Source organism: Semicossyphus pulcher, unplaced genomic scaffold (genome assembly GCF_022749685.1).
Source record: "Semicossyphus pulcher isolate SPU_LCO1_2020_fin unplaced genomic scaffold, fSemPul1.0.p SCAF_4, whole genome shotgun sequence".
NCBI lineage: Eukaryota > Metazoa > Chordata > Actinopteri > Labriformes > Labridae > Semicossyphus > Semicossyphus pulcher.
The window spans coordinates 10,894,531-10,966,619 of record NW_027211715.1 but is presented as its reverse complement, the minus strand read 5'-3'; the positions used below and the strand labels follow the sequence as shown (position 1 = coordinate 10,966,619).

The window sequence follows — 72,089 nt, the reverse complement described above, 5'->3', positions numbered from 1 at the left end:
AACCTATGAAACAAGGTTTAAGGTCGAGATGAAAATCACTGAAATCTCGAAAATAGTGAGTTTTTAATAGACACAAAAGAAAGATGAGTCCCTCTCCTCTCCATATTTCACCGTGGAAGAAAAGTAAATTTTGCCAGGATGGACCATGGTCAGATGATGGTGCCAGCTAGAAAAAGTCAAAACAGAAGATATCGCATCAAAGCTGCAATGGCAATATTTTTAATTCTGTGTTGTAATGTCATGCAAAACCAGTAAGCTGCAGTTTCTGTGCAATAACCAGCAGCAAAGATTGTAGTTTGGTAACCCTTTTGTGTTCCTCCCCCTCCAGAACAACACCATCTCAGCAGTGGAGCCTGGCTCCTTTCAGAACCAGGCTCAGTTGTTGGAGCTGGCTCTGAACGGGAACCGGATCCACCTGGTGACCGCTGACATGTTTCAGGGACTTGAACATCTTCGCATTCTTTACCTAGCGGGAAATGACATCACACGCCTGCTAGACTACACCTTCCGTGGCTTACAGGTAAGGCATGTTAGAATATGAACACATGTATATGATGCCCATTACATTTTGAATTTTCAGATTTTACCCATAAACTCACTTCAAAGTTATGCAAGATGCATTTCCTCCCTGTCTCTACAGCGTCTGCAGGAGCTCCATTTGCAGCACAATAGTATAGAGATGTTGGCAGACCAGGCTATGGTTGGTTTGACCTCTCTTGCTTTGCTGGACCTGAGCAGGAATAATCTTCACACTATTGGCCCAGCAACCCTGCGACCTCTGGTCAGCCTGCAGGTGCTACGCATAACAGGTGAGTCCGTATTACTGACTTTTCAGTCTTTAAAGGCATTGTAGACATTATCCTATGGAAAACTTACAGACAATGAGGGTGATGTTTGTTATTTAACTTGTCTGTGCCCCGGACCCCGGCCGGCATATTCAACTCATTTCCTTCCACTGTGCCCTTGAACACGCAGAAAAAAATGCAGATACATGTCGAATCACTGATGTTAAAGTCACTGAAGCAATCCCACTGCCCAAAAGAAACGAAAATGAAAAGAGGCATGCTGAGTACATTTACGCACGAGGCACGGCATTAATGATTTAAGTCTCCAGATGGACAGGATCTTATGTTTATTAAAGTTCTGTGTGCTGACCATCAAAGAAAGGTAGGCTATAAATGTTTATTTACTTATGTTGCTGCTGGATCATATGGCTGTATTGTCTCCTGCGTGCGTAATTGGCGCTGGACAGTGTTTTAATATCTGTAGGCACAATTGTCAATGCCAGACGGTAGTTATGTTTGAGTATGGTGATAAATTTGACTCCTAGTTGCGTGTGTGTGTGAGTCTCGGTTTCTGCTGTATTATAGAGAGCATGCGTCTGAATGAGCGCACAGTATGGAGAGCTTTTTGTCAATCTCGGTAGTTTTTGTCCACGTCTCTCTGTTCCTTCACAGCAGATCGGTAACAAACTTAAAGCAGCACCCGTTTCACCGCCACATCATTTCAAAACCAACACGCCTAATGCCGCTAACGGCAGTGCAAGATCACTTGCTATTTCCACAACGTGGGTGCTGGGCGTGAAAATGCTGACTGCGCCAGGTGGAAGATAGCAATGACACTTGCGCTGTGCGCCTTGGCGCTTTGCGCCGGATGGATGATAGGGCCCTTTATGTCCAAAAGAAGCACAATTGTTTTAAGGGTTTAAGCATTGTGTTTGTGAGAGCCAGGCAGAGACTTCTTGACTGAACGCTGCTATCTATTTTTTAAATTGATTTTATTGAAAATTTTATGTCATATTCTTCTGTTGTTTTCCATTATGTAGTAATTATGCTTATCTCTATCTTTCTATGCTTTCCTTTAATACAGTCAGTGCAGTTTTTTTTTTCTTGAGGCCAGAAGAAAATCATTCGTAGCCATCCATTCAAATACATCAACAGTATTTTCCATACATGACACATACAGTATTGTGCAAAAGTTTAAGGCAGGTATGAAACACAGTTCGCCCAAGGACTGGAGAGCAGTACAATAACGAGTGTCTGCAGGCAACAGTAAAGCATGGTGAAGGTTCCCTGCAAGTTTGGGGCTGCATTTCTGCAAATGGAGTTGGAGATTTGGTCAGGAGTAATGGTGTTCTCAATGCTGAGAAATATAGGCAGATATTATCCATAATGCAATACCATCAGGGAGGTGTATGATTGGCCCCAAATTTATTCTGCAGCAGGACAACGACCCCAAACATACAGCCAATGTCATTAAGAACTATCTTCAGTGTAAAGAAGAACCAGAAGTCCTGGAAGTGATGGTATGGTCCCCACAGAGACCTGATCTCAACATCATCAAGTCTGTCTGGGATTACATGAAGAGACAGAAGGATTTGAGGAAGCCTATATCCACAGAAGATCTGTGGTTAGTTCTCCAAGATGTTTTGGAACAACCTACCAGCCGAGTTGCTTGCAGCTGCTGTTTTGAAGGCAAAGGGTGGTCACACCAAATATTGATTTGATTTAGATTTCTCTTCTGTTCATTCACTGCATTTTGTTAATTGATGAAAATAAACTATTAACACTTCCATTTTTGAAAGCATTCTGAGTTTACAGCATTTTTTCACACCTGCCTAAAACTTATGCACAGTACTGTATATTTCTTATTTTCTCATCACAAAACATCCCCTCAGTACACTGATATGTCTTCCTCCTACCACCATGGATCAAATGTTTTATAATATCTAACCTCCTGTCCTCTGCTCTAGACAACCCGTGGCGCTGTGACTGTGCTCTCCACTGGTTGCGAAGCTGGATTGATGAGGAGGGCCAGAGGCTTCTCAGCTCAGCAGAACGTCGGCTAGTCTGCACCGAGCCACCGCGTCTCTCCCACCTCAGCCTGGTGGAGGTCCCCCTGAACAGCCTGGTTTGTATCCCCCCACTAGTGCAGCTGGAGCCCAGGAGACTAGCGGTCCGGCTGGGAGAGAGCCTCAGAGTGTCCTGCCATGCCTCCGGTTACCCTCGGCCACAGGTAGGAATATTAGCATGTTGTCACTCTGAAGATTATCCAACCATTGTTTTTCAGAATGTGATGGGTGTGAAAAAAAATCTGATGTCGGTAAAAGAGAAAAAAGGTAATTCTGAGTTTACTGTCAGCAGAAAAAATTGCAATGAGCAACTAAATCTCCCAATGTTTTTCAGTTTGGTCTGTTAATTTTGTGACTTTGACAGCCAAATTATAGTTGAATTTAGCGTAATAGGATAAATTTAGATATCTACATATTAAATAAAAAACAAATATCCAAACAATTGATGCCTTTTGTTGCACTATTTTTTTGCATCAATTTTTGGGATTAATCTTATTTTCATTTTAAATGCTGCTACCTGGTTATATTGACAGTAAATTTTATTTTTACACTGATGACAATCAGGTTTTGAATCAAGTCCAAACCTTTCTCTGATCTCTGATCATCAGATCAGATCATCAGCGAAAATATTGGTTATTTCTTTATCCTCAATTTTGGTGCCTGTGATAGGGTCAGATTTTCTGCGAAAAAAACAAATCCATTTACGGGACTCCAGAAGGGGCTTTGTTTGCTCTGACGGCAAAGTTTCACAGTGAGAAGTTAGTTAGTAAGCAGCAGGAGGAGGCTATTTTCTTTGAAGAACTTCATTTTTACGTTATATTTTGTAGTCATGGCTGATACTGATCAGGGTTAGCTAAAAGAAAACGAAAGGAAAGCTAATAGGGAGAGTGATAGAGCACGGGCGAAAACACGGGTCAACCTCGGTCAGATGGAGAGAATTCAGGGAGTTGAAAGGATTCAAAACCGATCCTGAATTGGCCCTCTTCCTACTAGACAGGTATGTAATCCATTATGTCTATTTTACATTGCAATATGTTTTTTTATTTCACTGTAAAACATTGTTGGTAGCTAAAACGTAACTAAAGTTAGCTAGCTTTACCTAACTTTATTAGCGGCATTTATCAGGCATAGAAAACACAGACAAGCTTTCTGTGTTAGTACGCACGACGAGCCACACACTCCGGGCATTCCGATGTAGTTTGTATAAAACTTGAGTCTTTATTACTGAAAAGAAAACCGAGGTTACGTTCGCTCTGCTAGGTTAGTCTGCAGTTGGTAGGTAATGCGTAACTGCTACAGTTAGTGTACTGTGTTTTTTTTTTTATCTAGCAAGAATCCCATAATTTTACCTCAAACAGAAAAGGGGTCGGGGGTTATTATTTAAAGAAATTATTATGGACTCAAATGTCCTATTTTTTGCTGCATCAAAGAAATTATTGTTGTCTACCTGTTATCTTTACAGGAGTTATCCAGTATACTGTAGTATTTTGTATTCTCTCAGGATCTTCTTGTATAATGCTGTACACGTTGTCATACTGTTTTTCAGCGACACAAAAGGACCTGTGGCGTCAACACCCAGCAAGCATGCTGCCTCTGTTGGGCCTATTATGTTATCCAACACTGGAACAGACTCCTACCAGGAAAGGTATATTATTTTTCAGAAAGGAAATTGAAATGTACAACTTTCCATGATCATTCTCGTTCATGTTATTATGTTTCAATCAGGGCTGTTAAAGTTAAGGCGTTAACGCACATTCCCTTTAATGCCACTAATTATTTCAACGCTCGATCAACGCATGCACGTTCTATTATTATGACCCTCCGCCCGCCCCGTAGTTGCAGAAATCACGAATCGATGCAGCCGCAATGTTGTGAATAGCGTGCAGGAACAAACCTCTGTGAGCAGAAATTGATCTTTTAAATGACAAGTTCAGCCTCAAAACTCTGCTAGATGGTTCTCTGGACAAGACTAAGGTTATTTGTATTTACTGTCGATGTGATTTGAGTTACCACCGGCAGTGTTTCCGCTACAGACATTTTGCCGCGGCGCCTGCTTCAAGATATCTGTTCAATTAAACGACTACGCTCCAAATGAACGGTCGTCCGCCCGCTCTCCTTGTTGAGGAAGAGCACTTAAACAGTGACAGGAGTCTCAGGACATCAGGACGCTCTCTGTCCGCACACAATCATGCAGTTCTGTAACGCAATATAAACATTCCTACTGTTTATCTCCGTATGTCCCTATTGTAAATGCATTGATTGTCGCTGTTTATAAAGCTTATAAAAGGTGCAAATGTCATTCGGCAACGATCTATCGTTTTGATCGCTACGTCATTAATAACGTCCCTCGTGCACACGCGGCTCACGTACTGTGAGAACTGAATTGCGATAGAAAATATTTAACTTTTGTGACTTAATTAAACAGACTGCTGATGAAGACAGTCAACAAAGCAGACAGAGAGACGGACAGAAAGAGGGGGCGGGGCCAGAAGCTATGCAGAGAGCAGAGGTGCAGGTGTGTTGGTAGGACTGAAGCAACGCAAAGTGACTAGAGTAAAGTAGTTTGTGAATTAAAACGTGAATTAAGTTGAAGAATAGAGTATAATTAAACTGTGGAAGTAAGAAATAAGCATCTAGAAAGAGGGTAATCCAGACTGAGTAAGTCTACACGTGATGTGCTTCTCACAGAAATCACTGATATAGGCGATGATTGCCATATTATGCTTTCAACATATTTTTTGAGCGTGCAGTACCTTTGAGGTTATTCTGTAGAATATTCTGGACAGTATTTGTCATTGTTTGTAATGTTACAGTAATAATAAACATACATTTGCTTAAAGAAAGCACAATTGTCCATTCCCATGTTGATAAGAGTATTAAAAACGTTAAAAAATATCTCTCTAAGGTACATTTACAACAGGTAAAAAGTGTGCGATTAATTTGCGATGAATTGCGAGTTAACTATGGACAACCATACAATTAATCGTGATTGAATAATACAATCGATTGACAGCCCTAGTTGCAATATTGGATTTATTATAGCAGTTAGCAATCACTCTCCCATAGTCCTCCACATGGTCTTTGACATGTTCTTACTAGTAATTGTGCATGAGAGTGTGCTTGACAGCCCCGCCACCTCAATATCTCACACACATAAACCTTTTATACACATGAAGAAAAATTATTGGTTAACTATCTTGACTTTTTTTTTCTTTCATGGAATAACTTATTGTATTACCTCTTTTGGTTGTAAGGATTTGATTTACATTTGTCGCCCCAATAGGAATATAGATTTTGCTCTTGAGGATGTCCAGAAGCTTGATGATGACTCCAAGGTCTACAAGAAAGGTAGTGATATACATTGTGTTGGCTCGTGTGCTCTAATTTTATTGTTCAACCTCTTTCTGTGACAGCGATTAGATTATGATTTTAACATGATGTCCATAAGCATACATGAGGATTCACAGGACTTTGATGAGGATCAGGCCAACAATCTGATAAATAGCACGTAAACCCTGCTGAAACTAATATTTTTTCCTGTCTTATCAGCATTGTCATACCTTATTTTTCATTATTTGTTTCATCCTGTTTTTTTACATGTGATATGACTGAGAATAGAACGCTTCAACTCTGCAGTTGATAGGTGCAAGAACAGGAACAAGAGATACTCCAATAAGACAACCAAAACATGGAGCGTCTACACAGTGAAGCCACCAAAAGATTATAGCAACATCCCTCAACTGTAGAGAGTTATCCATGGAAGACGGTTAAGGTCTTGGAAGGGACTTCCAAGAACAAGAATGATGAGGCTAGATGACCTGAGGAGACTTGGACTGTGATATCACCACCACCAACAGCAGAGATAGTACAAGCACACATGCAATGAGGAGAGGTCTGTACACACAAACACACATGCATATTTATTCAATATCATTTACTTACTCAATTCACGACAACTAAGATAAAGCTATATATTTCATAACTGAGTGTTTTTATTATCATAGACTGAATACACCTATTCTAAACTATGATTTTAAGGTCAACAAAGACACATTTGGTCATCTCAACATCTTTGTCTTTGCTAAGCTAACCAAAGACAATATCTTGTCTTTCTCTCTTACAGAACTTGCCGTTTTGACACTTTAGACAATGTATGATGTCTCTGATGTGAAGAATTGTAAATATTTATCTTCACTTTGCTCAAAATAAAAATAATAAATATGCATAAAACAATTTGCCTTTTCAATTAAACAAATGTAAGCTATTTGACTTTGTTAAGGTGCAATTATCAGCAAGTACTAATAAATGGAGAAATAAAAAGACAGAATTTGAATAAGCCCACCAGCATGAACCATAGACTGTATAAATAATGGACGTAGTCTCAGTGATGTCACCCATTGGTTTCTGAAGTGTTTTGAAGCCCGAATTGCAACGGCGCTGGCGGTTGCCATATTGGAAATGCCAGAGCCGGCTAATCCAGAGGCAGGCAAAGAGGCGGTGCGCTACAGAGAATGACAAAGGTGGCATGAGGACGGAGCTTCGTCAGCTGCGTGTAAAAAGGGCTTGTGTTGACGTCTAGCAGACAGCCAGCAGGATCCACCTGTCAATCAACCCCTATGATTTAAGGCTTAAATATAATTAAAACAGGTGTGTCCCTGATTCTCCATACAGTACAGCTGGGGATCACCACTCTATTGCCTTCACCTAAGCAAGAGATTTGCCAACTAATTCTGTCGTGCCTTTTTTTATCTGTCAAGAAGAACGTCTTCCACGATTGATTAACTTGCTGGACACTCAACCCTCGTGTTCCGTCTCTCCCATACCTGGTGCAGTGTCTCCAACATGCTCATCAGAAACACACACACATGTCTGTTCCTCCTGTAAATGCACTGATTGAGGTGTGACGTTATCTGTTAAATTCCGACCCTATTATTGGACCTTGATCGTTTCAACACACAACATCTTTAATGACGCGCCTCCTCATGATGAATATAAACGAACAGATGGATGGGCGTGAGAAACAGAAAGAGCTGCTGTGTGCAGTTACAGCAGGTGAAGGTGTGTGGGGAGACATAACCGAAGAGAAGCAAGGTGAGCAGATTAAAGCAGCATATGCTGGAAAAGAAGGAAGCACAGTTATAATGGAATTACGATATAACTTTCTTTAAATAGGATAATGTGTTTGCTGCAATACCCCCCGGCTCCCCCTTGTGAATGTTCCTGAGTATTTCCTGCTACGTTCATCGGCTGACCCCGATCACTATACTAGAATCAGGAATACCCTGGGGAAATTCTTAACCTGACCTTCTCCAGGACCCGACCTTTCTGGTCAGAGGTTAATGATGATTATTTGTCCTGAAAATATAAATCAGTCAGTCATTAATTAGAAATTGTCTTGCATGAACACAAAAATTAATTTTCTTATATTCAGGAATAGAAGAAGAAAGTTAATAACCTTCATTTCAGATGTTCGTGCCCCCTAGAGTTGGTTAATTCTTTCACGGTCTTCCAGGCTGTTGTCACTTTTCCTCACTCTGCCTTAGCCCCTTCCTCTACTGCCTAGACCTCACCACCACTCTCCCTCTACAGTGGGCAGAGGATGGATGGGGAGAGGCCCAGGTTCAGAAGAACTGGAACTGGAGTGAGTTGTTCCCTCTGTTTCAATGCTGAGGTCATGTATGGAGATGGTCTGTGAAATTATACAGATAATTGTTAGCTAATTGAGTTTGTAAGGTTGAATTGATTAAATGAAGAAATAAAGAGCCTATGGGTGTAAGTTTGCAGTTGAATACGTAATGCAAATGGCTCTATACATGGAGAAGGTCCATGGAGGTATAGGTCACTGGTTCACAGAATGGCTATTACAGTATAATAAACATTGGTGTAATAAATATTCACGCTGACCGTTGAAATAGCTATACACATATATACAAACATATTATACTAGACAATAAAGATATAATACTATGAATATATTGCTATTAAGATAAGGTCTATTGCCGCCATTATTTCCGTATTACTATAGTATAATATTGCCACAGTGATAATATGGTATGAGCCACACGCTTCCTGTCTAAGCATTGGTTGAGACAGAAAAACACTCTGCAACAGGACTTTGCTAAGTAAAAGAGCAAAATGGCTATGTTTATGCAGGAGTGTGACTAAGCTTCACTGCTCTTTGATGACGAAAGAGTTAAACCGTGAGCATATTTACATTATTCTGACTTTTCTTTTTCTGTTTATTGATTTTGAAAAATGGTATAGAAATACATCAAAACAACAAACACCTCTCTTTTTGACATAGTGAATCTAATTTTCTCTAGATGTAACACATTTCCCAATTTCTTTAGCCACATATCAAATGTTGGGGTCTTCTCAGATTTCCAGAATTGCAGCAGCAGAGAGATGGCCTGAGCTACATACCTATCTGAGGGGCAGGGGGAAACTCCTTATTAAAGGCCTTGGAAAAAAAATCAAATAGATGACTCCAAAAAGTTTGCAGCTTTGACATTGTAAGAACAGGTGAGATAGAGTTCCTTGATTGTTTGAACATTTCACACAGAGGGCTAAAGTATCTCTGAAAATCTTTTGTAATCAAGTGGGAGAGAAGTGCAATCTATGCACAACTTTGAACTGTATCAAAGCATGCCTAGCATGTATTGAACTGCTGTGAATATTTTTAATACAGTTTTTCCACACTTTGTCTGTAATATCCGTACCCAATTCTTTCTGCCATCCTTCTCTAAATGAATTTGATGATGGACTATTTAAATTTTGTAGAATGTTGTAGAAACGAGACACAGCACCTTTAGTATATGGTTTGATAGTCAAGAGACTATCTAAAGCATGATGAGGTTTCTGCTCGTATAGTGAGACATGTGATTCGGACATTTTTTAGGACACCAGCTCACACCTTATGACACCGGCGCTGTGATGGTAACATTAAACTGGTACACCTTGTCAACTTATGTAGCCAACAGTAGGATACTAAATCAAAGTTTACAAAGTTGATGTCATGTTAGTTAATATTTTTACGTAGTCACAAAAAAATACATTACCTCATCGCTCTGCATTCTGCAAAAAGTAGAGTTTTAGAAATAAAAGTAGTATTAAAAAGATGTGCCTATGGAAAGGCTACAAGCTGCACCCAGTTAGTGATGCGTTTTCCATCACCCAGCAGTGGTTGGTCTACGGAGCTAAATGGCTGCTTTTCCAGTCTCTGCATTGCGAGTAAACAGTAATCTACTATAGCTGAACAAACAAAGAAAAGGTTGATGACTACAGATACAACTTCAATTAAAGCCACAAGCGGCGATGAACGGGCCCTCGAACCTCTGTGCACGTTGGGTATGGTTGCGGCTGCGGGGTGTGCTGCAGCCACGGGGTGAGCTGTGGCTGAAACTGGTGAAACTTTCATCGTATGTGAAATTTGAAGCTGATTGAACATTGTATATGAGAGATACTACTGGGTCTTACCAGCAGGAGGCGCTATGAGTATGAGAGAAAATTAATATTTTGATCTGTTCTGGCCAGGACTGGCACCATACATTTGAAATTTGGAGGAGATTCGACAATGTATATGAGACCTACTACTGCCTCTTTCCACTAGGTTGTGCTATGACTATGAGTGATATTTATATGCAGATCTGTTCAGGGCAGCACCATCATCTAACCTGTCAAATCTGGAGCAGATTGAACAATGTATATGAGAGTGGATACAGGCTTTCACCAGTGGGTGGCACTATTGCTAAGGCAAAGACATTTGTATGTAGATGTGTTCAGGGCAGGACTCTTACTAAGCACATGAAATATGATGCAGATATGATGAAGTACAGCCGAGTTATAACAGCATAAATGTTATGGCTGTGTGAGTAACAATAGCCATAGATTTTAGAATCTAGACTAGGCTTTTCTTGGTCTATGGCGCAGTTGCTTTCTGCGTCCTCAAGATGGCAAAGCGCCACCCATTTTGCCTGAACACACCTTATTTTAAGATCAACACTCCCATAGGCGCAAACATGGGTGCAAGATCACAACTGCGTCATGTGGAAAATAGCAATGACACTTGCGTTGCGCACTGTGGCATTTTGCGGCAGGTATGCGATAAGGCCCATCATCCCTCACATCCCTTTACTGGTAATACAGCCTAGCCTAAGCAGAGGTTTTTAAAGAAATCAGTGGTGATCGGGCCTTTCTAAATTTAGAAATTTAGTTGGTTTCTTTCATCTTTCAGACATCATTTTATGCTCCCGTTTCTTTCCATACCGTGATCATTTTTATCTTTTGCGAAAACAACTTCTTATCCTTATCTCAGGATAAAAATCATCACCTTACAGAACTTCAGCGGCTCGGTAGGCATCTCTTCATGTCATCAAGAACAAATCTGCCTGACTGAGGTGTGCCTGTAGAGCTTAAGCTATGTCATATGAAATTGTTCATGTTTTCAAGGCTGAAATTTTAATGCTTGAGTTCACAAATATTCAGTGTGGTTGGCTTCATTTTCTTCTTATGGCCAAAGACCAGTGATATACACTATATATAACAGGAACCGTTACCATGTTACAAAATTGCCCCGTACAAGTTTTTCTCCACAGGGACACAACCGCACCACTGAGCATCTTACGATTTATTCAAACAGTGAAATGGTCAAAGTATGATATAAACAGGGCGCAACTTGGATGCTCTAATTAAGTGCTAAAATCATGGGTGTTTTTTTTTCAAATTTAGAAAAACCTTGCTAAATTAAAACAAATATAAGATGAACTTTTGGTAAATAGTGGGCACAACAAACATATCTCTCTCTTTAAACAATTTCACACACGGGTCTTCTCATGTGAGACAATTAAATCTGTGTTTCAGGATTACAATCCCAAATTGTTTGTATTGGTAAAAGGTTGCATACGTTGTAGCATGGTCAGTAGGCCAAGACTTTACTGACATCTAGTGAAACACAGTAAAAACTATGTATATGAAAAAAAGAGAGGGAAAAAGATTTTTTGTTTTTATCTTTGATGAATAATGAGAGCCCAATAGATATCTGGGTGCAGGATTTGATAGGATCCTGAATACTGAAAATGAAAGGACTTGGGTTGGTAGCATCCCAACTTTTGATTGATCATTATTGACTTCCAATGAAAATATGTTTCACACATTAAACACATAAAATAACAAGGTGTTCATGTGAAAAACTATTTTTTTAACACTGAAAAAGGACTGTCAATTTCGCATGCACATCAATATGCATTTCTGATGCATAGTACTCTCTCTCTATATATATATGGGTTCAGTTCTTAGTGATGATCTGATTTTAATTTCAGTGAGCCTTAAGCTTTGAAAACGACATTAACTTGCCAAGACATTAGCTGTTGCTATTGTTGTTGCCTACTTTATAAAACCTAAACTAAAGTGAGGGCTTAATGGACAGATAGTTCACCAACATCAGAAAAAGAAAGTTGTGCGTTCTGATGTTCCGCACGCAAGTATAGGCTAGTCGTCAGTGGAAATCACTTTCAGAATGTTGCGGTTTTTGGGAAAAGGCGCACATTGGTCCGACTTTCCACGACTCCACCAAACCCGACTGGACATGTCAAACTCGAATAACTCCATCTGACAAACACAAACAAGTACAGACTGTCGGCACACACTGACCCAACAGTTGTTGTTGGTTGGAGTTGATCAGCATTTGTCTAGGCAGTGTGCAGCTACCTTTACATGAATCTGATTTTGTTATTTTTAATGTCATAATTTAAAGATCACTGATCACAAAACACCGAATTTGTCTGCAGGTGACCTGGAGGAAGGCGTCTCAGGGCAAAGTGGTGCTTTCTCCCAGAGGCCTGGTTCAGGAGCTGGGTCCTGGAGGAGCTGGAGGGAGCAGAGCAGAGGAGCCCTCAGAGGAAGGCAGAGTCAGTCTTCAGAAGACTGAAGGCGAGCGCTTTGATCCTGACACAGGCAGTGGAATGCTGTTTCTCAGTAATGTGACTGTGGCTCATGCAGGTTTCTATGAATGTGAAGCCTGGAATGCAGGGGGCGTGGCCAGGGTGACCTTTCAGCTTGCCATCAACTCATCCACTTCCTCCTCCTACTCCATCTGGGCCTCGTGGTCTCAGGTATCCTCGGCATACTCCCCTGCCTGGCCCCGGTTAAGGAGCCATGGTGCTCCTATGGGCTCAGATGTGAGCCGGGAGCCACTGTACGCTCTGGGCAGCATGGCCTTCAGCGCACTGGGAGCTGCTACTCAGACTGCCATTGCTGTGGGCATCTCTCTGCTGGCCCTGACCGCTCTGCTGCTGGTTGCCATGATCTACAGCCGACATCACCAACGAGAGAAGGAAGCTGATGGAGCTGAGAAGGTTTGTGTATGTTTATTTTTTTAACAATAAATACCCATTTTATAGCAAATAAATTAATGTTTACAATTAATGACAGATGACAACAGATACAAAATGTGTATTGAAAAGCAAAGCAAGCAACAAGGGAGAAAGAAAAGTAAATACAATAAAATCCTCAACAGATTCCCCAAATCTACTTCCTGCCACCAGTGGGGGTAGAAAGTAGCTCAGGAGAGATGCTGGGAAAATAGTATGTGTTTAAGGCATAAGTTGCAGTTACAAAATAAAATTTAAAAAATGAATTAGTTAATACAATAACTATAACTAAAATTCTATTTACAATTAAAGGTGCTATATGTAACTTTCAGAAAATCCTCATTCCTAGTGACACGGTTGGTCATTTAGGGAACTGCAGTTAACCTTCTTGTACGCATGAACGAGCATCCAGGGTTTTTGCCAAAGTCACACAAACCTGAGCCTGCTCAATCTCAGAACACACCGGCTCTGTTTACATTTTTTACTGACGAGCTGTGTTCATTGTCCGGTATCATGTTGACCAGCATCATGTTGTCCAGAATCAATACTGTTTGTCATAATACCTCAGTTAATATCATGTAAGGTGGTGAAGTTCAAGTCAAGCTAGACTGACAACACTCGGATATTATTTTGGTTTTCGTAACATTAAGCGACCATGCTAAGGTTAGCCAACTAGCTCTAACATAATTACACTGCATGAATCTGGCATTGTGCTTAGTAAAACCAAACGGCAAATTACTGAATTTCCAGCTCATTGTCAGCCCCGGGAGTCTGCGTGAGTTAGCTGATGTTCAATTAATGAAATCAATCAAATTTTATTTGTATAGCGCCACATCATAACCAGAGTTATCTCGAGTCACTTTACAAAAAGAGCAGGGGTCCGTTTCAGAAAGGAGTTTCAACAAACCCTCAGTCTAACCCCGGACTGTGGTTTGACTTAATCTGAGTTAAAATTCGCTGGATTTTTGGTTTCAGGACAGCTGGTCAGAGTTAGTTCAATCAACTCTGAGTAGGTTCAGCCGGAGTTAAAAAGCCAGCATTAATGGAGCCCCGATACCACGATTCACCATGGCAACGGTACACAAAAAGAGGTCCTCCTACGTCACACCAGTGGAGCTCGAAATCCTCATGCGGACGTTCAGCGAATACGAGCATGTTTTTAGAAAAATAAAGTAACACGGCTGCAGCTGCAAAAGACAGAGAAGCGGCGTGGGAAGAAACTGCTGCTCGAGTAAATTCGCATGTTTGAACTGGTCTATTTAATCATGGCCGGAAGCTAAAATTTATCTTAATTTAGGAGCAATCCAGCGGGAGAAAAACGTACATGGAAGCAGTTAAAAATAAAATACCAGAACATCATTCAAAGGTAAGGCTCAGGAAAAATGGGCTCATGGCTGAACCTCACTTCAATCATATTTTAAATATTAAACTAATGAAATATCATTCAGTGGCTGTTTTAATGTGCATTAGCTTTATCCCTAACATGGTGCTGACTTCACATACATTATAATTCATGTTGATTAAAATGAATTGTGTTAGTTTAAAAAAAAAAAGTCCAATAACTTAAGGCGTCTTATTTGAGAGCTCTCGGCAGTGGTAGTGGAAAATCTAAAAATGATGACTTTGACACAGATTTGTCTTTTGATTTTTTTATCATAATTATAAAAGACTTTTGCAAAGGGGTCAGAGCACCACAGAGACGCAACGTTTCTTCTTTTAATTCGGTAACTGCTCAAACACACGCGTGAGACGGGCTGAATGAATAAGGAAGTCGAATGAGGGTTTCATATTCTAGAGGGAGAAAACCTGCTCCCGACCAGGTTAGGTTCACAGACACAGTTACTATGGTAACCAACTCAGAGTTAAAGTTACCTTCCCTTTCTGAAACGGCAAACCCGAGGTTTCCCTCATTTCAGGGTTAACAAACCCGGGGTTTTCACTAATCCCGCTTCCTGAAACGGACCCCTGGTCTAGACCGACAATTTGTTATGTTATTTAAAGAGAGGCCCAACATGAATCACCATGAGTAGCACAAGCAATATTTGCCACATTGGCAAGGAAAAACTTCCTGTTGTGATGTTAGACGGTGTTTTGCTACGTTGCCTAACTGGCAAATCATCTGCTAATGACAAGCTAATGGTGGCTTGTTGCCAGCTTTCAGCTGGTTGGCTAACATTAGCCTAGGCAGGCAATGCACTGATATTGGCTAATAGAAAACAATCGGTAGTTTGAAGCTAGATAACTGACATACACACTCAGATTATATTTTGGTGGTCATAACGTTGCTAGCTAAGCGAGCGTGCTATGGTTAGCCAACTAGCTCTAACATAAATAGACTGCAGTTACCACCCGTCCCTTAATATACTGAATTATCCCGTATTTGACAATTAAATGGTGTGTCCCGTTTTGAATCAATACAGGACGTGGTTTGTCCTGTATTTCTGAGTTGTTATGAACGCAGCATCATCCCACCCGCATTCTGTGGAAAATGTGCGCTGGGGATAGGGAAAGATCGTCAGGGTCAGAGCCAATCAGAGAGAGGAAGGCGGGTCGCTCAGCAGAGAGCCAGTGGGAAACAATTTTGTGCCCGCTAAACCTATGCAAATGACATAAAGACTCTGCCTCATACTCCAATGCACCCCAAAGTGCGCCGCAGAGCAAACAGCGTCTGTGTGCTACGGAGCCATTTGCATGTATTTCAATGAGTCATGTTATGGAAACATTCGGGGCAAATTTGTCCCTTTTTCTATGCCTCGTGGCAAAAAGCACCTAGTTCACAAACGCCAGCACGAATACCAGGTGGTGGGAGCTGCAGTGCAGTATTATAAGGGCTGTCAGGCTCAGAGTTTCCAGTGATCATGATGAAAACTCAACCTTTTTTTTGTGTGACCCAAAAATGTATTTGTATGTTAAAACAATCTGTTAATAATATTTTGTCATTATTATTATAACTGGGAGACCAATCAGTCCATGGCTGTGCGAGGCTCAACCTCCGTACACGGACACACTTTGTCCACATGTCCGGAGCCGTTACGCAGGAAGGGGATTATTATATGGATGTACTATACACGCTGCTGCACGCTCGTTTTAAAAACATACAGCTGCGTTACAGAGAGTAATACTAGTAAACACCTGTCGAGTCTGGACTTTACAGTAAGCTGTTCAAAGATCTGCCACCTCCGCTCCCGTCTCCTCATCAATCTGTGCATGATGCAGTTGAGGTCCGTCAGCGTGCGCGCAGCTGAGGGCGCAGCACCGCACAGCAGAGAGTGGAGTGAATTACCCTGTTCTGCGCAATGCACGCTGGGTGTTGTAGGAATGTAGAATGGGTGAAACCACAAGCTGTTTGTACAACTTTCTCCTCAACTAAGGCCAATTTAAAATATTATTGCTTCTATTGATTGCAGAGCCCACCAGCTTTGACTGACAGTGGCTTTTTCCAGGGGTGAATTTGTCCTTTAAGGTTGAGGTTTACGTAAGCATTTTTGTAATACATGAATCAAAATATAGTGCCCATGTGAGGAAAAGAAACAACTATGATATGTTATTATGATTAACCACTCTGGAAAATTGTATCCTTAAGTACTAATGGATTAACAGTAGGCTATATTAAAACTGAATGAATAAATAAATAGATTCACTTACCAATAATGAAAACTGTGTTTGTAGATATTCCTGTGTGGTTTCACTGTTTGGGTGGCCTGACTTTAAACAATGAAATATTTGAGCCAAAACCCGTGTTCACACGACATATATATATATACAATGATTCAATTTCATTACAATTTCTTATCCTACTCCTCCCTAACTGTTCAGCTTATTTCTAATGTCCATTGGTAATAAAGCACATCAAACTTTAAGTATGAATCTTAATACTTTCTTGAAACCATGCAGGTTTTAAGTTATGATTTACCACCACTGGCGCATCACCGGCCCTGTGGTGGTCGCGGCCCCAAGGAACAGGACCCCACTGTGATAGGTGTCCTTTATTTTTCTGCATGGAAGTTGGCAACCCTATGCATGATTCCGGCATTGTGCTTCGTAACCAAACGGCAAATTACGCCGGCGAACCGACAAATCATCACAAGCATTAGCTAACATTAGCCAGGCAGGGCAGGGCGGCTGGAGAGAGCTGGGATGAAGCACTTGTGCTCTCTCTCTCTCTGAGAGAATGCTGCACGCGGGTTTTGTTTCTATGACAAAAATAAGTTGTGGGTCTGTTTTGATCCCCAAAAGTAATCAAAGGTCTCCATGATTCACATGCCCTGCCGATGTTGACTCTCGTCCCCCCCGACGTCAGTCACATTCAAACAAACGACAGCACCCACAACAAATACAATACTATGGTGTCTGCCGATTCAGGACCGCAATTCTGGGACTGCATTTCTAGGACACTTGCGTTTTTGCAACAGTGCCACCTATTGGATGACTGTAAAAAGCAACTTATGCCATTTTCCACCCAAATACCACTTTTTTGTCGAACAACTTATAGTTTTAAAGGTTTATTACACCCAAATACTAATTCTAACAACAGTTTAAAGGTTTATTTCACCCAAATACTAATTCTTAAAAGGTTTAAAGGTTTATTACACCCAAATACAACAGTTTAACGGTTTATTACACCCAAATACTAATTCTAAAAATAGTTTAAAGGTTTATTACACCCAAATATATATTTTTTGTATAAATGTAAACATAACATTCACAGATTATTTATTGAAATATATATCATCTTTATGAAAGTACAAAAACAGAACAAACAATGAAAACCATTTTTCTGAACAGAAAATCAAACGGCATAAAATACACACTGAGCATGACAGCTGGTCACTGAAGACATCAGGCGTTCTTCTCTGTCACCCCAACAAACAGGCAGAGAGACAAAGATGCAGAGACTGAAAGGAAGGAACAGAAAGAACATGTTATTGATGTCTGACTTTTACAGAACTATTAATATTCAAAGTTCAAATTGTGAAGTAGGTAACAGCACTACCTTTTTCTTTCCTTAATTCAATCAATCAATCAAATTTTATTTGTATAGCGCCAAATCATAACCAGGGTTATCTCGAGACACTTTACAGAAAGAGCAGGTCTAGACCGACTCTTTGTTAAGTTATTTAAAGAAAGGCCCAACATGAATCCACCATGAGTAGCACTTAGCAATTCGGCACATTGGCAAGGAAAAACGTCCTTTTAACAGGCAGAAACCTCGAGCAGAACCAGACTCATGTTAAACAGCCATCTGCCTCGACTGGATGGGCCGAAAATGGGATAGAAGGAGATGCAGGATAGAGACAGGCAAAGAGAGCAACAACAACATATGTTCTTGTTACCACAACAACATATGTCCTTGTTACATGAACAACAACAGACACATACTTATGGTTACAATGCCAATAATAGTGGTAGACTAGGGTGAAGATTGGCTAAATAAATAAATAAATAAATAAATTAGCGAGAGAAGCAGAGTAATGATAAAGGCTGAGGTAATCGTAATTGTAACAGTTGAAGTCAACAGGTCTACTATTAGCATTAGCAGCAACAATAATGATACTATGGGGAAGGCTGATGTTAGTAGTTGTTGCAGTCGAGCAGGTCCACAGCAGCAGGTGGTCTGCAGCAACGATCTCCAGGAACCTTCAAGACAAGGGAGCACAAGAACTCCCGGGAAGATATGTGGTTAGTAATGTTAATGGGACCAGAAGATACAGAGTTAATGAGCTGCATTAATATGACAGAGAGAGAGAGATAGTCAGAGAGAGAGGAAGAGAGAGAGAGAGAGAGTCAGAGAGTCAGAGAGAGGGAGAGAGAGAGAAGCTTGGTGTGTCAGATCCCCCCGGCAGTCTAAACCTATAGCAGCATAACTATGGGCTAGTCCAAGCCTGAGCCAGCCCTAACTATAAGCTTTATCAAAGCGGAAAGTTTTAAGTTTACTCTTAAAAGAAGAGAGGGTGTCTGCCTTGACTGGTAGATTGTTCCAGAGGAGGGGGGCCTGGTAATTGAAGGCTCTACCTCCAACACTACTCTTAGAGACTTTAGGTACCACAAGCAGGCCTGCATCCTGGGAGCGCAATGTTCTAGAGGGGTAATATGGCACTATGAGCTCTTTAAGATATGATGGTGCCTGACCATTGAGAGCTTTGTAAGTAAGAAGAAGGATTTTAAATTCTATTCTAGATTTTACAGGAAGCCAGTGCAGAGAGGCTAATACAGGAGAGATGTGATCTCTCTTCCTAGTTCTTGTCAGCACACGTGCTGCAGCATTTTGTACCAGCTGCAGAGTTTTTAGTGACTTATTATGGCAGCCTGATAGTAACGAGTTACAATAATCCAACCTGGAAGTAACGAATGCATGGACTAGTTTTTCTGCATCGTTTTGAGACAAGATGTGTCTGATTTTTGCTATGTTGCGAAGATGAAAGAAGGCTGTCCTTGATATTTGTTTTATGTGGGAGATGAAGGACATATCCTGATCAAATAGAACTCCCAGATTCCTAACAGTAGTGCTGGATGCCAGGCTGATGCCATCTAGGGCAGCTATATCATTAGAGAAAGAGTCTCTAAGGTGTTTTGGGCCGTTAAGGCTGTTTAATTGCCTACAAAATTCCTCTTTCAGCCACACACGGTATTTGATTTCCTCATTCATTCAGTCAGCAGGCAAGTTTTGGCGTAGCATAGTTCTGCCGTCTGTTATTCAAAAAAATCATTAAAAAAAATCAGTCAGTAGGCCTATATTTGAAGTCCATTTTATTGCTGTCTCTTTATAGTTGTGGTGCACGCGTGTAAATCTAGGTGAAACTACTCCGAGTTGATCAAACTAACTCAAATCAGCTGTTCTGGAACCGAAAACTCAGAGTTTCCTATCTCAGAGTAGATCAACTCAGAGTTCAGGGTTAGAATCACAGTTTGTTGAACCTGCTTTGTGAAACGGACCCCAAAACTTACTGTTCTCTCAGCGTTCTCTCACCGGGTGCAGCGTTTTTTCTCTCACAGCACAAGTGCTTCATCCCAGCTCCCTCCAGCCTCCCTGCCCCATCTGACCATAGACTGTATAAAAAATTATCTATATATACAGTTATTGCGTCTGACTAATATTTGCTAATGCCTGTGATGATTTGTTGGTTCGCCGGCGTAATTTGTCGTTTGGTACGAAGCACAATGCCAGAGTCATGCAGTGTATTTATGTTAGAGCTAGTTGGCTAACCTTAGCATGCTCGCTAACATTAAGACTACCAAAATACTGTCTGAGTGTGTATGTCAGTTATCTAGCTTGACACATAACTTCGCCAGCCAACATGACAAACAGTGTTGGTTTTGTAAATTATGTAGCAGAACAAAGCAAATGTGTATAACTACCGATTGTTTTCTATTAGCCAATATCATTGCATTACCTGCCTAGGCTAAGGTTAGCCAGCCAGCTGTAAGCTGCTGGCAACAAGCTACTGTTAGCTTGTATGCTATCGCAGACGAACCCATGCAGTCTAGTTATGTTAGAGCTAGTTAGCTAACCTTAACATGGTCGCTAACGTAATGACAACCAAAATAATATCTGTGTGTATGTCAGTATTGTCAGTCTAGCTTGACATATAACTTCGCCACCTACGACATTATGACAAACAGTGTTTATTTGGACAACATGATACAGATGTACTACAGGGGTCTGTTTCAGAAATCGGGTTTAGTGAAAACCCCGAGTTCGTTAACCCTGAAATGAGGGAAACCTCAGGTTTGCCGTTTCAGAAAGAGAGGTAACTTTAACTCTGAGTTGGTTACTATGGTAACTGAGTCTGTGAACCTAACCTGGTCGCAAGCAGGTTTTCTTCAGGAAACTCAGAGTCTCCTCCCTCTAGAATATAAAACCCTCATTGGACTTCCTTATTCATTCAGCCCGTCTCACGCGTGTGTTTGAGCGGTTACCGAATTAAAAGAAGAAACGTTGCGTCTCTGTGGTGCTCTGAACCCTTTGCAAAAGTCTTTTCTAATTATGATAAAAAAAATCTGAACGTCCGCATGAGGATTTCGAGCTCCACTGGTGTGACGTAGGAGGACCTCTTTTTGGTGTACCGTTGCCATGGTGAGTCGTGGTATCGGGGCTCCATTAATGCTGGCTTTTTACAGTCAGCGTGCACGCACTTAACTCTGGCTGAACCTACTCAGAGTTGATTGAACTAAATCTGATCAGCTGTTCTGGAACCGAAAACTCAGAGTTTCCTATCTAGTAGATCAACTTAGAGTTCAGGGTTAGACTCAGAGTTTGTTGAACCTGCTTTGTGAAACGGACCCCAGGTGTCAATTGAACACGGCTTGTCAGTGAAAAGTAAACAGAGCCGATGAGTTCCGAGACTGAGCATGTGTGTCTTCAGCAAAAACCCCGGATGGAAGAAACACAGAGAGGACACAAAAGCATTGTGATCTGCAGTCAGTCAGGTTTCATTATAGCTCCTTTTCCCGCTTTTAAGTAAGGTGGCTGACAAGGGCAATCACACTGCAAAAATGGTTTAATTTAGTGGAAACAGTCTGCAAATTCAGGAACGATACAAATTCAAAACCACATGCAAAAGTCCAAAACACGTGCAACGACAGAAATGTGTTGCAAAAGAAACCGAAACAAGTGCATTAACATCAAGCACGCTGCAAATACAGAAACAATGCAAAGTCAAAAACAAACAAACAAATCCTGAAAACACATACAAAAGAAAAACGCTGCAAATCCAGTCAACACAATGGAAGTGCTCCAGGCCTGTAGGGAGCGCTTCTAATGGAAACCATTTGCAGCTTGATTGCCCTTGTTGGCCACCGTAAATAAGGCTTCTGTGGACATTTATTAGATTGCATTTGAAAACATCAAATCAAAGACAATAATTATTGCAATTCGGCTCACAAATTATGTAAGGGGTCAAAAGAAATATCTTTTTTTGCTGTCAAATTTCAGACGTCTGACTGGGGTAAGACGAGAACTTCAGTTTCAGTGTGATTTAACTGCAGCAAAGTAACCATAAGTATGTGTCTGTTGTTGTTCATGTAACAAGGACATATGTTGTTGTTGTAACAAGAATATATGTTGTTGTTGCTCTCTTTGCCTGTCTCTATCCTGCATCTCCTTCTATCCCATTTTCGGCCCATCCAGTCGAGGCAGATGGCTGTTCAACATGAGTCTGGTTCTGCTCGAGGTTTCTGTCTGTTAAAAAGAAGGTTTTCCTTGCCAATGTGCCGAATATTGCTAAGTGCTACTCATGGTGATTCATGTTGGGCCTCTCTTTAAATAACATAACAAAGAGTTGGTCTAGACCTGCTCTTTTTGTAAAGTGTCTCGAGATAACTCTGGTTATGATTTGGCGCTATACAAATAAAATTTGATTTGATTTGATTTGATTTAAAGTATGAGGCATCCAGGTGCTGAGACATTTTAGCCAAATTTGAAAGTTTGCATGGACTCACAAATATTAACATATAAATGCTGAACTGACGCACAATATTCTCTATAAAGAGAATGAAAAGAGAATATTGGACATTCTCATGATGACTTTTGTTTCATTGTATTTATCTCGATCTCACACAAAAATGTACATGATGAAATACATAGACATACAGCTGAAACAAGGACAAAATCACGAAAAAAAGACAAAAGTAGAGGCAAAACATGTTTTACAATTTTTTTTTTTACAAATTAAAGTATTACCCACAAAACTCTTTATTGAATAGCACCACCTTGTCTGGCATGATTTTTCCAACATTATGACACTGCCATGTGTGCAATTCCGTACAGTTGTAAAATCTTAAATTTTCAATTGTATTGTATATTACTCAACTCTGTAAGTGATGAAGGTGGCTTTTAAACTGCAGGAGGAGAGCATCCTGTACGTGAATGACTACTCCGATGGGCCCACTACCTTTGCCCAGCTGGAGGAGTATCGTGATGAGCGCGGTCATGAGATGTACGTTCTCAACCGGGCCAAGCCTGTGCTGTCTCCTGCTCCAACCACAGCCGTCTCCACCACTACCCTGGGATGCACAGCTCCATCTGACACCTCCAGCCACACCCTCTCCTCAGGGGCAGGCCAGACCATGAGTCCAACTTTGGCCCCCAACAAACAGCAGCAGCAGGAGGGGGACATACGGACCATGAGGAGGATGGCGGGGGAGGGAGGGGAGGCGGAACCTGTGATTACTTCAGAAGCTGAAGGGATGTTTCTTAATCACACAGGCCTGTTCATGGACTCTCAGATTGCTTATGAAATCCACTGCTGAAGGGGGGAGAGAATTAATCAACTGCAGCACAGAGGGATTGTGTTTGTGAGAAAGTAGTTTACAGCAAAGCCTGTCACATCTTATCTGAAACTTGTCAAGGTGCCACTGCTGGAATCTACCAGTAACTGACATAAATACTTATTCCTGTGGAAAGATTTACTTTGTGTAAGACTTAACCATTTGTATTGAAGGTTTGAATACCTGACCAGAACAAACATTCGGGGTTATTAAATAGATAGTACTGGTACTTTTTAATGATATGCTGTGGCCTTAAGACCAAAATGTCAGTGGTGAGTAGGCTGGTGGACAGATTGGCTTTCAAATGCCACACACTCAAAGACAATTTTAGCTGGACACTGAGCTGAAGCCAAATGAACTTCCCTGTACATGGACATCTGGATTGGCAATTACCAGAACTCATTTCATACCAAAATCCATCAACCTCTGTTCCTGTACAAGAGTTAGCATCTATCCTCCCAAGAAGTCAGACAAAGCTTGTTGGCCAAGTGTAATAAAGGAGAAACAATTTTGAAATTTCCAGATCATAGGCATGAAAGAAACTTGTGTTTTAGAACTTAATTATTGATTTTTTTCCTGCTAAATTCTAATTGACGTCCTGTCCAGTTCCAAAAGATCACAGCAACATTTTCTGTCTCTCTTTGTAAACGCTTGCATCACTGAGACTGACATCAGTAATTGTGTATTACTGGTACCATGAAGCTGGTTTTCCAGCAGGGAGATTAGGTTGTTGCAGTGGCATAAAGTAATATTCAGCGAAACAAACATATATTTGAAGCACACAACTACAATTGAATAAGAATATATAGAACAACATTTACATTAAATTTTAAAAGTGAGGTCCATATCAAATGTTGACATTACTATATTGGCCTTGTTTATATTGTCAGCAACATGATCTGTATCCTAGTATTGTAATACAAACAATGAGAATGAGAAATTTATATCAAAACAGATGGTTTCTGGGAAAAAGGCAAAGAGACACTTTGCTAAGACAGGCTTGAAGGGAAGAAAAAAAGTGAAAGAGGTCCATTGACTCAAATGTTCCACTTACTGTGATGTAATGTGGATGCATTTTCTAAAAAGCCAATAGCAGGTATATGTTTTATTCAAACTCACAATCACATCATAAATTCTAAAAAGATTTAGTTTTGATCTGATTCTATGGACATTTATTTTCTCAGTATTTCAATGAACATGATAGATCAAGAAGACTGATTATACCAGGGATATATACATATATATACATACTTCATACTATATGCAAAACTGCTCATAGTTCATAGTTTCTTCTTATGTAAATTACATTTCTCCTTATTAAAATATTGGATCAAAAAATAAAATCGTTGTCCAGCTCATTGTCTTCATAACAAAGAAGAGTTTCTTTCCTTCCTATATACCCCGTCCTCCTCCTTTTATAATGGTCAGTTAACAATAGGATGAAAAAATTAATTGACGGCAAATACATTCTTCTTCTATTCAACTTCCATTTAAATCTCAAGAAAAGTGAAAATCCAGTCTAAATTCATCAATGAATTTTACTCAGCATATCTGCTGCAAAATCCAAAAGAAACATATTTACCTTCTTATTAGCATAATATTTGTCACAATATTTTGTATGCCAGTTCATGTCCATTAGATCCAAAAATGTATCCAAAATGTGTCTTTTGAGGAAGAGCCACCTCGTTTAGTATATATTTTTTATTATATTAAATGATATATTTATTTGTGTATTTCTTCTTAGTAATGTGAATTTCTCCTAAGAAGTCTAAAGTGATGATGTTGAAAAACCTGACCAACGATCCAAGATAGCTAGATAACAAGAATCTTGCATTGTGATCCAGGACACTGGTGTAAAACCACTATCATAAACTTGTCATTTTTAAAATACACAGAATTAGATCATGTAGCATAACTATAAACCGTGATGAAATTCATTTAAAAAACAATCAAATTTTACCAGGCCCTACTTTACGTTTTTTGTTGTTGTTGTATTTTTATTTCAGATTGCTGTCCAGAGCTGACTGAAAAGAGATGGTTTTACGAATTATAATTGTGGTTTTCGCAAGACAATATACCAAAAAAAGAAAACTGAATCTGCATTTTAATGTTTTTTTAAATCCTTTTTTTGTAATGTATTTTTTTTTGTAATTTTACATAATGAAATACAAATCTATATAAACCAAATGTAATACCTTTCAGCAAAAATATCACGGTGTTGCAGTTTAATTTATCCTCAATTTCCTCACTCAAGAAGGTCAACCAGCCTGATCTGTGAGAGTGATTATCCATACACAAGGAGAATTTTGGTTGGTCTTAAGTTCAAATGGGATGCTGTGCTGTGTCTTGACTGTATGTCCATCTGTAGTCTAGTAGTGCATGCGGGAACAATAGAGAAATGTTATTGTTCACAACAAGTGCTGAGGCCTGCAAGGGTCACAATTTGAGAAAGCTGTGTTTGAATTCTGCATTATACATACTGTACAGTGTTAGGAAAATTCTGTCCATTCTGTTGTGAGAAAGCTTGAACATTTAGAAAAATATTACTGTAAGTATGGAGCTGACTGGTCATATAATGCTTTGCTAGATGTTATTTTTCACATAAAAAAATGTTATTCCCAGTTAGTATAGATCAATGTTGAATCAATGTTTTTCAGATTTTGGGGTAGTGGGGGAAATTTTTGATGGCAGCCATGTCTATAGGGAAATACAGAATTGTTAGAAATGCATGCAATTCAGTGCACAAGCCTTGCAGTAAGACATTGATCTCCAAAACCAAGGTCAAAAATGAAGAATATGATCCATTTTGTATCCACTTTATTTGTTCCTTTCCTGTGTCTGTCCTATTTTTTCCTCCCAGTTACTTAATGATGCTATTTGAATAATGAGTAGAAGTTAATATCTGTGCAACTGGGGTAAGCTGTGCTGACAGCTGGTGTACACAGACATTTTGTACTTGTTGCTGTGTTCTGTTGTAGGGTTTTACAGCAAACCAAACTTTCCTACTTCCCATATGCAAATTAGTATACATTTTCCCTATTTTGTCTACCAGTGAATACCTTTAAAGAGTCTCATCTCATCTGGTTAAGGACCCAGATGCAGACAAACAGGCAGAAAGGAGCACTTCAGTTATTTAAATATTCAATCATGGTACACATGGTAACCAGGAAAGGTTAGCAGTTCAAAAATAATGTTCAGTAAGTTCTAAGTAAAAAAACAACAACAACAACAACAACAACAACAAAAAGATTGGTAGCCTATTTGGAATGGAGTTGTGGAGCAGGAGACCTTATACAGACCTTGTACAGCAGTCAGACCCCAGGCTGATTGCAAGGAATTGGACAGCGATTCTTGCTGGTGCTCTGTCAGTTTCTACTCACAGTAGCAACAACAGATTCTAGCTAAAAGAAGGCTAAACTGATTTTGATTCTACTGTTTTGGTCCAAACGTAGAGCTTCACTGTAGGTTTTTTGTCTTTTGTTTTGGAGTGGGGTACAGAGATTATGTAGATCTAAGTGACCTTTACCAGCAACAGATATTTGAATCGTATCAACTAAAAAGTCGGAATAAATTCATGGACTCCATGAATTGATTATCAATGTTTAAATTGATCCAACAAATAACTGAAAGAAACTGCAAAAACCTCCTTTTTTCCATCCTTTTTTTGTCCCAGCTCTGACACTAGCTGAATTAGCTGTAAGTGATTCAAAGACCTTTTGTTGAGTTCATTGCTGCAATTGAACCAACTCGTAATAAAAGCATGCAAAAGCAGCATTGCATCTCTAGGAGAAGGAAACGATTCAACCGTGCCAATAACCATGAGAAGTTGCTGTTCTTATGTTTGGTGTATGCAATTGGACAGTCGATGGAAAAACAAATTTCTGATGGGATGTATAATGTTCTCAGATAGACATTTCTTTTTTTATATATTTTTTTTATTTGATCTGGTCTATTTTGAGTATATTTTGAATCATCATAAATTAATTTTAGAGATGTAGTTTTCAAAGATATAATATAGAGTAGGTGTCATCTGCATTGAATCTATACTGTGCTTAACATAAAGACAGAAATGGGTACCCAGAGGAGACAAAAGTTCCTTTTGTTAGTGACAAACTCCTGATAGAACAGAAAGTACAGAAAAATATTTTCTCTGAATCAACACTCACATTCTTTTTTTTCTTTGTTTGATAATGATGTCTCAAGGGCCTCTCATACATGGGTGAGAACTTGACAGATATCAATGGACAATATTAACTAGAAACAGAACACTGATGAACCGATGAAGCATTCATTCCAATCATTGGCATGTTTAAACCCTATACCATAATGGTGAAGACTCAGCTGCAGCAAATCTCTACAATTGGTGGGTGGAAAGCATGCAGGGGGACTGTTTCACCAATACACATATGGGGCAGGAGGAGTACCTGATGTCGGGGCTTCTGGACTTTTCAACTGCATCTAATGGTCAGGTAACACTTTCCATTAAGGGTACAATTTATATACTTAGGTAATTCTTAACTAATGCATGACTCATGATGATTTAAAGCTGCAGTAGGTAACATTATTAAAACTAACTTTTTGTCATATTTGCTCAAACTGTCACTTTAAACATGCAGTAGTACATGAGAGAGATAATCTGTAAAAAGAATCATGTTCCTCTGGCTCCTCCTAATGGCATTTGCAAGAATCCAACGCTCCCGAAACAAACAACCAATCAAAGCCGAGCAGTCTCTCAGGCTGCTTTCAATCACACGCAGCGCAGTGCCACTCCTCCGTGCATGCTCACATGGTCAAGCTCTAATTCTTCAGTGTGCTCAGCATCAGCCGATTTGAGTCCACAAAGGCTTAAAACAATCACCAGGAATGAAAAAACTGCCCATCACTCCACTGCCAACAACGGCTTACACAACAAAGACCGTTAAACCGAAGAAAGGAAATGAGGAAAAGCAAGCTAAAAAGAAAGAGTTGGACCGAGACAGAACAAAACGAGAGTAAACACTGGAGCGGCATGTCCGGGAAGGAGAGAGCTACGGGACCTGAAAGGATTAAAAAGCGATGCTGAGTTAGACAGTTCTGCTCGACAGGTAATTACCCCAGCTTAATTTCTGCTCTAATTGTTTTTAAAAAATGCTTCCAAATTGGTAAGATGTCTGCGGTTACTGTGACGTTACGTTGGTGTTACAGTCAAGATTACATATTTAAATGCATCAGTGTAAAAGCATTACTGTATGCAAGTCCTTGTTGGTCATTGCTGGCCTCAGCCTTGCTGGCCATCTGCTTGATCCTGATCAGGACAACAATGCAGATTCAGGTAGTTATGCAGCACTCCAATTACACTTACCTACAAGTACTCGTCTGGCTGGCCTCTGTAGTGCATGTTGGTCTTCATTTAGATATTCCAAATAGTCCATGCTTCTTCACAAATAGTACTAAGCAGAAGTTAAACCTGCCTCTTTGAAGGATTAATTTAAGCTTCAATTTAGAACTAGAGTAGCTCTAACCTTCCCGCTTGCAATCCGTTTAATCCAGTGCAGACTAAGTCTATGTCTATTTTAAGATAGGTCTGTGTAAGTCGCTTTAAGTTAAGACAGCTCAAACAGGCATTTTAGTTGGGGACTAGGTTAAGCCTTCTCTGTGAAACTGGCCCTATGAGCCATGCATTAGTTAAGCATTACTTAAGCATTATTTTATATATATACATTGTACCCTTAATGTAAAGTGTTACCAATGGTCTTCATCAATTCATGGTCCAGATGACAGAGATTGATTAGTTTTGATTATGTGATAGAATCATTGAACTTTGGCCACAAAAGGAAACAGATTATACATTTTTTGATTTAACATTTTACTGGTACGTTACACTCTTGTGAATTCCATCAAGGCATTTGATTATCTTTGCAATAAATGAAACATGTTGTTTTCTGTATAACATATTTGTCACGATATTGTGTGTAATGTGGGTAAAAAGAATCAGCCTGTAACTTTTTCATATCATTTTATATATTCAGTACAACTTTTCTTAACGGTAATTAAGGGTCCATGATTCTGGGAGTAACACTGCTTTCTGCTGGTGTCTATGTATTCTCAGTTTCTCTTAAATGATTTAGGAAGAGAGTCCAAAAATGTATTGAAGAGAGTAAGACATTTACAAAAAACAACAACTTTAATTTATATAAGCCCAAGAGTTTACGACGAGGAGCTCTAATTACACCGAGCTCACAGGAAATATTTGCCTGGCAGATGAGTCCATCCAGGATCAGAAGGTGTTGGGGACACTGTCTTTTAACTAAAGCCTTTAAGGTAGGATGAGGTATGAAGAGAGTAGTGGGTTATGATTTCAACTTGACTTTTCTAAAGACTCTATATGTTTTGTGGTCCATGTTCATATCAGTTAATGATCAAAGGAACCCACACAAAATGAAATGTTAGATTAAATGGACTTTTATAAGACAGCAGCCAAAAGCAACAACAACATCAAAGTCCCCAACAGGGGGTTCATGTCCCAGAATGTCCTCCAGTTTGGGCTATTTTTCAGAGTTGCAATTGTAGCTGCTTCGATTAATAAATAACATGTATGTAAGTGCATTGATATTGTGGGCTAGAGTGTGTTTTCTCTGCTGTGTGGTACATTGGCTACATCAACTTCATAAAAGTCAACTAGATGAAAGTCTCTCTTATCCTGGAAAAAACGGCTTTTCAAAATAGCGTGAAATGCTTTTAAACGTGTTCTTGCTCTTTCCACTTGATATAGCCACAGTCAATTCCAGATTTATAAGGCTCTTCATATTTAACTATGAGATTTAAAACCTCTCAAAAGCATTTCTTGGAAAATGCATCAATAGTTGAAGAAAGTAGTTAAAGTTTTGTTTTCATCTTTTGAGAGGAAAGGTTTTGAGGGGAACTATTTCAACTGGGATGCTGTGTACAGGGCTATCATTAGCTGTGACTGTGATGCAACAAAATACTTTATCTCATAATAATAATATGACGAGGCTGATCTAGAGATGAGATCACAAATGCAGGGCAAAAGAATAAAAAAAGAAATCTTTATTACTCAGTAATGACCTGAAGGAAAACAGGTAAAGACCGGATCAAGGTTTATTGACAGGTAGGTTCATTGCCAACTTACTGAGACAAACAAGACCAAAAGGGCAAAGTTAGGCAGGCAAAAATCCAAAACAGAAAGAGAAGGATGGGATAACAAAGCGTTAAAATTACCTCATCACTAATTTTATTTCAAAACAACACTGTAAGAATGGCCTAGTGGTTCAGGCTAAAAAATGAATCCAAATAAAAAAATACAGTCCCAGTGAATTCATTTGTAATGAAAATAATCCCATGCAGCAATATTTACAGTGAGGGCCTGGCCCAAAAAGAAAAACTGGAGAAAATGACACTTGCAAAACAATAAAAATGTCTTTATCCAAGGACCCGATATCTAATATCATTTAAAAAAAAACATTTACAGGTAAGACCAACCGTTAACTTTAGCTGCACAAATCCCAGTTAAAAATGTTGACGCTGAATAAAGCTGAATGAAGCTCGATTTCAGCTAAAGCAAGGTTCTACATAGAATCAAATCAAATCAAAATCAAATCAAATTTTATTTGTATAGCGCCAAATCATAACCAGAGTTATCTCGAGACACTTTACAGAAAGAGCTGGTCTAGACCGACTCTTTGTTATGTTTTTTAAACTGAGGCCCAACATGAATCACCATGAGTAGCACTTAGCAATATTCAGCACATTGGCAAGGAAAAACTTCCTTTTAACAGGCAGAAACCTCGAGCAGAACCAGACTCATGTTAAACAGCCATCTGCCTCGACTGGATGGGCCAAAAATGGGATAGAAGGAGATTCAGGATAGAGACAGGCAAAGAGAGCATCAACAACATATGTTCTTGTCACAACAACAACATATGTCCTTGTTACATGAACAACAACAGACACATACTTATGGTTACAATGCCAATAATAGTGGTAGACTAGGGTGAAGATTAGCAAAATAAATAAATAAATAAATTAGCGAGAGAAGCAGAGTAATGATAAAGGCTGAGGTAATCGTAATTGTAACAGTTGAAGTCAACAGGTCTACTATTTAGCATTAGCAGCAACAATAATGATACTATGGGGAAGGCTGATGTTAGTAGTTGTTGCAGTCGAGCAGGTCCACAGCAGCAGGTGGTCTGCAGCAACGATCCCCAGGAACCTTCAAGACAAGGGAGCACAAGAACTCCCGGGAAGATATATGGTTAGTAATGTTAATGGGACCAGAAGATACAGAGTTAATGAGCTGCATTAATATGACAGAGAGAGATAGAGAGAGAAAGAGGGAGAGAGAGAGAGAGAGAGAGAGAGAGAGACAGAGAGGGAGAGAGACAGAGAAACACAGAGAGAGAGAGAGAGAGAGAGAGAGAGAAAAGCTTGGTGTGTCAGATCCCCCCGGCAGTCTAAACCTATAGCAGCATAACTATGGGTTAGTCCAAGCCTGAGCCAGCCCTAACTATAAGCTTTATCAAAGAGGAAAGTTTTAAGTCTACTCTTAAAAGAAGAGAGGGTGTCTGCCTTGACTGGTAGATTGTTCCAGAGGAGGGGGGCCTGGTAATTGAAGGCTCTACCTCCAACACTACTCTTAGAGACTTTAGGTACCACAAGCAGGCCTGCATCCTGGGAGCGCAATGTTCTAGAGGGGTAATATGGCACTATGAGCTCTTTAAGATATGATGGTGCCTGACCATTGAGAGCTTTGTAAGTAAGAAGAAGGATTTTAAATTCTATTCTAGATTTTACAGGAAGCCAGTGCAGAGAGGCTAATACAGGAGAGATGTGATCTCTCTTCCTAGTTCTTGTCAGCACACGTGCTGCAGCATTTTGTACCAGCTGCAGAGTTTTTAGTGACTTATTATGGCAGCCTGATAGTAACGAGTTACAATAATCCAACCTGGAAGTAACGAATGCATGGACTAGTTTTTCTGCATCGTTTTGAGACAAGATGTGTCTGATTTTTGCTATGTTGCGAAGATGAAAGAAGGCTGTCCTTGATATTTGTTTTATGTGGGAGATGAAGGACATATCCTGATCAAATAGAACTCCCAGATTCCTAACAGTAGTGCTGGATGGATTACAAATTTTGTCTCTAATCTTTAGGATTTTGTCATTAAAGAAGCTCATGAAATCATCACTGCTGAGGCCTATAGGAATACTTGGCTCAGTGGAGCTGTGACTCTGTCAGCCTGGCTACAGTGCTGAAAAGGTACCTGGGATTGTTTTTATTTTCTTCTATGAGGGAGGAGTAGTAGACACCTCGAGCATGCCGTAGGGCCTTCCTGTATTTATTAAGACTATTTTGCCAGAGTAATCGAGACTCTTCTGTTTTGGTGGATCGCCACATTCTTTCAAATTTATGCAACATTTGTTTCAAGTTACGAGTTTCTGAGTCATACCATGGAGCTAGCCTCTGTCGTTTAATAATCTTCTTTTTTAAGGGGGCAATCGAGTCTAGAGTACTTCTCAGCAAACCTGCAGTACTATCAACAAACTGATCAAGCTGAGAGGGACTAACATTAGCATAAGAGCTTTCTGTAGTAAACAGATGTGGTAAAGAATTAAAAGCAGCTGGAATTGTTTCCTTAAATTTAGCTACAGTCCTATCAGACAAACATCTTTTGAGTACATTTTTGTTAACTGGAGAGTAGTCGGTTAATAGGACATCGAATGTTACTAAATAGTGATCTGATAAAAGAGGATTTTGTGGGAAGACAATTAAGTTTTCGGTTTCAAGGCCATAAGCTAGAACAAGGTCGACGGTGTGGTTAAAGCGGTGAGTAGGCTGGTTTACACTTTGAGTGAAACCAATAGAGTCCAAATAGGAACATAAATGCCATGCTAAGAATATCATTATCAACATCTACATGAATATTGAAGTCCCCTACAATAATTATTTTATCTGAACTCAGGACTAAATCTGATAAAAACTCTGAGAATTCAGTTAGAAAATCAGAGTATGCGCCAGGAGGGCGGTATACTATCACAAATAAAACAGGCTGTAAAGTTTTCCAAGCTGGGTGTGAAAAACTCAGAACAAGGCTTTCAAAAGAGGAGAAACTAAGTTTTGGTCTAGGGTTGATTAGAAGACTAGAACTGAAGATAGCTGCCACTCCACCACCTCAACCAGTGTCTCGAGGAATATGAGTATTAAGATGACTGGGAGGAGTGGATTCATTTAAGCTGACATATTCTTCCTGACACAGCCAAGTCTCAGTCAAAGAGAGTAAATCAATATGATAATCTGATATCAGAACATTCACTAATAGAGCTTTAGATGACAGGGATCTGATATTTAACAGACCACATTTAATTCTCATATTTTTTGGCATAACTTCGGTTGTTGTTTTAATTTTTATTACATTTTTTTGATTTACTCCTTTTTTATTTAAGTTTGAATTATCTGTAATAAAAGGCCTGTGTTGGGGGGCAGACACAGTCTCTATAACATTAACATTCTGGCTGGGAAATTGCTCACAGGGAAGCTCAGAGGAGTGTGTAGGACTACAGCTCTGCCTCCTGGTCTCAACTCTGGTTTGTCAGGTTTTACGACTAACAAACTTAGCCATATTACGAGACAAAAGAGCTGCACCATCCAAAGTGGGATGAATGCCGTCTCTTCCGATCAGACCAGGCTTTCCCCAGAATGTCTGCCAGTTATCTATGAAGCCCACATCATTTGCTGGGCACCACCTCGACAGCCAGCGGTTGAATGATGACGTGCGCTTATACATGTCATCACTCGTCAGATTGGGCAGGGGTCCAGAGATATCTACGGAGTCCGACATCGTCTTTGCAAATGCACACACCGACTCAACATTAATTTTAGTGACTTCCGATTGGCGTAACCGGGAGCCATTAACGCCGATCTTATCAAATTTACGATTATCCTTTGTCAGCAGTTTTAAATTTGACTCGATGTCGCCCGCTCTGGCCCCAGGAATACATTTCACTATCTTCACGTTTCTGACTATGGAGCTGCCAATAACCAGAGTTGGTTTCTCAGCGGGTGTGTCGCTGAGTGGGGAAAACTTGTTCGAAACGTGAAGTGGTTGGTGGTGAACCGTGTGCTTCGTCTTGCGGCAATGCTTCCCTCTGAGAGTAACCCAGCCACTGCATCCCGGCTGCTCGGGAGTTGCCGGGGGAGAAGCTACGCTCGGTCGGCCCGCACCGGCTACTGGCCCTGGGGGCTTGCTGCTGACTACAGCAGCTAGCGATGCTTGGTTTTCCAAGGTGCGGAGCCGCGTCTCTAATTCCGTGATCCTCGCCTGAGGCGAGTCGCCTCCATAGCTCCAAAAATACTACATTTCATACAAGTACCCTTATCCGTAAAGGAGGTCGAGGTAGAGCTAAACATCTGACACACCGAACAGGGCAGACCAGGAGGGAGAAGGAGAAGCCATTTCAATTGATTAAGCTAGCTGCTAAGCTAACGGCTAAGCGAGTATAAAGTTAAGGGTTTAGCAGATATGACGCTAATGCAACAACGAGAGTGCTTGATGAAAACTAGTGTCTGTTTAAGTACACAACAGCTGAATAACCGCAGTGATGATAATTACAGCAGATTAATCGATTTAGCTCGAGCTCCAGCAACAGCTACAAACAGCACAGAACAACACAGTAGCAGCGAGAAAACAGGAAATGAGGCAATACGCTCACCTGACGCAATACGCTCACACCTATGTAAAGGTTTACATAGAAACCTGTGGCTGTTCTGAATGGCCCATTTCTAAAAATGTAATTCTGGAAAAACACGGAATTATGCAGTTTTCACTGTGAACAGTAAACTCCCAAAAATGTGAAACCCACACAAAATATGATAATATCCGTTCAACAGATATGGCCCCTTTCAGTACAGAGATGAGCTGCGTAGCATTTCTGTATGCAACATACACTCAACAGAAATTTTCTGGGATTTCTCTGGATTGTCCCAGAAGTGATTTGCTGATTAAACTTTATTCTGTTAATGAGTTATGTAAGGGCAGAAATATGTGTCAGCTGAAACTGAATTTGAATTATGAGGGCCTGGGCACCTATGGGTGCGAGGACCCTATTGAAATTGAAGAAATTATTGTTTCTTTCTTTCTGTTCCAAAGTAAAGGGACTTCACCCTTTTTGGCATTTTGCCAAAAAACAGAAAACCATTGCAACTCTTTTGAACAATATTTTATCTTAATATTTTACATGTATGATAAGAGCATAAACACAACTACAGGTGAATATTTGCCTAAAGGCATAGCGCCCCCTACTGGAAACCGGAAATTAATTTTTTTTTACGCTACTAGCCACTTCTCCAAGGCATTAAAACATATCACCTCAAATTGTGGCCAGGAAAGCCTTAAGACCTTATGGTTTGTAGAAAACTTTTTCATTCATTTTTGTCAGAGGGCTTGTCTTTGGCGGCATGGTGAATATAACATTCACCATGATGCCTCACTATTCGTTTTAGGCTGCTATAACTCAGCTGTACTTCTATCTACTATCTGCATCAAGTTTCATGTGCTTAATGAAAGTCCCTCTCTGAACAGATCTACACGCTATCTTTTTTGTCATAGCTATAGCATCACCCACTGGTGACAGCCTGTACTAACTCTCATATACATTGTTCAATCTGCTCCAAATTAGACAGGTTTGATGGCTTAGTTGCCCTGAACAGAACTAGGTATTATTATTTTTTTCATACTCATAGTGCCACCTACTGGTAAGAGCCAATAGTAACTCTCGTATACAATGTTCAATCAGCTTCAAATTTCATATCTGTGATGACTGTCTCAGCCTAAGCATATCTACATATAAATTTCGGTCATGCTGATAGCACCACCTACTGGTGCAGAGCCTGTGGCTTCAGCACACCCCGTGACTGCGACATACTCCGACATGCACAGTGGTGTGAAGGCCTGTAATTTATATTTGAATTTGAATTGCTCAACTTCCATCAATCCATCCATCCATTATCTATACCGTTTATCCTGTTCAGGGTCGCTGTCATTGGGTGAAAGGCGGGGTACACCCTGGACTGGTCGCCAGTCAATCACAGGGCTGACACATAGAGACAGACAAACTTTCGCACTCCCACCCACACCTATGGGCAATGTAGTGTTACCAATGAACCTAATGAGCATATCTCTGGACTGTGGGAGGAAGCTGAAGACCCCGGAGAGAACCCAAACATGCACAGGGAGAACATGCAAACTCCACATAGGAAGGCCAGCTTTGTCATCAAGAAGAAGAAACATCAAGAACAGAACTTAGTACGTAACTCCAGCATAGATACACCCGATTCCCATCGGGTGTATCTATAGGGACAGCAAGACTATAGCTTACTGTTTAGAGGTTACAGGAATGTGGTATTGTTGGAGAAATTCCTGATAAGTTAATAAAATTCCATTACAATTGAGTAATTGATTCAAACAATGTTATTATTGAACCATTCCTTGAAAAATAGAGATCTTTTCCATTGTGAGAGGAAAGGTTTTGAGGGGGATCATTTTATTGTTTTAGCAGTGCAGTGAGAAATTATGCTTATATCTCATAGACCATGCGAGCAATACTTGTTTGTGGAAGTTAGACAGATGAAAAGGAATCTTTTTCGATTGTATAATTGCACAATAAGATACATTTTAATCTACCAACTTGAGAGCATATGTGATTAGAAATACAATTCCATATTGAATTTGGATTTTTCAAAAATTGGATGATCCAGTTAATCTTAAATGTGTGTTCAGATTATTGAAGTCAACAAAGCTTAGGCCTCCATTTTCATTTGTATTCATGACAACTATTTTCTTTATGTAATGTGTTTTATTTTTCCATTGGAATTTGAAAAGCATATGATTTATGTTATGTCCCCGGTCTAGGGGAAATCTAGACACAACATGATGAGCGACCCCCACTCTTCCCACTTCCAAGAAATACCAGCAGCACTGTTAAATTCACATTTAAACAACAGTTTAATTGGCTTTAGAGTGAGCAGTGCCCAACGCAACAAACAAAAATCTGCTCAATTAGCCCTACGTTTAGCTAACAGAAAAACAAAAGGGAAAACAAAAGACAAGTTGCTTACCTGAACTCCTAAACTGAAAAACATGAGAAAAAGGGAACAAACAAAAAGGGCTTCTCACTCCTACATTAACTGCTTTTTAAAGTGCACTATTTTACAGTGACCACTTACCAAATTTCACAAGCTTCAGCAAATCTTAATCAATCCATAAACCACACAACCTAGAGTACAGGCCTTCTCACGGTATAACACACAGTTTGTCTGTCAAACACAACTAATGCTGGCAGTTGAGAGTGGAAGGAGAAGAGGGCAGAGAAGGTTGTAGTCAGCTGGAATTTAAAAACTGTGACTCCATTGGTTGTCCAGTCCGGCAGCAGCAGTCTCTTCAAAACCGACCAATAAAAGTCAGCACCTGCCTCAGCATCCCACCTATACACACCCACACACTACATGAGGAGGAGACACAGAGTTGCACATTAAAAGGTTAAGGAAACAACATTTAACAATTATGACCGAGGGTCATAACATCTGTTTCTTTGAAAGTTCTACTGACAATATGTAATGAGAGTAGCATTATGCTACTGTAAATCCCAATTTGCTCATTGAACTTAAAAGTTTATTGGAAACGGCTTGCACACTAAACTTGTAGTTTAGTACAGTACAGTAACATGAAAGTTGTGAGTACACTAGACACAAATTAACTGTGTCACGTGACCCTTGTCTGACTGGAAATATGTGTCAGTTCAACAGCTTTTTTAATTACAAAACAAAAATGATTAGTTTTTTAAACATTTAATTCTATGTCATATTAACAGGGAATGTACGTTATTTGACATAAAATTACCAGGTTGTTGAATGTTTATTTCTATGTTTATTAAACACATATAAATGATGTGTCATCAATTATATATTGCAATTTTAAAGTGAAATGAACATAAAAAGTTTTCATTATTTAGCTAAATCCCAATTTGCTCACTCTACTCAAAGATTCATTTGAAACTGCTTGCACACGAGTACACCTGACACAAAATAAATGTGTCATATGCCCTTCGTCTGACCGAAGGTTTCTGTCAGTTCAACATAACAATCAATGAAATGATAAAAAAAAATGGTGTTTTAATAACATGGAATTCTATGTCATATTAAGTGGGAATATATAGTATACATAACACAAAGTTATTGAGTAGTTAAAAAATATATATTGTTGCTGTTTCAACACAAACAATGATGTGATTAAAGTAAATTATTTTGTGTACATATGTAATGCAAAGTTAACATGTACATTAGAGCCCAACCAATTTATTGGTCAGTCAATATCAGAATTTCGCAGATAGATCTGCATTCAGCGTACTTGTCCTCCAATTTACTCCAATGTTAATGACTTACATTTTTTCAGTGCTGCAAGTTAAAGTCATTACATCTCCTGACAGACAAAGATGTTAAAATCACAGTAATCAGCAAAAGAAAGCTTGCTATCAGAGCACTGCTGTTTCTACCCTCTGCACATCTAAACTGCGCAGACGAGATCCCGTGTGCACAGTCTTACTCTCAGTTAGTTTTTAGTTTGTTAGTAACGAAGGTACAGCAGCTTTAAGCTTTATTGTCTGCTAGTTTCAAAGCGAAACAAACTTTGTACGCCAATTTGTAAGTTCAAACAACTACTAAAACAACAAAATAATTATATCGTGGGAAGTTATTATCTTTTGCGAACAAGTTATAATCTTGTGCCTTATCTGCATGATAGTAAGGCATGTGCTTTGAAGACCAGGGGGGTAAGTTACGTTTATAGCTTTTCAGAGCTTTTAAGAGTAGCTATATGTTTGAAATATGGCAGCGTCCTTTGCTTTATTTGGACAGTCAATTTGCTGTGTTTGTGAGAAAGCAAGTTGAAGATAGCTTCCTGCTTTCTCCGTCTTAAACTGTCGGACATTCAGAACTTTGGGTTATGTTCAGTAACAACATTGTGAACGTTCAGTCGATTCCTACAAAATCCGAGGTTGTTAAAAATGTTAAATTGCAGTCCATTATATCCATTAGGCCTATCTTATAATCTGCTGAAAGAACACCAATCAGAAATATCTTGTATTGGTAAACAATACAACGGATGTAATACACTGACTGCTTTACTGTGCTATTAGTCATTCATCCTGACTCTCGAGGTGAGGTGAGAGCAAAAATTGTAAAAGACATTCCTGCGGGCACGTCTCTCTGTTGCGCACGTGTCCTGGAATTTCCCATTTCTGTTGATACATTTCCTATAGTTCTATATAGATATAGATCTTTGTGGTTGGAGGCTCTTGTCTGTTGTGTCGATATAGTTATCTTTAGTCCCGAACCATCCACTGGGCACAGTGCAGCTAAATTAATTGCGCTGTCCTTGGTCCTGAAAGATCGTCTCTGTAAGGAGGGGTTTAGGTTACTTTTTCTTTTCTTTGATTTACTTTTTGTGTAAAATCTTGGTCGTTTTCTTTTCGAAGATTTTTGATATTTTGGGTGCAGTAGTTAAAGCTTTTTGTCCTTTGAAGAACGTGTTTTTGACAGAAACTTTGTCCTTTTGTTGCCTGTTGACACTTTGGCATGCATAAACTCTACTTTTTTGCCATGAGTGTCTATATCATGGTGTGATGGCATATGCACACATTAAGGTTAAATAGCTGTAAAGTATTTATTTGAATTTTAATGTGTTAACGTTCTGGTTATGGGGCCTTAATAGCCCCAATAAGTGAACATAATTTGCTCTGCAAAACTGACCTGCTTACTCTTACACTTTTAGGGAAATGGAGTCTTCTGCTCTTTTGGATTTTCTTCATAAAAGGAAGATTGAGGAGGGCATCATCGCGAAAATTGTTGAGGACAATGTAAGTAGGGTTTAAACGGATAAATAAAAACGTATGCAAACATACAAAGAACTAACAGCACTATTTAAAAAATGTTACAAATAAAGAAAACTTTTCATTTCCACGGTGTATTTATCAATTCGATTAACATTTCACTATTCCCCTTAACTGTTGATAGCATGACTAATTTATTTGATATAACCACGCAAATTGCTCAGTTTCTGTTCCATTTTTAATACATCTGGTTTGTGGCTTAAATGAAAATGTTATAGCTTTTCTTTTCTCTGAATGCTAATAATTTGTACTACCAAAAAAAGCGTTATATTAGATTTATTGGGATCACAAAAGCATATTATTCAAATTGTGGAAGGATCATGTCTTCTTAAGGTTTTAAGCTGAAAATGTAAGTTTTTCTATAGGCCCTACTATGCAGGTTCAATTAAAATTAGAATGGAGTTGTGTAAAGCAGTTGACAATATTAATAGGCCAGGACTTAAAAGTTATTTAAAAGTTGCACACCAGGGAGTAAAATTGGTTAACCACTAAAGAAAGTTTTGAACAGAGGCATAGAACTGTATATGTTTAAAAAGATTCACAGAGATTCTGTACATAGACTCTGTATATTCTATCGTAAAGAAAACATTTGAAAAACCTCAGAAAATAGTCGTATTTCTAGCCAATACATTTCGGACTAAAAATAATAAATTGATCCTTTATTTCTACTTACATCGTACTGGATAGATTTTTTGGGCTATTGTAGTATTCAAATTATAATCACATTTTTAAAAATATCTAATACTAACCCCTCAATGTTTCCTTTTTGCAGATTGATACTGCGGTGATTCCACTTTTATGTCTGATCATGATCTTGCCAATTACGTACCACGTTATGGTGACAGAGTAGCAGTTGTGGCCTTTTGCCGTAAACATCAGTCATCAGATGGAGAATTGGACAGAAAACAACACTTGTTAGAGAAAATAAGATCAAGACTCTGCAAACCTTCCACAAAGAAAAGAAGCAGAGGAGAGCTTTCAGAGAAACACATGGGAAACTCTTATGCTAAGAAGAAAACCAGGAGAATTGAATTAGGCTGGATGAACTACAGTGAAGAGGACAGAGAGTTTAAGCAGGTTCAAGCTCCACGAGGAGGAGGGACAAGGCATGTAAGCATAGAGAGACATACAAAAGTAGGAGAGATCAAAGCTATCGCAGAGAGCTTGTTTTTCCCAGAAGGAAAATTAAAGTTTTTGGAGCTCAAATGTCTTCACACTGATATGCGGGATATCTGTCACGGGCTGATTGATGAAGATTGTACCATTGACGAGTTATATGAAGAAAGTAAGGTGAAACAATTGAGACTATACCTTTGCACCAGGAAGCTGAAAATGAGTCTGCCTAGTGAAACAGATGAAAAAGTCATCTTGTCACCTGAACATACACCTGAATATGAACAACCCCCTCCAGATGACATTCAACAGAGCAGTGAAGAGGTAGTGCCAACTGTCCTGATGGTTTTTGATGAGACATTCTTTTTAGACGAAAATATTGTGCAAGAACCGCAAGACCTGGGCCCGTATTCACAAACATTCTCAGAATACTCTCAGAGAGATCCTAACTTTGCTTAAAATAAAAAATAAAAAAATTGAAATTAGAAGAGGGTTTTGTCTCACTGACCTAATGAATGCATTCGGTGATCCAGCAATTATGAACCAAGAAGTGTCAATCAAAATGAAACTTTCTAATGGATCTTTTGAAAAGGGAATAGGCTCAGGTGTAATCCGAGACTGCTTACCTTTATTCTGGAATTAGTTCTACACTAGATGCACTGTGGGTGCAATGTGAAGGTCCCCTACCTCAGGCATGAGTACCAAGCTCATGAGTGGCAAGCCATTGGAAGAATACTTGTCAAAGGCTGGCTTGCAGTCAGATATTTCCCCATGCACCTTCCACTTCCATCTCTTGAAGACCTGTACACCTCCAGGACCTTGAGGCGTGCAGGTAAGATTGTGGCCGACCCCTCTCACCCCAGTCACTGTCTCTTTGAGACCCTCCCCTCTGGCAAGAAGCTGCACTCCATCAGGACCAAAACCTCCCGACACAAGAACAGTTTCTTCCCCTCTGCTGCCAGCCTCCTCAACAAGGCCCCGACCCCCCTCCACCCCCCCACGTGACAACGAGTGTTAAGTCTATTATTCGGACTATGCATTACATTAATGCACACTGGACTTATATTGTCTATACGCTGCACTATTTTTTGAAATTGATACTGTAAGCTCTTTGCACTGTTCAATATCCTGCAAACCTGTACAGTTTTTAATCACACCTTTTATATTTGTATTATACGTATTGCTTTTTATATTTTTATTCTTATTCCTATTTTTTTATCCTATTCTATTTAAATCTTTTTTTTTAAAATTGATTCTAGTTCTGTATTAATTATTCTGCACCAAAATCACCAAAACAAATTCCTTGTATGTGTAAACCTATTTGGCAATAAACACTGATTCTGATATACATTAAAACTACAGAAATAAACTTTTCCTCTCTGCTGGCTCTGTACTTAACAGAACACCACTGCCCTCAGCCCTGGTGAGCAGGCACCAGTGTGTATGCCCACTCATCCTATCAGCCATGCTGGTCCTCCTAGCATCCCACCTGTTGCTGGTGGAGTACCCCCCCCTCGCCCCCTTCACCCTTCCACCCCTGCCAAACCAATTCCCAACCAGTGATCCACTATTTGACCCTGGCCTTAATCTGAACACTGACCCAACCAAAAATCAGAAGACTTAAAAAGTCTCTGATTTATGTAAGAAATGCTTCAGCCTTTATAATATACTGGAAAAATACATCAAACCATCAAGGTTTTCAATACTTTTTTTTATGTCCCCCCCGGGGATTAATAAAATATTTCTGATTCTGAAGGTGTCAATCTTTTTACTGCGATCTTCTTCCATTGACAAGCTGGTGGGATGCAACATCGGCTTGATTTTTATCAGCTCATACATAAGGCATTCTTAATATTCTCAAAGCATCAGTTTCAATCTGGTAGTAATTGGTAAGAAACCTTAAACCTATACAATGAAATGTAAAAATAATTGATATGCATTAAAAATATATATTAACTATAAATTAATAAATAAGCATTTAAAATAAACAAAACTATCTTCGAATTCGAATTCACATCTCTTTGAATAACTGCTCATTACTGATTAATAGTCATGATTGTAGTCAATAATTGATTCAATGGAATTGAAAAAATAGCTTTGCAAAAAGGGTTTTAGATTTTACTTGTTACTGCATTTACATGTTATCATATTCCATCTGAAAATGTAGTGTTTCCTGGTTTAACATGTAGTTTTTATGTAATGATTTTTTAAATTAAAGTATGTGTAAGCAGTGTGCCGCCGAGAAGTTAAATGAAATCCCACTTACAGATAAGCAGCAGGAGCTCTGATTGGCCAAAGGTGTCTTAGCAATCAGTTCTCCTGCTGGGACACTGAACCTCGTCAACGTGACACACACCTCTTTAAATTGTAGCATTAGATGACTCGAGAATAACATATAGCACTTAACAACTATGGAAAACAACCAGTATTTACTTTTTACATATTTATAATGTTTTGATGTTGGCTCAAAGTGTGAATAAATGAATTAAATATTAATTTGAAAGAAGTTGATATGCTTAAATTACTGTGGACATCAATAGGTGGAAAAGTGGTTTATTTAAGATTACAATTCATTAGTGAAATATTATAGAAAACAAGTACACAATATAAACACTTAAGGATGCTAAACATATAATACTGTATGAGAAAAACTAATGAGTTTTATTAAATTACATGTAATTTAATAAAACTCATTAGTTTGGCCATGGTCACTGGAATCCATCATACAGAAAGCTTCAACAGTATTTACTTGAACCACAAATTAGAAGATAGATTAAGATAGTTAATTTGACACACAGCACCTGGAGCTGGAATTTATATACATTTGTACAAGTCATGAAATATAGTTGCTTCTGATTCACGCAGAGAAGTAAGCAGATGCTACAGTGGGCTTTGCTGGCTGAGGAAACTCTGAAATAAGACAAAAGAAATTGAAGAAATTAAACCTCAATCCTCATCCAACATCTATAAAAATCGCAATTTCTTCAAGTTCTTGAAGTTGTTCTACACACCCTTGCACAGAAAAAGCAGATATTCTGTTAAGTAAATATTTAAACAAAAAGTGTGTCTTATATATCACATTGGAGAAATCAGGTTAATGCAGAAACTGTAAGTTAAGGCAAGCACTGTGATTTCCAGAAGGCACAAGCCTAGTCATATCCTCATCCTGAACTGTGCGCATACTCCTCTGCCTTATGTCTACCAAGATCCCAAACACTAATCAGCTTTCCTGAAAGAAATGACACAATGCAAATAGATGAGCAGTGTCACCTCTTTGAAGCAGATCAGATGACAGTCCGTAGATTGGGGTGCTATCATCTCTCCTCTCAAAGTACTTTGAATCCAGACCAGCTGAGTCTCCACTGAAGACAAGAAGAAAGCACGTGAGCTTTAAGAGTGAAAGTGGAAATTAAAATGTATCGTTCATGTCCTCCTACTTATTGCCTATTTATTGCCTTTGAAATCAAAATTCATCCACAGACAAAGCAGGCTTGTTCAAGAGGAAAGGAGACTTCAACAAAAGGTTGAAAAAACATTTAAGTTTATTTTAAGCTTTAATCTGAATACATATATTCATATTCAACATATTAAAGTCATATTTAGACAGTATTCAATCTGAACTCACGTCTGTCTGGTGGCATGTTGGACTGCTATCTGTTCAGCTGGAGTGACATCAACAGCCCCCACAGGAAATACAGCAGATTTACCTGACTGAGGATAAAACTGTGCCTGTGAAATACATGGATGGATTTTTATATGTTATGTTATAGTTTTTGCCTTATTAAAGCATAAGAGACATTACCTCCCAAAAATTGTGAAAAAAGCATAATTAAGTTGTACTTATTAAATTGATGTTAAGTTTGATGGTTCAGCTATTGTTTAAAAAAGGTGTACCAATAGAAGGGATAAAATCGACAAACAGCTAATAACTAAGATTGGCTTCTTATGGCTATGAGCACAGCCAAGAGGCATTTCCTACCTTTAGTCTGGTTGTGGATAAAACTGAAGGATTCTCCAAAGATTCAGGAGACTGTGGATTTCTGGACAACTGTTTTTCATTTAGCTGCCTGTTTAGCCAACTTATGACTGTGAAAAAAGAAAAAGGAAATGAAAGAGAGTGGTGTTAAAAAACAATAGTCAAATTCATGGATTGATGGTTCAAATTAATCAAGCATTGTAATTCATGGTTTTGACACGCCCAGTAAATGGACTGCACAATAGTACCTTTGTAGTCTTCCAAACGCTCAAGCACCTCACACTCCTTGCCAATTTCACCCTTTTACACACACAGTGTGTGTGCCATGCCGCTGTTACCTAATCTAGCTCATTAACACACACTCACACACCAATGGCTATGACTTCGGGAGAAATCTGGCATTCAAAATATATTGCCCAAGGCGCATGCAAATGGGGGAGCAGGAAATTGATCAGCTGAATTTTTGATTAGTGTACTATCCGCTTCATCTCCTGAACTACATCAAAGTTCAACCCATCTCTTCTTTCAACTGACTTGAATATAATACATTATTCACAAATTGGAACAAATTTATTTTAAACCAAAAGTTTCTATGAGAGCTGTTGAAGGTGAAGTTTGTTTATAATCCAGAATAATGGAGAAACTTTTTTCTGGTAATAGAGGTTGCTGTGTATTTTATACAGTAAATATACTGTAAGTAGGTTGCATCACTAAATAAATTCTCAAACTTCATTGTATTGGGGCAGCTGTGGGTCAGTGGTAGAGTCCTTTAATCGGAAGTTCGGAGGTTCGATCCCCAGCTCCCTCAGGCTACGTTTGTTGAGGTGTCCTTGGGCAAGACACTGAACCCCAAATTGCTCCCGGTGGCCAACATAGCAATGAATGTGATTACTGATTGATAGTCAGGCACTTTCCGTAGCAGCCTCTGCCATCAGTGTATGAATGTGTGTGTGAATGGGTGAATGTGATATGTAGTGTAAAAGCAACTTTGAGTGGTCGCAATGACTAGAAAAGTGCTATGTAAGTACAGTCCATTTACCTTTTACCATGTACTGGGGATACGCTTGACCATAATGCCTAAATACTTGTTAAAACTAACCTGTTGCGGGGTGCTGAAAACTATAGAATTGAAAGATGAATGCTTAATCAGAAATGTATGTGCAGCACATATTGCTACATAGCAAGCTATAGCAGACTTGAGTGGATTTTTAAACACTGATGGACTGAGAAGTCTGGCTTTTTGCAAAATAAAAAATAACTTAATTAATTTTAAAAGTGGGGCATTTTAGCATCAGTGTGTGAGGCAAACTTCCTCACCATTCTCATTTGTTTTTAACACCTCCCTACTGTCATTTAGCTTCTTGACCGTCGTCTCCAACTTCTCCTTCAGTTTTGAAACCTGTAACATACAATTAATATTGTCATACTGTCATCAAGTTCATCAAATCAAATATGAAAGTGCACCAAAATCGCATCAAAAATGTATTTTCTATAAATTGGCCTAAAAAGCCAACTAGCATGTTAAGTTGTAAAGTGATATGAGCAGTGTCCATTGGTATTGTTTGTTTGGTGGTTAAAATGCTAAGATGTCGGACTAGGGATGGGTATTGTTAAGATTCTAATATATTACTATATACTTTATAATATTACTACTCTCATCGATACTGCTTAACGATCCAGTACTTTAATGGTATTATTATCAGTTCTTTTTGTTATTTTTTAAGAGAAAAAACGAAAGAAATTCAGAACAGAATTAAAGGAGAAAAACGGTAGTTTTAAACCTGGGCTCTATTTTTACAAATCTTGATGTCGAAATGACTCATAGGAACAAAAACCTTTGACATCGGTGCTGTAGATGGCCTCCACCGTAGCCACGATACGGCCGCAATGGCTGCAACAATTGTGCCCAATCAAAGTAGTCCACTAAAAGTGCTTGTTTTTGCCGCCAACAGGCTCAGATTGTTACTCCAGGTGTTCGACAACATTAAGGAAATGATTCCTACAAAGATCGTCCTTTTTTCAAAGAGTAACATCCTTTTTGTGTAACCAGAAAAAGAAGTCTTGCTCAAGGACAAGTCTCGCTCTGAGTTTTAATTGGAGAGATGATTTGTTTACGCAGAGGACTGCCAGCAAGAATATATTTCAAAAGCCATGGCTGAATATTTACCTGATTTCATTGATGAAGATGAAGCATTGGAATTAGATGGCCATCCCAAAGTATTTGACCCAGAACATACAGACGAAGACCTCATACAACTTGAAGAGAGAACGAGGAGAGAGAGAGAGAGAGGGGCGACAGGCAGAATAAAACAAATATACTAATCTACGCTTGCTTCTTTCTGTACACCAACACAACAATCTCTACCAAAATCTCTCTCCAACTCTAACTCACGTTTCCACCATCCTTTTATGTCTCACCACCCGCAAGATTTCAGAGTGAGACTCCGTGAGCGAGAGTTCTGCTTCTGGTTACACAAAAAGGATCTTACTCTTAAAGAAAAAGGACGATCTTTGTAGGGATCATTTCGGAAAGGTTGTCGGACACCTGGAGTAACAATCTGAGCCTTTCAGTGGCGAAAACAAGCACTTTTAGTGGATGTACTTTGATTGGGCGCAATTGCCCCATGGGATTATGTACGGTGGCTACGGCGGAGGACAAGGTAACATTTCCGTGGCAATAATAAACAGGAAACTTATTTTCTTAATTTTTCCAGTACCGAAAGCCGAACTGGAGTTTCTAATACTACGGTCTTCCATTATTCAGCCCCGGGGCCCATTTAATACCAGGTTTTGGTACCCATCCAAATGTAGGACAAGATATGTGTTCATGGGTATAAATTATAGAAGAGGGAGAGCTACCAGGAAAGTAATGTAGGTTCTTGTTAAATGTTTGTGGTTCTGAAGTTGTGTAGCAGGCTGGGTATGGCTGTTACTCACTGCGCCTTTAAAACAGTGGTTGTCAACCTTTTAGAGTCAAGACCCCCCATTGTAATCAAGTTTGTGTTCAAACAATTGAAAGGATTACATGAGATATAACCAACTAGAAATAGGGTTATGTCAGCTGAGGCTGTGTAAACATTATAGAAATATGCAATTCATTTTGATTAATTACATAGCCGGTATTTAATTACATTTTTTGTTTTGACAGTTTGACCTAAAACCTGTGTGGTAACCATAACTGATAATCTGTTGTGGTGGATACCACTATGATCGTATTAATATTACAAAACATTTAGAGATCCTTCACCATCTGTAGAACATAGGATGTACTGAAATGTTGCAAACTTGTTTAAAATTGACTTAAGTTGAGTGTTTTAATATGAAACCCAATTAACACTATGGCTGCTTCTCATGTCTCTTATTTGATATTTCCTTGCTCCTCGATTCTTGCTCGAACCGGAAGTAGTTCAGGAGCTGCCCTATTTAGGACCGTCTCGAAGCTCTTATAGTTTTACAGGGCGCCTTGAAACCGACTATAAACAACGTTGGTAAAATAAGTTGGTATTTGACTACCTGAGATTGTTTAGAATGAAATACTGAGCATAACTTGTCCTAAAATAAATAAAATGCAGTAAATAACTGCTGATTTGATTAGTTTTCCTAGTCACCAGCTAAGAAAATAAATTAGTAAAAACAGATTCCTTTCTATTAAATTTTATTTAAATATCATAATCAGTGTTTTCCCTGCTAACTTTTATTACGGATGAATGAATGAATTCAGAGGCAGCAGGAGATTCTCTCTGTCAGCAGGTAACACTTTTTTATTGTCATTTTATTCAGTCACGTGTGAGACTGAGCATTAATGAGGTTGGGTTTGATCAGCGTGACGTGATTTCTATTTTCCCTGAAACTTTTAGCCTAATAAATAATTTTCATAGTTCATGGACATAACAGTATTTGGGCTTTTTAAGTAATGAATTCAGATCAGATTATCAGTAATCAAAAATGCAAATAATGAACAAATAATATTAAGGCATAGTGCCGGTAAGAAATGTCTTTATGGCTCTAAGCAGCAGGCACACAGACTGCAGCCTGTTCTTCATGTGTAGGTGTTTGCTTGTTTGTTTGTTAGAATTAATACAGTGCATGTGTGCAGACACATACAGCTGGTAAAGCAGACTGACAGCTGATCCAGTGATCAATTAACTTCGATTGAACTGCTGTTTGATTGAATAATTGTTACCTAAAGCCCCCCACTTCCCTCTGCTGCTGATATGAAAAGACTCACTGCTACACAGCTTCATATATGGAGCCTGAAGCCCACGAGGTAAACACTACTTTTCAACCTTATGAAGAGATCAAGAAAGGCGTAAAAAAAACCTGTTAAATGTAAGTCTGCATCATACATCATTCAAAGGCATACCTGCTCATCCTTGGTGGTTAGCAGCTGTTGAGCACTCTGTAGACTCTTCTCAACATTCTGAAGTTTTTCTGATGTTTCCTGGAGGACCTTCTCCTGTGACACGGTCACAGTGTTTTTGACTTTTAATTTTCCCACTAGGCCCCGAACCTCTCCCTGCAGCTTCTTAATGATACCATTCGCCTGGAAAAAAAAAAAATTATAATTACGAAGGTAAGAAACTGGACCATATTAAAACATAAAGGTAGAGGTTTACATTAACAAGGATTGGCTGAACAACAGAAACACCTAGCTGTCTAAAGCAATGATGTTCCAAAATACAAAAAAATACATCCTTGAAAGTCACAGTAATGAACACCAGTCCAATCCAATCCACCTTATCTATATCGCACAAATTAAAAAAATACATCAAAGTTTACCAAAGTGCTGCACAATGTAACACAGAAAAATGCATAAAAACATAAAGCACACAAGAAGAACTGTAAAATATATAAAAACACATAAAAACCCGTAAAACACATAAAAATACAACAATAAGACAATAAAAATGACACAGAAAGACAAAGTCCACAAAACTCTGGGTTAAAAGCCAAAGAATAAAAGTAACTTTTAATACGTAATTTAAAAGTAGGTAAGGTCATCCTAACGTTGAGGTGGAGCTTGTTCAATAATTTGGGGGCTACTGCTGAAAAAGCTTGTTCAACCCTGGTTTTCAGCCTAGTCTTAGGAACGACAAGAAGCAGCTGGTCAGTGGACCTCAAAGACCTCAAGGGGGTATAGACATGCAGGAGGTCAGAGATGTAAGGAGGTGCTAACCCATTTAAAGATTTAAAAATGAACAATAAAATCTTAAAATGAATCTTTAAACCAACAGGGAGCCAGTGGAGAGAGGCCAGAATGGGGGTAATGTGTTCTTACTTACGGGTGCCTTTTAAAAGACAAGCAGCAGCATTTTGGACCAACTGTAAGCATGTAAGTGAGGCCTGGGTAACACCATCACTTCAGTTTTACTTTCATTACAATTTAAAAAGTTCAAGGCCAACCAGGCTTTGATGTCTTTAAGACACTCCAGCAACTGCTTCAGGTAGCTGCCTTCATTTCTTTAAGGGGTCGGTAAACTTGCGAGTCATCTGCATAAAAGTGGTAAGAGATGCAATGCTTTTTAAAAATCAGACCTAGAGGAAGAAGGGAAAGTGAAAAAAGGAAGGGCCCAAGAATTGAACCTTGGGGGACTCCACATGGTAGGGGGGCAATGGAGGATGCAGAGTCACCAAGTCTAACTGAGAAACATCTCTCGGACAAATAAGACCTGAACCACTCTAAGGCTGTACCCTTTACAGTGCTCTAAGCGAGAAATGAGAGTTGTGTGGTCAACCATGTCAAAAGCAGCAGTTAGATCTAAAAGCATAGGAAGGGCAGAGTCACCAGTCAGTAGCTAATAAAGATCATTAAAAACTCTTAAAACTCTGCTGTGAAAAGCTTTAAAACCAGATTGGAAGATCTCAAGAATGCCATGCTCATCTAGAAAAGACTGCAATTGTAAGACTAAAACTTTCTCTAAATTTTTTTAAAGGAACGGAAGCTTCGAGATTAGTATTTTTTAATCTGACGTTCAACAACTGCTTGTTTAAAATAAGTTGGTACAACGCCTGCGACAAGACTGCTGTGATTGATTTTTTGGATTTCAGGTCCAATAGTCTCCCAGGCCTCTTTAAAAGAGACAGGGCGGGACAACATCTGAGGGACAGGATGTAGGTTTTAACTGGGTAACAATTCTTTCGAGAGATGAGAAGGACACAGGCTCAAACTGGTCAAAAACAGCAGAGCAAGTAACAGCTATGGAGGGGTCAAACGTGGAGGGTGAGATGTTGGCTCTATTTATAGCAATCTTGTCAACAAAAAAGTGGAGAATTTTTTCACAGACCTCTGAAGAAGCTACAAGACAGGTGGATTGGGGAGTATTAAGAATATGATCAATTGTTTTAAAAAGAACACGCAGTTTATTTAAATTATTGGAAATTATATCAGAGAAATGTCTGGTCTTTTCAGCTTTGGCAGTTTTCTGATATTTCCTCCAGCTTTCCTTAAGGATATCATGAGGCACATGAAGCTTATCTGTTTTATACTTGCGTTCTGCTTTCCGGCACTCCGCCTAGGAGCACGAGTACTGTCATGATGAAGTCAAGTCCTCAGTATTCAAAGAAGTAGATAAACCAGTGTCAGACCGAGCTGTGTTAATAAAAGCAGATGAGCTGATCAGTGACGGAAAGTTTAACCATATGGCACCGGCACGCTGGAGCGCACAGTTTGGTAAAAGGAGAGGGCAGAGCAAAATCAAATGAAACAGGTATGTGATTAGAAAATACTGCATCACTTAATTTGACATTAAGATAGGAGAAAAGTTCTCAAACCACTGAATAACAGTGAGCTAATTAAACAATAGCCTACAGAGTGGATCGTGCAGGGATCATGTTTGTGGTAGATCTCATTAGAGATGCAACACAACAACGCGATATTGCCAGAAATGAAAGTGATAACATTAAAATATTTGGCAACTGGAAACATGCATAGTGCAGCATTGATGACTTGGGTCTGTTGCAACCCTCAATCAGCAGGGTGATCACAGTTACAGGGAATAGGCATGGGTATAGCGGGCTTGGGTACGCGACGCACATCCGCATTATTGCACGGGTATATTTTAATTCTGCCTTTAAGTTAACTTTGACAGCAGTTATAAGTAAGAGGTAAACTATCTCACCTGTGCTTGCAGACTCCTGTTTCGGTGCTGCAGTCTCCCCTCTCACGTTAGACTTTAACACAGAGCCTACCACTGCTTTTCGCACTCCTCACTAGTGCGTACAACCAGATTCTGTAGGCTGTATACTTTAAAGTGTGGCTTACAATTTATTCATGATGTTCAGTACATAAAATGGTGTTCATAATTACACAATGTCTGAGTAAATTCTATGATTATGCCGATAGATTTCACTTGTGCCCATCATCACTAAGAGAGCTTTTTTTTCCAACCAATCACAGCATCTGAAAGAATGTGTCATACCTAGCAACGGGGTCAACCACGCCTCCTCACTAAGATAAAAGTTTCTGTCTTTACCTTGCTCTGAGTTGCTCTGAGAGTGTTCCTAAATCACTCCTAAGCTAGGACTCCTTGCCAGAAGTTTTTAAGCAAAGAGTATTCTCAGAATGTTTGTGAATACGGGCCCTGGCCTTTACTAGAGCACACCAGGTAGAAGCCGGGACATCAGCCATCCAGGTTGCCCGACCCAGCAGCCTGAGGCTGTGGTGGTTAACTCCATCTCGTCAGAGATGGGGAAGGCGAGGGTGCGTTACATGGATCCCTTCATCCGGGTCCACAACAGGTACCAGCCAGGTGCCAACGATATCTAGGGTGCACCAAGAAGGAAAGTGGCAATAGACTGCGGCAGAGGTTTTCTGTACTCCCAGGTCAAACTTCACAAAGTAGTCAACATAAAGTTTGACGTTAGTAAGCTCTTGGCGATCATAATCTAGCAGAGAGTTTTTGTTTTTTGTGGCAAGCGACAGAAGTAAAGCAAACACAATCATAGCCGACAGTCTCAGACGGACGAGCCACACACACTGGCGCCATCTTCACGAGTCATGATTACTCTATGCACCTTCTCACCACTCTAAAACAGTTTAAAAAACAGTGGTTATTAGTACCTTCATAGAGCTCGGATTGAGATGCATTTATTATGTATTTATGGCCCAAATCTACCCTGAGGGCGCATGCCCCTTGACCCCTACTGGCTCCATGTACGTGAGGGAACCCCTGCATCCCAACTCTCCACACCCTAGAAACAGAGAGTGTGGAGGGACAGGGGATTCGTTTAATTCGTCTTGTCTAATTGACTCACTAATTGTTTATTTCTCTTATCTTTGTTATATACTTTGTAGCACATATGTAGTCATGTCTTTTATAGAGGAGAAATGTTAGATAAAACTTTACAAATCACTTGCTGATTAAAGCCATCAGTTACTCAATGAGTAAAAGAACTAAGGTCAAATGTATATGTGCCCCTATGTATGTTCAGTTTTGTGATTAACCAATACCGTCAGATGGGCAGCCTGCATTCAGCCTCACCTTTATCAGCTCCTCAGACAGTGACTTCACAGTTGCCTCAAGTTTTCTAGTCTGAAGTTCTTTACTTTCAGCCTTTTCTTCCATTGATTCCTAGAAAATAGATAACAGGTTAAAATGCAGTTTATTTTTTTAAGAATTAGGCAGAATCTGCATAAAAATAACATCTGGTGTGATTCCATATTTTTGCTAAATGTGAACCAATCCCCTTAAAAGACCAAAATCAACAATGGGGTGTACAGACCTGGTATTAACATGTGGTTTTTGTGATCGGATCACAAGTGGATAGCCTGAAATACGGATGTGAACACTCCCAGGAAGGATTGAGGGCACATTCAGATCTGACCTCCACATATGGAGGTAGTCTGGGACGCATTTATCCACATACATCTGGCAGTGTGTATGCACATTTGTCCTGGGCCACATTAAGCATCGCCCACTCTCCCTGTATCCACGGCAACGATCACATGGAAATGGGGAGATCACTCGCCTCTCTTTCCTGTCTGATTCAACATTTCTCCGCTGTGTCTCTTTAATATCTAATTTATATTTGTTTCTAATGTCACTCCAGCATGTGTAAACGTAGTTTATGCATTAGATCGGAGTGTGCACGGAAATACAGATAGATCGTGTCTCTATTTATTCAGTAAGGAGACTGCAGTTAAGCTTTAATACAGGACGATCCCGAACCGACTATAGGGAGAGACGGCGGGGTGAGAGAGAGATGATCCAGAGTGTATCTAGGGTGACAAGTGCTGCGGGATGAGGGAGCCTTCTTGCAGAGTGAATGATACTAAATAATTTTCTTGTGTTATCAGATGATTGTCGATTTTCAGCTTTCCAATTACCTGAACTAATCTTGCTGCGAGAATTTTGGCCAGAATTTTATTATCTAAATTAGCTAGTGATATTGGACGGACTATCGTCTTTTTGTTGTTAATAAAAAAATATATATATAAAAAAATAAATATATATATATATATAAAAAGTTATGAAGTAAGTATACTATATTAGAAAACTTATAAGGCCACTGTTAGTTTACTAGTAAGCTATGTACTACTAGTCCACTTTTTAGTTTATGAAAGTATACTTTAAGAATTATATATATATACTGTATATTCTGCTAATGGCTGTATAATATCAGCCAGAATGAATCAAGTCTGTTACAAGTTTTGATGTGCACACTTTTGTTTAAGAATGTATAAGTCATCAATGAACACATTGTACAATAAAAAAAAAAAATATTCAGAGTGTGATCTATGAGCAGTTTATCAGAATTTATATTCATGGGATCCAGCAGTAAGCAGTTTATAATCAGGAACCACGGTGATGACACCAATCTTTGCGTTTTTCATGCTCTGCCCCTGACTTAATAGGGTCGCAATCTGCCCTGTATTTCTGTGAACAACCTTTATAAAGCATAAACTACATCTCCACATGCTGTGAATGAGATGAGCCAGAGGTGATCCACCCGTAGTTACATGTCGCGCGGGGAGGAGACAGACGTCAGGAGAGGAGCAGTTAGTATAAAGTATAAACTACGCATATAGGTCCGATATGCATTTTAGCAGCTAGGGGCGGCTTTTTTTCTCCATTGTTTTCAAAGAGAGGGTCGCTTTTTGCGCGCTGCTTCTGCTCAGTGCGCCTTGCATTTTTGAGGAAACGCTATGAGGGCCTCGAGTTGAAAAACAGAAAAAAGGCAGTGTGGCGCGCCTTGCGTTTTACAGCTTGCAAAAAGCTTTCTGTCTGATCAAGCCCTAAGGCTTCATGATCAAACAAAGTTTCATATCAAAGTTTCATACACGGCTTTGTGTCTATGACCGAATCACAACCGTGTTGATATTAAGTACAACATCACAACCTCGAGTATGATATTGCTTTTATACAACAGTTACACAAGCGGCAAATCGTAGTTAACAGTAATAATCAACAACATAATATTTTTTTTCCACCAACTGAATTAGTGCCACAGCTTAACTGACACTGAACTGTTGTTGCTAACAACCCAAACATTCTCCTGCTCTCTCTGTCTACAGGTTACCCACAGATCAGCTGTTTTTTATCATGTACATTAATCTGTATGTTTTAATTTATCATCAACCAGTGAAATAAGATGGCTTAGGCGGAGTGATACACTCAGTGAAAAGTTCCAGTGATGTTGTACTCTATATCGCCACTCATGGAATGCCTTGTCTAATCAGATTACTTGGTCGGAACTAACTGTTGTATAAATGATAATACCAGGTCTGTACAGGGCCAAAGATAAGTCTAGCTTACTTAGGACTAGGGTTGGTATCATTTGGATTTTAACGATTCTGATTCCCATTATGATTCTGCTTACTGATTCCGGTTCTTAACGATTCCGATTCTTTGAGGGGCAGGGTCAAAACAGGTCACATGCTTACGAGCCAACCCAGGCTTTGCATCCTGCATTTTTTTTTACTATATATAATATTTCAAGACTGTTGTTGAGCCACCATGATTCTGAAAACAAAATTCCTGTTGGTCAATTCCATTATGCATAGTTATAAGACTTTAAAACACATCATACTATAATACAAAAAACTGTGATGCAGACTCGCAGCACAGAGAGGGGGAGAGCTGCTGCCCACGAGCACAGAGGGAGGGAGGGAGGGAGCAGATGAGTACGGACTGAAGTGATGACAGGATATGAAACTGAAAAAGGTTCACAGAAATACAGGGCAAGTCGCGTTCGAGTCAGGGGCAGAGCATGAGAAACACACACAGATAGGTGTCCTCACTGCGCTGCATGATGACAGTATTGCCGCCATCTCTCCCTCTTGTCGGTTTGGGATCGTTACATATTAAAAACTTAGGCTCCTTACTGAATAAAAACAGACACGATCTGTCAGTATTTCCATGAATGTGACAGTGATTTATGTGCATGCATGTCAATGAGCAGGGCCTTGCAACCTCCCTGAGACAGCTCTGCCTGAGTAAGATTTGTTTAGGACACGATAAGCAGAATTGAAATTAAAATTTCTTAAGGATTCCTTCAGAATCGTAATTTTAGAACCGGTTCTCGATGCCCAACCCCACGTAAGACCTCACACCCTTATATCACCCCCTACCCTTATATTCATGCAGGGGTTGAATGTGGAGACTGTCAGCACAACAAGTAACTGGGAGTGCCACTTTACAACAAGATGGAGTGGGCCAAGAACACCATTGCTATGTACATAATGGGCCATAGCTTCTACTTTGTATGGAGGCACCTGTCGTACAGCTTATGTAGCATATTGCTGAGTCTGCTTAAGCAATTACCATTCTCTTGACTGTCAATTGATGGTGTAGCAGCGTCTGTAAACAGAAGTTCTGTTTCCAAGTCTGAGAAGTTCTGTTTCCAAGTCTAAGCACAATTTTATATTATAATCATACCTCTTGATCAGAGCTTTTAATTGTGATAGATCTTCCTGTCATTCCCACCAGACAGTCTCGGCACGTATATCGTCAGTTCAACCTATCCAAGACTGAGCTCCTTGTCATCCCAGCCAGTCCCTCTATGCAACCACAGATCAATATCCAGCTTGGACAAACTGAACTCATAACCACTAAGTCTGCAAGAACCTGGGTGTCACAATTGACGACCAGCTAACCTTAAGGTTCATGTGGCCTCGATCGCTCGGTCAGACCCTACCTTTCAGACCATGCAACACAACTGCTGGTACAGGCTCTAGTGATATCACGCATTGATTACAGCAACTCCCTACTTGCAGGCCTTCCTGCATGCACATTCAAACCTCTGCAGATGATCCAGAACGCAGCAGTGCGACTGGTCTTCAATGGAACGAGCTACCAAACTCCATTTCGGTATGCAGAGTCAATTTCCACCTTTAAGAAGAAGCTAAAGATCCAGCTCTTTCATGAACACCTCTGCACTTAATGATATTGATGCTATTGATGATGATGACATTGAAGATGTAGTTTACTCTAAAAAGGATTTTCATGATGATGATGATGATGATTATACCGATCTTGTTGATGTTGCTGATGATTATTATTATTATTTAAAAATAATAAAATAAAAAAACACCCTATACACTGCCTGTTGGCACCAGTGTCCGATTGCACTTGAAGCTGTTTTTTGGCACGTACTGACTTCGTTCCCTCCTGTCTTGATCGTTGCTTGTGTTGTATTAACTCTCAGATATAAGTGGCTTTGGACAAAAGCGTCTGCTAAATGAAATTGTAACATTGTAACATATTGCCTTTCCATTTCTTTTCTGCAAAAAATTTCTTCAGTGTTTCCACTTTATTTTTTATATCTCTTAATTTTTTTCTGCCTTTGTAATTGCCATGATGTCTTTGTAAATGATGATGAGTCAATCAATCAAATTTTAATCAATCAATCAAATTTTATTTGTATAGCGCCAAATCATAACCAAAGTTAACGAGACACTTTACAAAAAGAGCAGGTCTAGACCGACTCTTTGTTATATTATTAAAAGAGAGGCCCAACATAAATCACCATGAGTGATGAGTATATTAGTAAAGGTTGAATGACAGAGTTGTCAATCATATCTAACAGTGTTTATAAAAACTTTTTATCAGTTATGTATAGTAATACAGACTACTTGAGGTAAACTTCACCATGAAAAGAAAGTTTGGCTGCCTTGAAAGTTGCTTCAGTGCTTTGTACACACTGTTATTGAGTGAGTTTCGCACTGTCTTGACATTTGCGACACATGGACGTCAGCACATGGTGAAAGACTTTTCTAAATCATGATACCCTTTGTTTAAAATAATGCAATCTCTGTTAGTTTTTTATTTGATAGTATTGAAAGTACTAAAGTTATAAAAAAACAAAAACAGAGATGGTCAAGGGAGCAGGAGAGTGAGTAGCCTTAGAGAAATAAATCTTATTTTTGTTTGACAGCAGTTCATTGAAAGGTGCAGGAATTACAACAGATTTTATATGTGATACCCCCTTTTTAAGGGACCAAAAATAATTGGACAATTGGCTCCTCGGCTGTTCCATGGCCGGATGTGTGTTATTCCCTCGTTATTTCATTTGCACAAAGCAGATAAAAGGTCTGGTTCATTTCAAGTGTGGTACTTGCATTTGGAATCTGTTGCAGTCAACTCTCAATATGAAGTCCAAAGAGCTGTCAATATCAGTTAAGCAAGCCTTCATTAGGCTGAAAAATCAGAACTAACCCATCAGAGAGATAGCAAAAACATTAGGTGTGGCCAAATCAACTGTTTGGTACATTCTTAAAAACAAAGAACGCATTGGTGAGCTCAGCAACACCAAAAGACCGGGAAGACCACAGAAAACAACTGTTGTGGATGACAGAAGAATTCTTTCCCTAGTGAAGAAAAATCCCTTCACAACAGCTGGCCAGATCAAGAACACTCTCTAGGAGGTAGGTGTATCTGTGTCAAAGTCGACAATCAAGAGAAGACTTCACCAGAGTAAATACAGAGGGTTCACCACAAGATGTAAACCAGTGATTGTCAACTGGTGGCCTACATGTCACATCCGGCCCGCCAAAGCTTCCCATACAGCCCGCAAAATAATACCTGGGTTTCCGTTTTCCGGTAATTGCCGTTTTTTACCGGTAAAATCTGGTGACATCCGACATGAAACATGACAATAATATATTTTATATTTTCAAGATGTGCTTCAAGTGCAGACTTTCAGCTTTGATTTGAGGGTATTTATATCCAAATTAGGTGAACAGTTTAGGAATTACAACAGATTTTATAAATGTTACCCCCTTTTTAATGGGCCAAAAGTAATTGGACAAAGTAATATAATCATAAATCAAACTGTCATTTTTAATATTTGGTCACAAATCCTTTGCTGTTAATGACAGCCTAAAGTCTGGAACCCATAGACATCACCAGCAATGGGTTTCATCCCTGGTAATGCTCTGCCAGGCCTCTACTGCAACTGTCTTAAGTTCCTGCTTGTTCTTTGGGCTGTGTCCCTTCAGTTTTGTCTTCAGCAAGTGATATGCATGCTCTATTGGATGTAGGTCAGGTGATTGACTTGGCCATTGCAGAACATTCCACTTCTTTGCCTTAAAAAAGTCTTTGGTTGCTTTCGCAGTATGCTTCAGGTCATTGTCCATCTGCACTGTGAAGCGCGGTCCAATGATTTTTGAAGCATTTGGCTGAATATGAGCAGATAATATATCTTGAAACACTTCAGAATTCATCCTGCTGCTTTTGTCAGCAGTCACATCATCAATAAATACATGGGAACCAGTTCTATTGGCAGCCATAAATGCCCATGCCATAACACTGCCACCACCATGCTTCACTGATGATGTAGTATGCTTTGGATCACAGGCAGTTCCTTTTCTTCTCCATACCCTTCTCTTCCCATCATTCTGGTACAAGTTGATCTTTGTCTCATCTGTCCACAGGATGTTGTTCCAAAACTTTACAGGCTTTTTAAGATGTTTTTTTGGCAAACTCTAATCTGGCCTTCCTGTTTTTAAGGCTCATCAATGGTTTACAGGGGTCATCAACTAGATTTGTCCAAGGCCAGATTTTTAAGCAGACACTGTGGGGGCCATACTCTGATAAAAAGAAATACGTACATACATATTTAGGCCTAATTAGCAGGGTTTCCATTAGAAATAAATCTGTGCTGGTCCACATGTCCTGGAAGTTTTCAATGTTCTGTACAAATGGGTGAAATTACTGTCAAATATTATTTGCATTTATTTATCTTAAAAACAATTGATAGGCAGGCTATATCAAGGGCATATAATTGGGTATGGAAATTAGTCAATTGTCCCTACAATAATTTTGTCCAATAATTAATATATGATACGCCTAATGTTGGACTTTCAGCCTTTCAAACTGTGGAGGAGATGAACAAATTCTTGATTGGAATTTATACGGAGTGCAGCAAGTCTAACTGACACCGATCGTAGCTGCGGTCTCATGATGCGTGTCCAAGTCTGCACTCGAAAAGCGGTGACTGTTACCAAGCAATGAAGATGAGGAAACATAACATTTTTCTTATCTCCCTCTGTGTTTTCAAAGGCCCTACTGGCACAAAATCTGAGCTCACTCAGCACCTGCAGGGCGGGGACAGTGCCGCGTTTCTGTCCGACACATGCTGCAGCTGAGGGGAGAGCACTTTAATTCTTTCAAACAGGACTTGTCTGACAAAACAAAACCTGTCGATCAACTTACTATCCGATCACGGATGACTCTCTCTCGTTTTAATGCTGTTTTATCTAAGTCTCATCTAAGTCTAACTGATGCACAGGGCGTAATTTAAAGTCTGTAGTAACCTTCAGCTCTAAGTCGGACTTAACGTTACACCCAGGAGTACGCCCAGGTGTTGCACTCTGTTTCAATAACTTCACTAAACTGAAATGTATAGGCTACAGTGGAACAACATGTCTCATACTCATATGACCACTTTCTTCGCTGCGTCCGCGCTGTCTGCATGCTCTCTCTCTGTCTCTGTCTCTCTCACAGTTTGTGGGAGTGCAGTTCGTTATACATACTAATATTAATGAAAATATATGAATTGGGGTAGCATATATTCCACTGAAATCCCTGATGAGGACTTCGCAGGCCATGGATAGATTCCCGCTCTATAGCCGTGGAACGCGCTGGCATCTCGTGTGCTTGAGGCATCAAAGAGAGGAGCTGTGGCTGGTGCTGCTGATGTGGATCGCTGGTTTAGCATATTCCTGAAGCACTGAGGGGACGGAGTTATCATGAATCAGTTTTTTTGGGTGAAAATATATTATTGTCAATGTTTCATGTCGGACATCACCAGATTTTACCGGTAAAAAAACGGCAATTACCAGAAAACGGAAACCCAGGTATTATTTTGCGGGCTGTATGGGAAGCTTTGGTGGGCAGGATGTGGCCCACGGGCCACCAGTTGACGATCACTGGTTTACATCTTGTGGTGAACCCTCTGTATTTACTCTGGTGAAGTCTTCTCTTGATTGTCAACTTTGACACAGATACACCTACCTTCTAGAGAGTGTTCGTGATCTGGTCAACTGTTGTGAAGGGATTTTTCTTCACCAGGGAAATAATTCTTCTGTCATCCACAACAGTTGTTTTCCGTGGTCTTCTCGGTCTTTTGGTGTTGCTGAGCTCACCAGTGCGTTCTTTCTTTTTAAGAATGTACCAAACAGTTGATTTGGCCACACCTAATGTTTTTGCTATCTCTCTGATGGGTTAGTTCTGATTTTTCAGCCTAATGATGGCTTGCTTAACTGATATTGACAGCTCTTTGGACTTCATATTGAGAGTTGACAGCAACAGATTCCAAATGCAAATACCACACTTGAAATGAACTCCAGACATTTTGTCTGCTTTGTGCAAATGAAATAACGAGGGAATAACACACATCTGGCCATGGAACAGCTGAGGAGCAAATTGTCCAATTACTTTTGGTCACTTAAAAAGGGGGTATCACGTATAAAATCTGTTGTAATTCCTACACCTTTCACTTGATTTGGATGTAAATACCCTCAAATTAAAGCTGAAAGTATATGCAGTGGTATAGAAAGAGGTATGGAGTATTCTTTTTCTTTTTTGAAATTGTGGTAGGTGACAACTTAACTCCAGCCCTCCATTTTTGTTGTGATGTGTCCTGCTATGTTTGTTTGTTTGTTTATCTCCGTTTGCCTCTTTGTTGATCAAAATCATTACAACTCAATGACTGATTAGTGCAATAATGGAACATTATGTGGAAAAATATTGAAATACTTATTGAACATTTCAAATGAACCTTAAGGACTTATTTGTCATAAGATCTTGTTCTGTTTAAACATGTCATTACTCATATTGTATATTATGCAACTCACAATGAAGAGTACAGTTAACTAGTTTTTGGTATGGTGTATAATTTTTGAATTTGCAACTTATAGATTTCTTTCTACTCTTTCCTACTTTAAACTGCAGCTTCACAAGAATTTTCCACAATGAAAGACTTTGTTCCTGTCTTACTGTTTTTATCCTAATCTTGGCTTTTCTGATGATTAAGAGTAACACACGTCTGAAATTGCAGCTCTTACCTTCTGCTGCTGAGTGGCATCCAGCACCTCTTTTGTGCGGCGCATAAGCTGGTCCTTATCTTTGACCTCCTGTTCCAGAACAGCAACTCTCATCTGCAACTGGCTTACCAAACGCTCCTTCTCATGGACCTCTGTATCCAGAGTGCTATTCTCCCTCCTGAGAGACAGGACTTGCTGCTTTGAACGCTGGCACTCCTACACACAATAGGACAATAATCCAACAACAGATGTAGTCACCAATAAATACTATAGAAATGATATAATTATATATATATGGGGACAAAATTGACATCAAAATAAAGATCCTGCATTAAAGGAGAAGTTCAGTATTTTTAAACCTGGGCCCTATTTTTTACAAATTTGGGTGTCCAAATGACTCATTAAAACAAAAACTTTTGGAATCAGTCCAATAGATTTCCAAATGTGCCCGATCAAAATACTTCTACTAAAAGTGCTTGGTTTTGCCTCTGACAGGCTCAGATTGTTACTCCAGGTGTCCGACAACATTACAGAAATGATCCCTACAAAGTTTGTTCTTTTTGTGCAACCAGAAACAGAAGTCTCGTTCTGAAATCTCACGGGTAGTGAGATGTTACCTGAACAGGATGGTGGTTTGAATGCCTCATCTTCATCGTCGATCAGGTAAATATTCAGCCATGGCTTTTGAAATATATTCTTGCTGGCAGTCCTCTATGTAAACAAATCATCTCCAACTTTAACTCACATTTCCAGCATCCTGTTCCGGTAACATTTTTGGACTTCTACTCCTTCAGCATACGTTGTGCCATAGAAACCCCCCATTATCAAACTGTTCAGCTTCTTCAGCACATTATGGCTATGACTTTTCACATTTCTACTCTTTATACTTAAATATTCAGCTTTTTCAAAATAATTTTTATAATGAAAACAGATGGGAAGAATCTTTAACTTCACATCAACTCATTCAACTTTGAAATGCTACATCTTCAGACTTAATTTTTGCTTTAAAATGTCCACAATTCTTTTTACTATTCATCTATGATTCAGCTTTTTGCTATCTTTTACAGTTTTTGAATTATCACTGTTTAAGTGTTATGCTGTTTTAGTGTGTATTGCGCGGAATGTTCAGGGCTAGAGTTGATGATTTAAAAAAAAATTAGAGTGGGAGGGATGTTTAAAATATTTCAAACTTCTTCCAAACAAATTGCTCCTCAGCCCATAAATCTTTACTCCACACTCGTAATTTGACACTTAAAATGAATAACTTCTCCTCTACCACTGAAAAATGTTTGAACTCAGTTCATTCATTTTCCTCACCGTCAGCTTCCTCTTTCTCACTTTCAGCTTCATTTTTTCACCTTCAGCTACTTTTCCCTGACCTTCAGCTTAATTTTCTATTATTCTTCTTCCATAAGTTTTTTGCCATGCTAAAACTCCTTCACATTTTCAGCTACAGAAACCATTCAACTGTTAAACTTATCTTCCTCACCTCCTGCTTAATTTTCCTCACTTTCAGCTTAATTTTCCTCACTTTCAGCTTAATTCTCCTCACTTTCAGCTTAATTCTCCTCGCCTTCCTTTTTCCCGCACCTTCAGCTTCATTTTCTTCACTTTCAGCTTCATTTTCCTCACCCTCGGCTTCTTCTTCTTCACCTTCTTCTTCCTAACATTTAGCTTCCTGTTCATCATTTTAAGCTTCATTTTCATCACATTCAGCCTCATTCTTCTTACCTTTCAGGCTTTTTAATCGCTTTCAAGCAGTTTCTTCTACATTTTCAGCAGTGTTATGCAATTTCTTCATTTTCAGCAGTGTTTTGCAATTACATTTCAGCCTTCAGCTTTCAGCATTCCCATGCATTTTCAGCGAGGAAATGCAATTTTTCTAGTTTCATAACTTTTCCAGGAATTTCATGACCGTGGGAACCCTGTTTATGTTTTTAAATGACTGTGTAAAAAAATTTAAATGTCAAAAATTACTCATAATATACTGATATTTATCAGCTGAAACTCTATTGCGCAACTCAGCCTTATGGAGTTCCAGCACATTGCTTAGCTGTCAGCAAGAAATTTGTACTGTTTTTGTTCACTCTAAACACCATCAGACCACTGTAATTTACCACACCTGGCAACTGTTTTCAGAAAAAAAGCGTTAAAAGCCACTATCCTCTCGGCACCAAATAGCAGGCAGATGGAGTTCCAGATATTTTTTTTGCAGGAGTCAAAACGAGAGCTAAAAGGAGAATAAATATTGGACATGTATTTGCCAAGGGGCCAAACACTAAAGTTCGAATGAATGATTATGATTTGTAACTGCTGCATTTGTATATGTAACATAGGTTGCTGAAAAGTTCCATATCGGTATATCCGAGTTGTTTTTCATAATTTGTGATTGCTGTCCTCAAGTGGTCAATAAATTAGTCATTTCCGGTAAAAAAAACTCAAGTAATCTGGCCCAAGTCATTTTAATTGTAGCCTCCTCATTCACCTACCTCCTCTGCACCAACTAGTTTAATCTTCAGGTCTCTGATGACAGACTCGTTCTTGTATTTCTTCTCTGTCAGCTCTCTGCAGGATGCCTCCAGCTCTGTCAGTTTACCATGAAGTTGCTGGCTGCTCTTATTATGAGCACTCTCCAGTTCCTGACGGAGTTGCTCAGTCTGTTCCCGAAGCCTGCTCTGTAACTGGAAGACAATAAAGTCATACCAATAAACAACTCTCACAAATGCTTCAGTGTAATCCTTCTTCTTTCTGCTGATCAATATGCTTGGTATGTTACAAACAAATTAGTGCTTTCCCAACAAATGACTGAATTAGGGATACACACAACACAAGAGTTTTTCTCTGCTGTGGAGAAACAACATAACTATTATAAACCTATTTTTTTATCTATGTTTATTTTTTGGAGTAATTTGTATTTTCATAATATAATGTTTTTTGATTAAAAACTGTGTTAGAAACACTGTCAAGTGCAGATGAGTCTTACCTGTACAGCTTTTTCCCTTTCTGACTGCAACTCCTGAGAATGACGGCTGGACAGACAGCTGGTCTGACTTGTCCACTCTGATCGCAGTTTGTCCAATTCTTTAGTCTTTTCAGACAAAGTCTGTGAGGGAAAATAGATGAGAATTAAAAACGCCAATTTTTTTAACCACTCCAATAACAGTAATTTTTCATTGCAAACTATGTTAATAAACTTAACATTTCTCGGTTTAAGAAAACTAAAGATTCATGTGCACAACTCTTTATACTGATTAAATGCATTCTTTTTCAGTCTAAATAATGCTTGGAAATTAACTAGGGCTGTCAAAGTTAACGAGATAATTACGAATTAACGCAAATTACTCTTGACACGCGATGCAGGCACGTTCTATGATTGTGACTTTCGGCCCACTCCGTAGTTTGGGAAATCAGGAAGGGATTCGGCGGTAATGTTGTGGATAGCAAGCTGAAACAAACTTCCTTGGTGAGCAGAAATGGATAAAGAAAAAGGATCTTTTGAATGGCAAGTTCAGATTCAAAGCCCTGCCAGATGGTTCTCTCGACAAAACCAAAGTTATTTGCATTTACTGTTGATGTGAATTGAGTTACCAACGGAGTACGTCGAGTCTCAAATACCAATTGCTGGTCAAGCACACAGCTGATGCAGAGAAACCCCTCCCGTTTACCGAAGACAAACCATGCAGCATAGTTTGCAACGGAGACACCTTGACAACTCTACATGCGACAGACTTTCAACAGCGATAGATAAATGGGTGGCTACAGCTTGTAGGCCAATTAACATTGTGGAGGACAGGGGTCTACTTGAGTGGAATGTTACATACAGATCAATATGCCCATCTGTTGTTGCTTGTTGGGCTTCAGTTTGTCATGTTATGATTCCAGCATATTTTTTGAGCATACAGTAACTTTGAGGTTATTCTGTAGAATATTCTGGACAGTATGTCATTGTTTTGGAATGTTGCAATAATAATAAACATACATTTGCATAAAGCAAGCATATTTGTCCACTCCCATGTTGATAAGAGTATTAAAAACTTAAAAGATAAAAAATGTGTGGTTATTTTGCGATTAATCGCGAGTTAACTATGGACAACCATGTGCTTAATCGAGATAAAATATTCTAATTGATTGACCACCCTTAAATTAACCCACTGCATAAGAATTTTTTTTCTATTTTTAGATCTAGATTTGTCCTTTGTCTTTTGGTGTTATGTATGTGTGGAACAGCTGGGGGCAGGCAGTGACAAGTATTTGCTGTATGTTTACTAATTTGTTGTTAAACTTTTATACAAATATTGAAAAATAAAAACCCCTGCATGCAGCAGGATAGATATGTTTATACTGTGTATGTTATTTAGATTTGTGCTATTACTCGCTTGTCCATTTTACACACCACAGAATAACCAGGCACACCTCTACAGACATCAGAAAGGTGGATAATAATTCAGTATCCAGCCTGTCCATTTGGGATGTGTTGGAATTTCGTCACATTAATCGTGTGCATCTTAGCCACCTATCAAATGATTCTCAGAACATTGGCTTTCATGTTTTGTTCTTGTCCTGATTTGCATTGTTCATTATGTTAATTTAATTTTAAGACACAGTGTTGATAAAAAAAAAATCTGGCAATTTAGCCTTACATGACGAGACCTTCAATCTTTCTACAATCATACATTAACCTGCAAAAGCCTCCATTGGGAAGATATGCAGAGTTGGAGTGCTGTTTTCAGTTACATTTAAGTGATACTATTCCCTGGGGAACTGGTTTTTTTTTTTCCAATTGGCTGATCTTTTGGTGTCATGCTGTACTGTGATTGGATTAGTCATTATATATATAGCACTGCTGCACTGTACACTGCAACATGCATTGCTTAGGATACCTAAACAGTCATTGCATTCAAGACTCAGCACTTTACCCTGGATGCTGGACTTCAATGATTAAAATCAGGCTCCTAACACCAACACAAATAATGATAAAACACACCTGTTGAGCATAACTCAGCTGTCTAGACAGATCATCGTCAGTCTTCTTTAGTTTCATCTCTAGGGCCTGCTTTTCTTCCTGAAACATGAATTTGACATATGTTTAGGGAAAAATATTCTACCAATGCAGGTCATGAAAAATACATAATGGTTGCTTTGACAAGTTATTACCACTGAAACTGGTAAATGAATGCTTTACACTTGTTTGCCATGACAATTTTTAACTGCTTCAACATACATGGCTGTCAAGTAAAATCAATAAACAAGCAGTTTGTACAACCAACAGAACTACAGGTATAAGAGCTCTGGCACTGTTTTGATTAATGTCTTTGCATAGGTTAAGAAAAACCTCACATTAATCGATTTGCAAGTCAAAGCTCTTTTCAAAAGACAAGACAACATTATAATTATAAATTAAGCTAAATAAGCCAACCTTCAGAGAGGAAAGACACACTGCCAGAAAGTCTTTAACCTCTTTGTCTGAGCCTTGGGCAAGCCGTAAAAACAAGTGGTTCAGGTGTTTGAATGCATTCGTTTCGACAACACTAAAGTTTGCAGAGCCTTCAAGTACTGGAGACTGACATGATAAGTGCAAGAGAAACCTGTAAAAAAAAACAAAAAAACATGAGATACAGTCATGTATTGTGAAATGTGATTTAACCAGGGTACATTATAATTAAAGATGTCACTCAAATTTGTCTCCCCCAGAGATTTAACTTAATAAGCTGATAGAAGCACTCACATGCATACCACATTCTCTTCAGGAATTTGCAACCCATCAATAGCTATCCAAATCAACTAATTTCAGCATTCATTGCAATTAAGGTTAACAATTTTGTCTTTACCTGACACAAAATGTAATGATCAGGAGAGTTACGAACCAAAACACAATTTGAATAAAACATAAAGTGAATCCATGTAGTTGCAGAGTGTGACTTTTTGCAATTCTATGTACCTTGGATTTACTGACTCTTGTTCAGCATAGCATAAATTAAGAAGGTCAATAAACTTCTGAGGAAATGATGCAAAGTCTATCAGAAGCCCCTGCTGCACTTTCAAACTATAAAATATGGACAAAAATGGAAACATCAGTAAAATTTCAAGAAAGCTTGTTTAATGACATACCATATTTAAAAACTGACAACTGCAATTTATACTATTCTACCAATACTTACCTATGGAAATCTTCTTCTGATATAAAGAGGTTGAAGAGAAAATATGGATCTTTATCATCTGTTAGTTTTACTAGAAGATCCTAATATAGAAAACAAAGCAGAAAGACAGTAAGTCACTGGGAAGAAAGCCTAACTTTTGTCAAATTTTTACAATAATATGAAGAAAAAGACAGGAGCCAGAGGAGCCAGAGGAGGGAATAAATGTGGGCAGTGAAGTGTTTTTCTCAATTAGCTACAACCTCTGAGAACATTACCTTAATTGTTAAGGGCACTTACTTAACTACTTACCCTTTTGTGTATTGGACTTGATGTCTGCTGAAGCTCAATTGTGACACGGATGTTTGCTTTCCTGTAAAATGAAACTGTTAAAACAGGCGACTTACATATGACCTATGTAGTTGGCACAGTCTTTTAAGTGCACAGTCTTTTAAGTGCAACCGAGTTATAATTTCTTCAAAACAGATTATGTTAATCATTCATGTGACTGCTGAAAACAAAACAAATTAGCAACACTATACACTTTAAGTATAGACTACACTAAATATGACAAACTGGTGAAATATAAATACTTCTTGACTACTTAGTGGAAGCCTGTAATCTGTTTTACACTTTTCACTTAAATATACAAGGTTAATACGGAGTAAGTGCATTCCAACACCTAATATAGTTTACTTGGTGCACAAAATTCTATGCACAGCTGTACACTAATTCAAATAAAGATTTTTTTTGTATGTTCACGCCATGTTACACCTACAACAATTCTCTATACTGCTTGTTTACACCAATAACAATGTTTGCTGCAATACTTACTCAGATCCATTTGCCTTATTTTCAATAGAAATATGCAAGTAGCTAGTTTGTTTAAAATGGGTTATCCCACGTCAGCGGTCTTACCTTTCCTCACTATCCCTGCACCTCACGTACACATGTAATACTTTGCTGAAGAGTTCCTCCATGATTTTATTTACAAACTTTAAGGGTTTTTAGCTGGGGTCGCAAATATAAGGAAATATGGGCTTCCACCAAACGGACCCTTCAGAATGTCAGTGTTATTCTTCGTTAGTTTTGATTTGGCGCTTTTCACCCGCCAACTGAGTCGCCCTGGAAACGGAAGATCTTTTTTCCTTACGTTTGACTGAGTGCCCTACCGCCACCTTACGACTGGGAGTGGAACTTATGTATTTTTCAGTTTGATGGAAATTTGTTGGTAGATTGCAGTTTTCTTAGTCTTAGTCCCTCCCACCAGAGATGCGAGCGGAGGAGGCGAGGAAGAGACACGAGGAGAGAGGAGTCGAAGCAACAGACATTTAATAACATGAGACATCCCTGCTTCAGAGCCGTCATTTAAAAGCGACATCAATTAAATATGATGTTTGGCACAGCTGCATCATCTGTCTATTTTGTTACAGCCTGCTGTTTTTTATGATCTCTGTCAGCAGAACAGTGTTTATGACAAGTTACTTTTTAATTTAACAGACACACTCACACATGCAACTAATAGGTAAATGTATTATAATTAAGCATAACTACGTGGCACCAACAATCATGCCCACAGATATTAACTGACCAGTGTCCGTTTTATGCATGCACGTGAACATAACACAACAAACATTTACAGTCGACCTTTCTTTGATGGTCAGCACACAGAACTTTAATAAACATGAGATCCTGTCCGGACCTGACGGCGTGTCTGCAGATTTAAATAATTAATGAGTTACCTGCTGTGCCTCGCCAGTAAATGTTGTGTTTTGTTTCTGCTCAAAAACAGTCAACACATGAACATCAGGCTATGGAAACTTAAAATAAAAAGTCCAGGCCTACACCAGTCCTTATTTTGTTGGAGACAATTTGTCTTCTGGTTTTGATGAAGAAATAGTAACATGTGGACATGCTGTGGGTTAGTCTGGTGCGCACTCTGTTAAATGTGAGACACGCCATGGAGAATACCTGCTCAGACTGAACAGATGTCCCAGGAGCAGAGATATGCAACAAAAGGTGCCGTGGTTTGTATATTCCAGCTGTGTTTCACGCCTCTTTTTACGTCACGGGTGCCGAAAAGACTTCCGCAAAGGATACACTGGTGTATCCTTCGCTCATAGCTCCTCCGGCAAGGATCCTCGATCCTCTCTCCTCGAGATGCATTCTATGAATCGAGTCATCCTTCAAGATGGCGTGCTGAGATCGATTTCCGGGTCACAGGCAGGAGGACCGAGGAGACGGGGAGGCACAAAATAGAGAAATGAGAAAGGCCTTCATACGTCACTGAACATACAACTGTATATGGCAGCTTTGAAAACATGACGGAAACACATGGCACAACGTTACTTGGCCTTTAGTTTTTTATTATTTTATCCAGGGCCATTTTGACACCCTAGACAAGTTTAAAATGTGGGTCTTTCTTCATTAGACAAAGAAACTGTCTTAAAATGTTTTTTGTCTGTCTCTTTCCTCTCTCTCTCTTTCCATCACTGCTGTCTCTCTTCCCCTCCCTTTCTATTATATGTTGTCTGTCACTCAGTCTGTCCGTCTGTATCACACATGGGATTAGGTGAGTGAGGCGAGAACAACAAAACGTACATTATATGTATGACAGAAGAACATCTCTCACCCTCCCCTCTATCAAAAGATCGAGTGTGAGTTTTTCCAAATGGACCTGAATGCATCTCTCCTCTCTTCTCTTGTAACTTGTGTCAGGAAGTGCACACTGAATGAGTGGTGAAAAAGAGAGAAAGAGAGCGGCAGAGTGATGGTTCATGAGAGCTGAGCACAGGTTGGGAGTGAAGCTGTCAATCTTGCAGCAGGCTTGAATTTAACAACAGGGCTTCATTAAAAATGTTTGAGGCTCAAGCCAGCGCCCCTCAGATGGTGGTGCCCCAGGCGACCGCGTATATCGCTTATGCCTTCAGCCGGCCCTGGTCAGAGTATTGCACTGTCTAGT

General features: G+C 39.2%; 2 protein-coding genes across 2 annotated transcripts in view; one reads left to right on the top strand and one right to left on the bottom strand.

The window, feature by feature from the left end:
• Nucleotides 1-26,335, top strand: part of LOC138607895 (leucine-rich repeat-containing protein 24-like) — a 29,988-nt gene extending 3,653 nt beyond the window's left edge. The window contains exons 4-8 of the mRNA XM_069680553.1: nt 329-520; nt 641-809; nt 2,753-3,015; nt 12,637-13,203; nt 23,062-26,335. Of these exons, the coding sequence (XP_069536654.1) occupies nt 329-520; nt 641-809; nt 2,753-3,015; nt 12,637-13,203; nt 23,062-23,466 (1,596 nt within the window). The 3' untranslated portion in view covers nt 23,467-26,335. The remainder of the gene's footprint in view (nt 1-328; nt 521-640; nt 810-2,752; nt 3,016-12,636; nt 13,204-23,061) is intronic.
• Nucleotides 26,336-44,245: 17,910 nt separating this feature from the next.
• sass6 (SAS-6 centriolar assembly protein) lies at nt 44,246-70,203 on the bottom strand. Its single transcript, XM_069679586.1, has 16 exons — nt 70,046-70,203; nt 69,440-69,500; nt 69,152-69,231; nt 68,932-69,036; nt 68,410-68,578; nt 67,978-68,055; nt 65,977-66,096; nt 65,483-65,674; nt 63,015-63,209; nt 53,989-54,078; nt 49,872-50,051; nt 46,826-46,907; nt 45,512-45,618; nt 45,158-45,261; nt 44,803-44,894; nt 44,246-44,442 (listed from the first exon to the last, which is right to left on the bottom strand). The coding sequence occupies exons 1-16, from the start codon at nt 70,105-70,107 to the stop codon at nt 44,390-44,392; spliced, it is 1,770 nt and encodes a 589-aa protein (XP_069535687.1). The 5' UTR covers nt 70,108-70,203; the 3' UTR covers nt 44,246-44,389.
• Between the last annotated feature and the right edge of the window lie 1,886 nt (nt 70,204-72,089).

Bases quoted from the DNA above. Each gene is read 5' to 3' on its own strand.
- sass6 (XM_069679586.1), bottom strand. From the start codon at position 70,107: ATGGAGGAACTCTTCAGCAAAGTATTACATGTGTACGTGAGGTGCAGG. The intron at 65,675-65,976 runs GTAAGACTCATC...ATTGTCTTCCAG, and splicing joins AAAGGGAAAAAGCTGTACAG to TTACAGAGCAGGCTTCGGGA. The intron at 45,262-45,511 runs GTAGGAAATGCC...TGTATTTCACAG, and splicing joins TATCCACAACCAGACTAAAG to GCACAGTTTTATCCTCAGTC.